The 72,089-nt window shown below is 42.4% G+C and overlaps 1 long non-coding RNA gene and 1 pseudogene across 1 annotated transcript; one reads left to right on the top strand and one right to left on the bottom strand.

Annotated features, from left to right (window-relative positions):
- Nucleotides 1-12,874: 12,874 nt before the first annotated feature.
- On the top strand, nucleotides 12,875-30,926 carry LOC119474024. The gene is made up of 3 exons (XR_005203315.1): nucleotides 12,875-12,941; nucleotides 30,113-30,219; nucleotides 30,500-30,926. It is a non-coding gene; the product is annotated as an uncharacterized LOC119474024 (long non-coding RNA).
- A 7,908-nt stretch (nucleotides 30,927-38,834) lies between these two features.
- On the bottom strand, nucleotides 38,835-40,198 carry LOC108317551 (annotated as a pseudogene).
- Between the last annotated feature and the right edge of the window lie 31,891 nt (nucleotides 40,199-72,089).

Genomic DNA, 72,089 nt, shown 5'->3' with positions numbered 1-72,089 from the left:
TATAATGCTACAGAACCTTCTATAAAACTAGAACCCTGGCACAACTGGCTAGGAATTCCTGTTTTGACAAAAGCTTCCAGAGTTCAGATAGCCAGAGGGATCAGGCCAAGATCTGATTGGAAGAAGGAATCTGAGTCCTTCCTTAGCTGGGAGCTTCCAAAGCAATTCATCTGGCTGAGTCCAGGCCAGCTGGCTGAATGTATCCCTGGAGTCGCCTCTCTTCCCTTCCTGAAAGATGAGAGACTTGGCACTAAATGTAGGTCAAGTTTCTGTCCGAGATTCTTTTCTCTTTTTCCAAGTCAAAGTCTGGGAAGTAGCGGGGCTGGGAATGGTTTGGGACAAGGAGGAGGAAATCTAACATTGTGTGTCTCTGATGTGTTAGACACTATGGCTGGTGTGTGAATGTCATTGCCTCTGATCCTCACAAATCTTGTGAACAAGAGAGGCTTGTCCCCACTTCACAGATGAGGACACTGAGACCTGGAGATAGTCACTAGCAAAGATCACATAGGAAGAGACAGAGCCAGGATTTTAAGCTGCACAATTTGGCACGAAAGGGTCGCCCTTTTCTACTGCACCTGCAACAGGAGAAACGTAAGGTGCAGCCTTCTCTGGCCGGGTCTGCTTTCCCTAACTTCTTGTGTTTTTTTTTTCAGATGGAGTTTCACTCTTGTTGCCCAAGCTGGAGTGCAGTGGTGCGATCTCAGCTCACTGTAACCTCTGCCTCCTGGGTTCAAGCGATTCTCCTGCCTCAGTCTCCGCAGTAGCTGGGATTGCAGGCGCGCACCACCACACCCGGCAAATTTTTGCATTTTTAGTAGAGATAGGGTTTCACCATGTTGGCCAGACTGGTCTCGAACTCCTGAGTTCAGGTGATCCACCCACCTCGGCCTCCCAAAGTGCTGGGATTACAGGTGTGAGTCACCAGCCCCACCTGCTCTCCCCAGCTTCTGAGGGCTCACAGCAGTGGAGGAAGGGCCAGGCAGGAACTAGGAGCTCTTTGGCTTCTGTCAGTAAGCTTTCACAGGGCCAGGTCGCTTTGCTAGCTATTCTCTCTCCTACCTCTTCCTTCTTACCCTTTTTCAAACACCCTCCAATCATTCCGAAGCTAAAACAAACAACAATGACGAAAACGAAACCTCCTTGACCTTCCTCTACCTGTAACCACCATTTTCTCTTTACGGGCTGATCAGCTCCTCTTCTCAGTTGAGCTACTTGGAAAAAGTTATCCTAATGGTTCATGCCTACTTCCTCACCATCCTCTCTTCCTCCCATTCCAAACCGGCTTCTTCTCTCACGGCTCTACTGCAACTGACCCACCAGGGCCACTAATTAGCCTCCCATTGTTGAATTCATTAGACATTTTCCATTCTCATATGATTTGACTTCTCAGCAGCATTGACTTGTTAACCTCTCGGTCCCTCGTGATAACTTACTTTCCTTTTCTTTCATGACAACATACTCTCTGGATTTTCCTCCATCGTCTTGCCTACTCTTTCTTCATCTTATTTTTGGGCTGTTTCTCCTCCATCCAACCTTCAAATGTCCAAGTTTTTCAGGGCCTGGCCTCAGCCTCTTCCCTTCTCTCTCCACGCTCGTCCTCCCATCTCACCCACTTCCATGGCTTGCATGCCTCCATATTTATGTCTCCAGCCTGTATGATCCCCCTGAGCTCCAGATCCATGTATCCAATTGTCGACAGAGGGGTTGGCAAAGTTTTTTTTCTGTAATGGACCAGAGAGTAAATATTTTATGCTAAATGGTGTCTGCTGCAATTAAACTCTGCCACTCGAGTGCAAACTCAGCCATAGACATTAAAAGAACAAATGAGCATGGCTGTGCTCCAGAGAAATTTGTTTATGGACATTGAAATTAGAATTTTACATGATTTTCCTGTGTCAGGAAATAGTGCTCATCTTTTGATTTTTTTTTTCAACCATTAAAATTTGAATCTTATATAATTTGAATTCTATATAATTTTATATAATTTTCACACATCAGGAAATATTATTCTCTTTTTTGATCATTTTCAATCATTAAAAAATGTAAAAACCAGATGAGAAGCCAGAAGTGACCCAAGGGCAGAGATTTTTGTCTGTTTTGTTCACTGCTGTGCCCCAAGCACCTAGAACAGTGGCTGACACACAGAAAGGGTTCAACTGACATGTGTTGAATCAATGCGTGCCGCTGAGGCTTAGCTTCCTTCATGGGGAGGGAGGGCAGGATCTGCAGAGACAAAGAAGCCATTGCTACTCTTAAATTAAACTCTTTAAAGCAGTGGTTCTCGGCCCTGGCTGCAAGGCAGAATCCTTGCAGAATTGATCAAATTGATTTAATCATAAATTAAATTAATTGAACTTTAAGATCAATGGGTCAATCAAATCAGAAGTTCTGGGAATGGGAGCTTTTCAGGTCCCTACAAAAGTTCAGCCAAGGTTAAGCACCACTGCTTTAAAGCGATAGAAATGACAATGGTCAGAAAAGCAAGACTTTCATTTGTAAAAGCCTGGCTTTGTGGGGCGGAAGAAAGCATGCATGGACTCTGAAGATCCTGAGCTTAGATGACCGACGTTAGGTGGGTGTCTGAGCAGGGAAGAAAGCAGAGCATGACACAGATGGAGATGCAAGTACCACTGGTGGCAAGAGACGAGAACCAGTGAGGACGTGGAGGAGGCTGGCACCTCAGTTCCCGCGACATGGTTCAGACTAGGGGTGGGCTGGGATGTAAAGGTGGAGAAGACTGTCTCATTTCTCCCAGAATCCGTGAATATCAATGGAGGAACACTGAAGCAGGGAGGACCTGAAGTGCCCTCTCACTCCATCTCATCCTGCGGCCCTTTCCCTTTCAGTAGTGTGTGAAGGGAGTAAGAAAATGTTCCTCAGCCCTAGAGAAGGGCCACACAGGTGGCTGATGTTGGGGTCCACTATGTTGTGAGGCAAGGGAACCCAAGAGACAGTGGGAGGGACAGCTCCAGGCCAGCGCAGGCTAGAGATAGGCTCAGTCTTAGAGGATTGACTAGGTCTGTGATTGCAAAACTGAGTGGTGGGTCAGAGAAAAGTAGACCATCATCCAATTAATCTGCTGAGAGAATGCAGCAATGGACACTGTTGCCAGAATGGAGGGAGAGCCAAGGCTGACACTCAGACAGACCTAGTCAGCTCTACAGGGCTCAGCACTCCCTGGATCCACAATGTCTTCCAAACCAGGTTAGATCTGTGTTTTTCTGTTCATATAACTCGCACAATCGTCATCCCATGGCGACGTGAATATTGCTCAATGATTATTTTCTATCTAAACTGTAAGGCCCATGAGTGCTAGGACCACGTCTGTGCCCCCAGAGACTAATGCAGTGCCTGGCACAGGGGCATAGAATATTGATAAACAAAGAGAGGATGAGTGGGAGTCAGGCCCTTAGTCCTTGGCTGAGTTGAGCTAGGATCCCAGGTCCTGGGTTAGCTTGCAAAATTCATCAAGGTGCTACTGCAAGGAGGAAAGCCTCCTCCTCGGGTTCCTTGAGGACAAGGCCCACACATGTTTGCTGATTTGAGCAGGTCTGGGCTTGTCTCTGTGTGACTGGGCCTTGCATGGGATTCCTCAGCCTCAGACCCAGGTGTATGGGGCTGGGCCACATGTCACACTGTGTCCTGCCTCAGCCCTCTCAAAACTTGGCTCCCCTGACACCTAGAGGGGTCTTGTTCTGGCCAGGGGCTTTCCCAGCTCCTTTCCTGCCCCACTCTGCCCTTCCCATTGGCTGAAGGGCTTCTCCCCACCTCCTTCCACCAGGGGCTCCTGACTTCAGTGTCCTCCCAGTCTCTTTCCTGTCTCTGGACCGAAGGCCCCATAAAAAGTCACTTTGGCCTCAATCAATAGACCATCTCTTCAACCAGGGAGATGCTGCTTTGCAGAATGGAGCCTCCAAGGCTGGGCTGGGGGCAGAGCCAGCCCTTGCAGACAGCTCTGCTTTCCCAGATGATGCATTAGGCTGCATCAGCAGACTTTTGCTCTTTATGAGGACATATATGACTCCCCAAAGAAACCTTAACAGAGAGGGAATTGGGAAGGGGGAAGAGTGGGGAGAAGAGTGAAGGAACATCATTCTGAAAGTTCAGAGAGGCTGCTCAGGTTTGGTTCTCTCTGCCACCTTCCTGTTCCTTTTCTAGAGTCCATAAGTGCACCAGTAGCGTTGTGCACCTGAGAAATTCACTCACACTGTGTAAACACACAAGTTCACCCAGATACAGAACAACACGAACATGCACATGTGCTCTGTGCTGTCACCCATCACTGTCACATACCTATGATGCTGTCCTTTGGGCTGGGGGTCCTGCCTCTGCTGTCCCCTCCCCTCCATACTGCCCAGTTAACTCTTGGTTCTCTCATGCCTTGGCCCACTTTTCAATCACCATCCTCAGGAAGGCCCTGGCCCGGTCCCCTGGTTAAAGGCTCTCCTGGCACATGTACCTCCCTCTTTTGAGGCATTTTCTGACCTTGGAATTTGACATTTATTTGTACAGTTAATTGATACATGCCTCACCTACCAGGCTGTAACCTGCAAGTGGCAAGAACCACCTGTCATTGTTCTGTCTTCCACCCCGAGCATGCTGTCTTGTACACAGCAGGTCCTCATGGAATAACTGCTGAATGAATTAATGGATGTGATAGGCAGCTTCTAAAACAGTCCCCCAGTGCTCTCTGTCTCCTGCATTCATCCCCTTGTGTAATCCCCTTCCCTTGAGTGACTCACTTCTAATGAATGGAAGACAGCAAAGGTACAGTGGACGGAATGTGTCCCCCAGACATTTATAGATTGAAATCCTAACTCCTGCTGGGATGCTATTAGGAGGGGGCCCTGGGGAGGTGATTAGGTTGTAAGGGTAGAGTCCTCATGAATGGAATTTGTGCCCTTATAAAAGGAACCCCAGAGAGCTGTCTTGTCCTCTCTGCCATGTAGGATATGAGAAGGTGGCAGTCTATAACCTGGAAGAGGAGGACCCTCACCAGAACCTCACCACGTCGGCACCCTGATCTCAGGTTTCCAGCCCCCAGAAGTGTGAGAAGTAAGTTTCTGTTGTTGTAAGTCACTCCTTAGTCTCTGGTACTTTGCAACAGCAGGCTGAATGGACTAAGACAAATGGGGATAGGTGTTGCCTCTGTGATTAGGTTCCCATCCTGTCCTCTCTCTCCTCACCTTGCCTGCCCCGATGCAGTCGGCTTCCATGTGTAAACTGCCCTATGGAGAGGCCCATGTGGCAAGGAGCTGGGACTAACCTCCAGGTGACAGCCAGTAAGGAACTGAGGCCCTCAGTCCGCCAACCCATGAGGAAGCCATGCAGTGACCCACAGGAGTCGAACTTTGAGATGACTGCAAACTGGGCCAGCCCCTTGGTTGGAGCTTTTGAGAGACTCAGAGCCAGAGGACCAGGTAAGTTGTACAGGATTCCTGACCCACAGACACTACAAGATGATAACTGTTGTTCATTTAAGCCACTAGATTGGGGTCATTTGTTATGCAGCAATAGATGACACAACAAATGAATGACTGAGAAACACAACCACCCACAGCCTGTCATGCACTGACGTCTGTCTTCATCACGCAATTTAATACATTCAAATCTTCCCTTCCACACAGCTCAGCCACTTTACCATAAAAGAGCAATGTTTTACATACATGCATGCACACGCACGCACACACACTCACACACCCCCACACACCCCCACACCCCCACACACTTTTTTTTTTTTGAGATGGAGTTTTACTCTGTGGCCCAGGCTGGAGTACAGTGGTACAATCTCAGCTCACTGCAACCTCTGCCGCCCGGGTTAAAGCGATTCTTCTGCCTCAGCCTCCCCAGTAGCTGGGATTACAGACATGCACTACCACACCTGACTAATTTTTGTACTTTTAGTAGAGACGGGGTTTCACCATGTTGGTCAGGCTGGTCTCGAACTCCTGACCTTGTGATCCGCCTGTCTCAGACTCCCAAAGTGCTGGGATTACAGGTGTGAGCCACCGTGCCTGGCCTCACACACACTTTCTGAAAGGCGCTCTCACTTTTTCTATTTTTGCTGCCTTACTACCCCATTCAGGTGGATATCACCCAAAAATCCCACTGTGTCGGGCCAGGGTGCCAGGCCCACTTGGAAACCACCCCTGGTCTGTCGCTGAGCCCATCATCCTCATGGACCCTCCTCTCCTTTTCTGTGTTACCGCTGAGGCCAGAGTTCCCGACTGCCCAGCGATCTCATCACGGGGACTCAATGTTAAGGCTAAGGAACCCCAGCAAGGAGTGGGCAATTGCAGGGGAAGTTGTCCCTCGAGCACCCCCCAGCTGCCCGGCTCTGCTCCGCATAAGGCTGCCTGTGCTCCTGTGGCTCAGCCCCTCTCCTGCTGTCAGCTGCAGGCCTGGCCTGGCCAGCGTGGAGGAAATAAAAGAGAACTGTTCTCGGCCTGGAGCTTCCACTAGGGCAGCAGTGGGCGGTGGCAGCACACCCTCCTCCCCTGTTGCTTCACTTGCCCTGTCCCAGCCTCCTGAGGCTCTGGAGGGGAGTTTGCTGGCCCGGGGTTCACGGGGCCCTCCTCTGGGGGTTGCTTCTATAAGTAGGACCACCACTTAAACTATAACAGAAGAGGCTCACATTTCTGGTGCGGAGACTCTAAGCCAGGCAGATTTGCCAGCAGCAGCACAGTATCGTTTATTGGGGGGTGGGGAGGGGAGTGAGGGGTGTTGACAAGTCAAAGTCCAGAAAGCCTGCATTTTCTTCTCCTCTCTCCCTATCATTGACCCAGAGGGCCTGCCTCGCCCAGGGCCTAATGAAGCTATGAAGAATTCAGAGCTGGCTTCCCTGGGAAGCACAGTCGAGGGACACCTGTAGGCATTTTGCTTCTTGCTTTCTCAGACCTTGCTCTGTCTTAAATCTGCTCTCTGTAGGCAAAATATGGGGAAAATGGAGCTCTTCCATCAGGCCCCACGACCCTCTTTTGGGGAAAGGAGTGGCATAGGCTGGTCATCTAGAAAGACTGTCCCTCGGCTATGCCTCTTATAGGCAGGTCCCGGGCAGTAGGCTGAGCTGTTGCTCATTGCCTGTCACCTCTGTGGAGCCTCTGCTTCCGTCCAAGAGCTCGGATAGCAGGCTTCTGGTCTGGAAGGTTCTTATTGGCACTAGCAGCGTCACAGGCACTCACTGGGGAGGGGGCCAGGTGGGGCTGGAGTCTTGTTTGAAAAGCAGAATTGGGATGGCTTTAGAATAATCAGTGGTGAATCCTCACATGGCCTCAGTCCCTGTGTCCCTGAGTCCTGCACTCAGCACGTTGTGTGACCACGTATCTGTGTGTGTTTGTGTGTACAGATGCTCCTTGACTTATGATGGGGTTATGTCCCTATCAGCCCCATCGTAATTAAAAAATATTGTAAGTTGAAAATGCACTTAATACCGTGATAAACTTATCTAAAGTAGAAACATTGTAAGTCCAACCATCAGAAGTTGGGGCACATCTATAAAGGCGATAAAAGTGGGGACTCCTACCTGGCAAGTCCCCCTAGGTAAAGATATTGAAAATTTTCCCTAATGCAGATGCAGATCATCTGTCATCTATCTACCGATCTAATCCCTAACGAAAATCCTCTATCTATCTATCAATCAATCAATCAATCATCTATCTATCTCGCTATACATCTATACATCTATCAATCATCATCCATCTTCAATGGCCAAGTAGCTGTGCATATTATCAAGGAACTCACAATCTTGACATGAGACCAAATTACAAAGACCAAAATCACAAATGAGACAATTAACAGATACCATGAGACTGTTACACAGTTATGCAGTTGCGCTGAGATCCCTTTTATAAATGCCCCAGGGATTCAGAAAAGGAAGTCAGAGGAGCTGATGATGAAAGCTTCATTAAGGAGAGGGGATTGATTGGGGCCTTGGAAGTAAGAGAGAGTTTGAATGGGCAAAAAGTGTGTGTGTGTGTGTGTGTGTGGCGGTGGCAGGGGAGAGGTTGTTCAGGGGGCAGGGATGGGGAGGCTGTGAAGAAGGGCCCAGAGGCAGGAAGGATGGGAATGTAGGAGGAGGAGGGAAGGAGACAGCTGACCACATGCAGAGCATGGGGGGATGAGAAGCTGTGAAGTCAGGGACAGATTGTGAAGACGTAGTGTGGGTGGCGGCGGGGCAGGCCGTGGGTCTCTGGTCCGTGTCAGACAGGGGACGCATGAGTGATCTGAGCCCAGGCACAGGCCCTCCTCACCTGTTCTTCAGCCTTCCAGGCAAAATGTGGGCACTTACCACATTTTGTGGGGGTAGGGCTCCCCACTTTTATCTGAGTCCTAGACCTACTTCAAGCCTCTCTGGGCTGCCTTCTGTCTTCCCTTCCATTTTCACTCAGCTTTCCAAGAGCCTCTACTCCTTGTCCTGCAGTCCTGCCACACTCCAGCCATTTGCTGTCTTTGTGCTCCTGTTGACACAGCTGAGCACTGCCCCAAAGCCTCCCACGGCCATATGCATTGGAGCCACTGTAACTTCACGTTCTCCAACGGCTCGCTCCATGACTCGTAATCTTTCTGTGCCTCTGTCCTGTTCTCCACACAGGCCATTCCAATTCTTCTCTCAGACTCCAACTGCACCATCCCCCTGCCTGCTACTCTGCAGCCCCTGTCACCATCAGCAATAACCTTGCAAATCCCCCAACTTCCTGCCATCAGACCTAAACCACTCTAAACTTGCAGCTGTATTTTCCTTCTCTCCTGACACATGGATAAATCTGAGCCCTTCTCATTCTCAGGGACCACTCTTCCCTCCCTTGCTTATATCTGTAAGCTTTACTTACCTCTGCACTGGTCTCTTCCCATCAACATTTCAATATGTTCAGGTCTATATTATATTAAAAAACCCTCAAGTTTGCTCTTTTACTTTCCATCTTTCCCCCTTTATTTCCCATTTGTCATCTTCTCTTTCTTTCTCTTTCTTTCCTTCTTTCTTTCTCTTTCTTTCCCTTCCTTCCTTCTTTTCTTTCTCTGCCTTCCTTCTTTTTCCCTCCCTCCCTTCCTTCTTTTTCTTTCTTTCCTTCCTAACTTCTTTTCCCCCCCCCTCCCTCCCTCCCTCCCTCCCTCCCTCCCTCCCTCCCTCCCTCCCTCCCTCCCTCCCTCCCTCCCTCCCTCCCTCCCTCCCTCCCTCCCCCCTTCCTCCCTCCCTCCCTTCCTTCCTTCCTCTCTCTTTCTTTCCTTCTTTCCTTTCCCTTCTTTCTTTCTTTCCCTCTCTCCCTCCCTCCCTTCCTTCCTTTTTCGCTCAATGACATTTCCTGAGTGTTTTCTGCCCTCATTATCTCACTACCTTCCATGCCTACTCCTTAAAACTTGGTCATTAAGTTTCTGCCCCCCTCCTGTCCACTAAGATGGATTTCCTCAAAATCGCTGGGACACGCTGCTGCTAAATCCAGTGGGCATTTCCATTTCCTGTTTGTGTTACCCACCAGTGCACTTGGCACTGTGGACCGTTCCCTTCTTCCGAGTCTCACCTCCTTTGTCTTCTGTCACTCTCCCTGTTTTCTTCCCATCTCTCTGGTCACTCATTTTTCATCTCCTTTAATGCTTTTGCTGAATGTTGTTTGAATGTTCCTGCCCTTTGTTATTCTTCCCTAGGCCCTCTGCTCCTGTCAGCCTTCATACTTTGACCGGGCTCTATCAGTATCTAACCATGGTGACATCTATATAATCAGGACTTTGGGTTGCAAACGACAGCAACCCAATTCACACTGGCTCAAGCAAAACTAAAGAGAAGTGTTTGGCTAGCATAGTAGGCTAGTTTAGAAGCAGAGCTGAGCTTCGCATGTCTGAATCTAAGGACTCAAATGCTGTTGTCAGGCCTCTTTCTCTCTGTATTAGTTTGTTCTCATGCTGCCAATAAAGACATACCCCAGAGTGGGTAATTTATAAAGGAAAAAGGTTTAAAGGACTCACACTTCCACGTGGCTGGGGAGGCCTCCAAATCATGGTGGAAGGTGAATGAAGAGCAAAGTCACGTCTTACATGGTGGCAGGCAAGAGAGCTTGTGCAGAGGAACTCATGTTTATAAAACCATCAGATCTTGTGAGACTTATTCACTACCACGAGAACAGTAAGGGGGAAACTGCCCCATGATCCAATGATCTCTACCTGGCCCTACCCTTGACATGTGGGGATTACTACAATTCAAGGTGACATTCGGGTGGGGACACAGCCAAAACATATCACTCTCCCACCATTCCATCTTCAGCTCTGTCTCTATCATTGTCTTGGCCTTATTCTCTTCTATTGAAGACAGCTGGGGATCCTCAGTGACCAGTGATTAAGACCCGTGGGGCAGATGGAGATGAACAAATGTTGGGGTGTGTATATAACAAGGCATAGTATAATGTCATCACTCTACCGCAAACACAAACCTACTATTTCTGTGCTTTTTGATTTAATGATTGGTAGCACCAAAAACTCAGTAACTTAAGCCAGAGATTCAGAGTTCTCCTTGACTTTTCTCCTTTCTCCCATGTTCGATCCTTTGCCAAATGCAGTCAGTTCTGCCTCCAAAACATCTCTTGACCCTGACCACTTTCTGTCCCCATGACCACACACACTTCTAGGCCTTCTTTTCTACCGTGGCTATTGGAATTGTCTCCAGATGTGCTCTTTACCTTTCGTCTCATTCACCTCCAAAGTGTGCCCCACCCTGTGGGCAGCATGATCTTCCCAAAACACAAGCTAATCAAGTTACACTCTATAGAAGTTCTTCCAAGCCCTTTGTGGTCCTGTGTATAAAGATCCAAACACAAGGCCCCTCATGCTCCAGCCGCCGTGTAATCCCTTCCTCTTGTCTTAAGTGCTACAGTACAGCCAGGATGAACTTCTCGTAGCCTTTGTGCCATGCTGTGCTCTCATTTCGTCTATCCGTTCACTCCTCCGGTGAGTGTCTGCTATGTCCCGTAGTTGCAGGCACCGCGATCCCAACAGAGATACTCTTGCTCTTGAACCTTTGCACATGCTGTACCTCCCACCTGGAATGTCCTCCCCTTGTGTAGACAATGCAAACTGACTGCTCACAGTCTTCTCCCTTGTCTTCCTATTACAGAGATTGGGAAACGAAGACTCAGCTTTCCTTGTAGAGGACAGACAGTTCTGGCCAATGAGATCAAGGCGGAAGTCCATAGAGAGGGCATCCTTTCCTGAATAGAAGTCCTTACTAAGGGCTCTCTGCCTTTCTCTCTCCTTTCCACCAGGAACACGACTGTAAAGCCAATGGGTGCAATGGCTATCCTGCAGCTATGTGGATGAAAGAAGGATAAATGATCAGTGATAAAGGACTCAATGCGAAGGAGAATGAGTGGAAATAAGGGCGTGGTTTTAAGGCTGCTGTGTATAGTCACGTGGGTTGTGTGTTGCACAATTCTAGGAGGATCACCATAATAGACTGTGACATGGTTAAGCTGTGGCCCTGGTCCCGCCTCTGGTCTGGTCTCTGAAAGGAAGAAAGTGAAGGGAATGGCAGCAAGCCCTGAATTCTGTGAATTGTGAATTCTCCCAAATCTCTCTAGAAACCAAATTGTTTCCATAATTCTTTAGGACGAGGCGTTTGAAACTCAAAGGCTGAGAATTGATTTCATCTTCTGCTGTGTCAACCTTTCCCTAAGGCAATGAGTGATGACTCACCTGATTTGGACCAGGAGAGAAATCCAGGCTGGAGGAAAGTATGGGGAGAGGGGTAGAATTCATTGGTTAATATTTCAAAATCTTAGCCTGCAACAAATGTACCCAGAAAGTCCGTGCCAAGCAATATAAATACTCTTAAAAGCAAAGCAATAATTCTGCTTAAATTGGAGTCGGAAATGAGGAAAAGCTGGAGAAAGCTCCCCAAGGAGGGTGATGGTTGGACTGGCTGGACTTTGAAGACCACATTTATTTTGGCAAAACAGGGAAGGCATTCTATACAAAGGTCTGGCATAAGCGAAGTCAGAGAGGCCACGTGTGCATGGTACATTGGCAGAAGTAATCAAGCGTGGCAAAGGAGTGGCCAGGAGGGAGGCTGGTGCAAGGGTGAGAAAGTTCTTGAATGTGCAACTTTCAGGAAGCTGAGGAAAGGATGGAGAAGTCCTGACTGTCCTCTCACGGACATCCCCACCTGGCCTCAGGTGTCCGTACAGCCCCTTCACCCTGCTTGATAAGCAACTGCCCAGTGCCGGCTACTCCGGAGAAGTCATGGGAGCCTACGCTGGCCCTGGGAGAGTGTACACTCCAGGTGACAGGGTTGCCCAGGCTCATGGGCTCACTGTCTCCAGAGGGCTTGGTCCCTGGTGTCTTCTGGGAGCAGCCCTTCTTGCTTAGGTCTTTAGCACACACCTAAGGAGGGAGAGAACTGCCGTCAGCAGACCTGGCTGCAGCAGACCTCTGGCTTCTCCCAGCCATGGCTAGGGAGAAGGAACTTCTTCGCAATGTGTTTTGCGGCTGCTCCTCTGGGCCCACCATACTCTTTCTGCACCATCTTGGCACTCAGCACTGTGTGTGCTCACCCAGATATAAACTGAGCTCTGAGCTGTATTTAGTCTTAGTCACAGTCCCAGTGTGGGACTCCCTCCCCTGCCTACCCCGCCCCTACCCTTGGAAACAAGTGAGTGGGAGCCTTTCTCATCTCTGGGGGGTGGATCAAGACCCCCCTGCCCGGAGCGAGGGGGAAGAATGCTGTGCTTGGGGAAGGATTCTGGGGTGCGCCCTTTCCAAGCCTTCCTGCTTCCTCAATGGATCATGAATCTCAGTCCCCCCTCCTGGGAAGGGCTGCTTCCAGACAGCTGAGAGAGGAGCTGGGTAGATGGGGTCATTATAGCCCTCAAGGGTGCACTCAAGCCAGTGAGGACCACCCACGGAATCAGGGAGCATTCCTGAACCCCATTTACCCTCTATTTGGATAGAAAGTAAAGGTGATGATCATCTTTTGATTCTATTCTCATCTTGCCCAAATCCCCACTTTCTAGAGTCAAGGAGGCCAACCCCTTTATGGGTATAGATTTTCATACAACCTACTTCCGTCAGCTATGAGCTCATACGGCTTAGGCTGGTCCCTGCTTGGTTCCCAGCACCCATTGACCTCCTGATCTCTGGTAGGGATAAGAGCGTGCTTCGTTTTTCTATTGCTGCTGTAATAAATGACCACACGTTCAGCAGCTGAAAATGACATCTGCTTCTTAGCTTACAGTTTTGGCAGGGCAGAAGTCCAATATGGGTCTCCCTGAATCAAAATTGAGGTGTCTGCAGGCTGCATTCCTTGCTGGAGGCTCGAGGAAGAATCCATTTTTTTGCTCATTCAAGTTGTTGGCAGAATCCAGCTCCCTGCAGCTGTAGGACTGAGGATTCTTTGTTAGCTGCCATCTAAGGGTCACATTCAGTTTCTAGAGGTTTCCAGCCTCTCTTCATTGGTGGTCCCCTTCCTTCATCTTCCAAGCCAGCAATAGCGGGTAGAGTCCTCTCACAGTTTACATTTCTTCTGCCTTTTCTTTGGTTGCATCTCTCTGAGTTAAGCAGGGAAAGGCTCATAGCCACCTGGGTGGCCCCAGTCTAATAACCTGAGCCCTTAAAATCTGGGAGCCTTTCTCTGCTGAAACTTTCATACCTGACTTTGTAGGTGTGACTAAGGTCACGCATCTTTGTGTCTCAAGATTGGTAACCTTAATCGCACCTGCAAAGTCCTTTTGCCATGAAACATAACATACCATAGGTTCTGGGGATTGGAGTATAGGCATCTTTGGAGGCCAGTATTTGGCCTGCCATAGAGTGTGATCCAAGAGCTTCATCTCTACACCCTCTTACCCCATCCCTCACAGATTCTGGTCCTAACTTACAGTACCTGTGAGTGTCACCTTATTTGAAAAGAAGGGCCTTTGCAGATGTAATTGACTTAAGGATTCTTTGAAATGAGATCATCCTGGATGAACTGGATGGGCCCCAAATCCAATGACAAGTGTCCTAGTAAGAAAAGGAGAAGGCAAAGACAGTGGAAGCCAGCCTGGGGAAGACCACATGAAGGAGGAGACAGAGGCTGGGGTGACGCAGACACAAGTCACAGATCACTGAGGATTGCCAACAGCAACCAGAGGCTAGAAGAGAAGCAGGAAATGCTTTCCCCCTCAGGCTCCAGACGGCACTGTGCAGAGCATTTTCAGCTCTGCTGACATCTTGATTTTTAGTTTTCTGGCCTCCAGAACTGTGAGAAAATAAATTTCTGTTGTTTTAAGCCACTCAGTTCATGACAAATTGTTATGGCAGCCACAGGTAACTAAAACATACCCTCAGTGCTCAGCCTGGATCCAGCATGGCTCTGTGACCAGCAACTTGCAAGATTAGAATCCCAAGAAGGGCTCTCCCGAGCATGGGATGGCAGGTCTTCCCTTCGGCTGTTCAGCGCAGAGGAAGCCATGGCTACAATAAACAGAAAGGGGTCTCCGTGAACAGGTAACTGGTTGGCTGCCCAAAGCGGACAACGTTTTCAGGATTGAGAAATGGCAGTCTCCTTGATGTTTTAGAAATTTTTTCCCTGGGGGATCTGGCTTCATTTCCTGCTTGGATTTGAAGTCTGCAAGTATGTTTATAAAGTCAAGCATTTCCCTGGTGGCTCCCAGGTTCGTTTCAGCAGGGAGAGGGTAGTGGGGTGTCATTGGCGAGCTTTTCTGCTAAGAACTAAAGCAAAATTTCTCCTGTTCATGAACCTTCTTGCCCAAAGCAAATTTAGGGAGGCTCTCATGATGCATCTTTAAAAAACAACTTCTTAGAAACATAAGATTTGTTTAATCCTTTTAATTAACCAGGCATATAGTTCTTTGGGCAGGTTTGTGGTGGGGAGAATAATGGCTCCCCAAAGACATCTCTATCCTCATCCCTGTCCTAGAGTGTTAGGTCACATGGTAGAGGAGAATTAATGCTGCAGATGGAATTAAATTTGCTAATCAGCTGACCTTAAAACAAGATTATCATGGATTATCCAGGTGGGCTGGATGAAATCTCATGGGTTTTTGTAAGACAGGAAGGGAGGTGATATGAGAAGGACACTTCAACCAGCCATGGTTGGTTTTGAAGATGGCAGGGCGCATGAGCCAAGGATGCAGGCAGTCTCTAGAGGCTGGAAAAGGCAAAAAAAATGGGTTTATACCCAAAGCCTGCAGAAAGAAAAGCAGCCCAGCCAGTGCTTTGACTTTAGCCCAGTGAAGCCCATTTCAGACCTCTGACCTCAGAACTGTAAGATGACACATTCCTGTTGTTTTAAGCCTCTGAGTTTGTGGTAATAAGATAGGAAACTAACGTAGGTGAGAAGCGGGAGATAGAAGCGGGGATTGGTGGTACGAATTCCTTTTGGTGTTTCCAATGAGGGAACAGTTCCTAATGGGGACTGTTGATGAAATGCCGGCCTGAGCTACCATCAGTTGCAGAAGGAGACTGGTGACAACAATCTCCGGAACACAGTTCTACTGCCAAGAAAACTGGTAGGACCCCCTCCCTTCCTTCCCTGAAGTGGGACTGCCTCAGACTTTCTGACTGTAGCAAAACCCCATGGGGTTCCAGGGAATGGCCACATCCTGACTTGTGGCTGTGGAGTACAAGGACGCATGGGAGTCTCCTCTCACTGCCAGGACAGCTGGCTCTGCAGGAGGGCGCGCCTGTGCCAGCCACGCTGACCTAATGAAACCTTCAGCCCCTACATGGTGTCTGGTTCCTCCTGCAAAGGATCTTTGAGGCTTCCCTGTGTCTGCTTCTGTCTCTTCTGGTTCTTGCATGCTCTCCCAGGCCTTGTGAGAGCACCTGTCACAACGGGGCCACGTGCTTGCTTTGGGATGATTTGGAGAAGTAGTTGAACCTGCAGATATTCCAGGCATGCCCTCGTGCGTCACTTTTCCCAATAGCTTTTGTATTCATCTTCTCAAATGTCTCTCGGAGCACCGGCTCCCAGCCTCCTGGCTTGGAATTCATGAGAACGGTGCTGCTGGAATCTGAGCTTGTCAGCGATGGCTCTGCCTGCCTAGCCCCGGCGGCAGAAACAGGAGAAGAGCTTGTGGAGGCTGGGCAGGGCCCGGCAGAGTCAGGATGGCTTTGGGGGTCACTGCAACCGGACTTGCGCCAGCACCTTTCCAGTGCCGTAGGTAACCCAAGGCTCCCTGCAGCCTGTTCCAGAATCTCCCCAGTGATCTGGTTAACTGCGTGGGATCCAAATTCCTGTTCCACCTCTCACCAGCTCTGTGACCTGTGTCAATTGCTTATCTTTTCTGGGCTTCATGTTCCTTCCCTTGTGTGAAATGATCAAATAGTAGGCAGACAATAATCATTAGCTATAATAACAATGATTATTTCTATTATTGCCAATTGGATCCTTCACCTTCCAGAGTCACGAATCTCAAAGTTCTCTCCAGCGATATTTTCCAAACATTCTAGATCCTCCTTTTCATAGTGCCCCATGTCTATCTCCAACAGTTTTATTGAGGTGTAAACACCTAGTGAATTGCATCTTAATATGCACGGTGTGCTATGTTTTGATGTATGTATACACTCTGGAAACCATCACTACAATCAAGATAATGAAAATACCCATCATGCCCCCAAATTCTGTTTTGTAATCTTTTCTTCCCACTTCTCCCTGCCTGGGCTTCTTGCCACCAGTCCTCAGACAACTACTGATTTATTTTCTATCAGTATAGTTTGTATTTTGCAGAATTTTATGTAAATGGAATCACAGAATATGCGCTTTGTTATTGGATATTTTTTTTCCTTTTTTCTTTTGAGAGAGAGTCTTGTTCTGTCTCATAGGCTAAAGGGCAGTGATGCAATCACAGCTCATTGCAGCCTCAGCCTCCTGGGCTCAAACAATCCTCCCACCTCAGCCTCATGAGTAACTGGGATTACAGGCACACACCAGCATGCTTGGCTAATTTCTAAATGTTTTGTAGAGATGAGTTCTCCCTATGTTGCCCAAGCTGGTCTTGAACTCCTGGGCTCAAGCAATCCTCCCACCTCAGCCTCTGAAAGTATTGAGATTACAGGTATGTATCAATGGTTCATTCCTTTTTATTTCTGAGAATTAGTCTACTGCATGGATATATCAGAATTTATGTATGCATTCACCTGTTGATGGACATTTGGGTTGTTTCCAGTTTTTGGCTAGTTTGAATAAAGCTGCTATGGACATTCATGTACAAGTCTTTTTATGAACACATGCTTTCATTTTCTTGGATAAACATATAGGAGTGGTACAGACAGGTTACATGGTAGGTGTAAGTTTAATGTTTTAAGAAACTGCCAGACTGTTTTCCAAAGTGGTTGCATGATTTACATTTCCACCAGCAGTGTATGAGACTTACAATGATGGCTTCACTTCATTGCTGATGCTTGGTACGATCAGTCTGTTTGATTTTAGACATTCCAATGGGATGTAGGGGTTTTAATTTGAATTTCTCTGACGATTAATGATGTTGAGCATGTTTTCTTGTGCTGTCCATATATATCTTCTTTGGTGAGGTGTCTCTTTAAAACCTATCTTAAAAATTGTGTTGTATGTCTTCTTATTACTGAATTTTTAGAGTTCTTTATATATTATGTTTATAAGTCCTTATCAGATAATTTTCTTTGAAAATATTGTCTCTAAATCTGTGGCTTGTCTTTTCACTCTCCAAACAATGTCTATCAATCAAGGAACAGAAGTTCTTAATTTTGATGATGTCCAATTTATCAGTTTTATCTTTTTATGGATTGTACTTTTTGTTGCCTTTAAGAAATCTTTGCCTAAATCAACTTTACAAAGATTTTTCTCCTGGATTTTATTCTAAAAGTTTTATAGTTTTGAGTTTAGATTTAGCTTTATGATCCATTTTGAGTTTGTTCTTTCAGATAGTGTGAGGTGAGGATTGGAGGGGATTTTTTTCCCTATGAATATTTAATAGGCCAAATTTGGGCATCATTTGTTTAAAAGGTTATCAATATTCAAATATGAGCATGATTTGCTTAAAAGGCTATCATTTTTACACTTAGTTGCCTTTGCATCTTTCTTTAAAATCTATTGGCATATTTCAGGACTCTACTTTGTTCCATTGATTTATTTGTATGTTTTAATACCAGTACCATACCTTCTTGAATACCATAACTTTAGAACTCTTCAAATCAGTAGTGAGGCAAGAGAATAGGGTCTGGAGGCAGGGAACCTTAGGCCAATTCTTGCTGACTTCCTAGAACTGAATTAAAAGAAAAACCCCACCTGTCCACATCCAAGTAACAAAAGGATCAGAGGCTATTCCCTTTGCAACCCCTTCACTTTTCTGCACTGCAGATGAAAAATGAAAGTACCTCTGATTGCTCCCTTCCTGCAACCATTCAGACTGGTCACAGGTCATGTCTTCATGTGTAATTTTGTAATTTCACTTCAGTCTCTGATTGGTCACCTTCCACAACCAATCAGACTGGTTGCAGGCCACTACTTTATTTACATAGGGTGTAAACCAAGTAACCAATGAGAAACCTCTACAGGGTATTTAAATCCCAGAAAATTCTGTAACCAGAACTCTTGATGTGCATGCTTGAGCATGCTCCCACTCTGTGGAGTGTATTTTTTTCAATAAATTTGTGCTCTTCTTTCCTTGCTTTGTTTGTGCATTTTGTTCAATTCTTTGTTCAAAATGCCAAGAACTTGGACACCCTCCACCAGTAACAGTAGCGTAAATCCTCCAACTCTGTTCTTCCTTTTCAAGGTTGTTTTAGCTATTCTATGTCCTTTTTTTTTTGACTTACATGAATTTTAAAATAAGCATGCCAATTTCTACAAACTGTCCTGGGCTTGTGATTGAGATTATGTTGAATCTATGAATCCATTTAAGGAGAATTGATGTCAATATTAAATTATATGTCTTTATTTAGGTTATCTTTAATTTCTTTCATGGGAGTTTTATAATTTTCAGTTTACAGTCTTTGCATACCTTTTTTTAAAAATCAGATTTGCTCCTAAGCATTTTATTAATATATTTGTTGATGCTGTTAGCAATGGTATAGGTTTTTATGTTTAAATTTTGGATTCTTCATTTCTGGCATAAACAGATTGACTTTTCTTTATTTTGTCCTGCACGTTGTTAAGTTTGTTTATTTGATAACTTTTGAGGATCACATAAGGCCTTTTTATAAGGTGATAATGTTGTGTATAAACAGAGTTTTATCTCTTTCTTTTTAATCTGCATGCCTTTTATTTCTTTTTATTGTCTTATTTCACTGGCTAGCATCTCCACTACAATGGTGGACATAAGTTATGAGAGTAGCTATCCTAGGTTTTTCTGATTTTAGGAGAAAAGCATCCAGTCTTTCACCACTAAGTATGATGTGCTTAGGTTTTTGTTGATATTTTGTAAACTTGTATTCCTTATTAGGTTAAGAAACTTCTAATCTGTTTTCTGGACGAGTTCTTTCCTTTAAAAAAAATCAGGAATGGATGTAAGATTCTGCCAAATGTTTTTTTCTACATCCATAGAGATGACCATATTTTAGTAAAAAAAAAAAATTTTTTTTTGAGACAGAGTCTCACTTTGTTGTCCAGGCTGAAATGCAGTGGTGCAATCATGGCTCACTGCAGCCTTGACCTCCTGGGCTCAAGCAATTCTCCCACCTCAGCCTCCTGAGTTGCTGAGACCACAGGCACATGCCATCATGCCCAGCTAATTTTTTTTTTTTTTTTTTTTTAAGATAGGGCCTCCCTATATTTCCCAGGCTGGTCTCAAACTCCAGGCCCAAGTGAGTCTCCCACTTCAGCCTCTCAAAGTGCTGGGATTACAGATGCAAGCCACTGTACCCCGCTTATTCAGTAATTTTTAATGTTCAACCAATATTACATTACCGGAATAAACCCCGCCTCGTTGTGATATATTATTGTTTTTGTCTGTTTGGGCTGCTATAAAAAAATACTACGGATTAGGTATCTTATAAACAACAGAAGTTTATCCTCACAGTTTCAGTATCTTGTGAGGGTCCACTTCCTGGTTCATATGGGGTCTTCTTGCTGTATCCTCACATGGAAGAAGGGTGGAGGGCTCTATCCTCATGACCTAATAACCTCCCAAAGACCCCACCTCTTAATGCTATCATTTCAGTAATTATGACTTCAACATATAAATTTTGGACAGATACAAACATTAAGAACATAACTATGTTCCTTTTAATATATTGCTGGATTCAATTCCCAGTACTTTTGTTTTTAATTGATGTTTGCTAGAGATATAGATGGATAGTTATCTGTTTTCACCTCTGTTCTTCTAATATCTGTCTGACAGGTATCAGTGTAATAATGCCTTCATCAATGAATAAATTGGGAAGTATTCCCTCATCTTTAGTACCCCAAAAGAGTTTGTGTAGAATTGGAATTACTTTTTTAAAGATTTGATACAATTAACCAGTAAAGCCATCTAGACTTGGAATTTGTTTTGTGCATGTGGGAATGTTTTTTAACTACAAATTAAGTTTCTTTAATACATACAGGATTATGTAGATTAATATTCTCTTATCCTTTTTTAGAATCTCTGCTGTATCTCTTTCCTCCCTAATATTGGTAATTTGCGTCTTGTTTTTTTTTTTTTTCTGGCTATAGAATTATCAATTTTATTGATCTTTTTGATAAATATCAACATTTTGCTTTCATTTTTCTCCATTGTTTTTCCGTTATCAATTTGATTTCTGTTTACCTTGGGCTTACCTTGCTTTTTTTTCCCCTTAGTTTCTTAAAGTGGAGGCTTAGGTCAATGACTTGAGATCTTTCTTTCTAATATAGACAACTAATGTTATAAATTTCCCTCTAAGTATTGCTTTAATTGTATCCCACAAATTGTCATACGTTGTGTTTTTATTTTTATTCAGTTTAAACTTTCTAATTCCCTTTGATTTTTTTCTTTGGCTTATGGGCTATTTAGAAGTTTATCATTTAGTTTCCAAATATTTGGAGATTTTCTAGGGATATTTGTTATTGATTTCCAATCTTATTTTACTGTGGTGTGAGAATATATTTTGTATGAATTGACATTTTTTTTTGAGACGAAGTCTCACTGTTGCCCAGGCTGGAGTGCAGTGGTGTGATCTGGGCTCACTGCAACCTCTGCCTCTCAGATTCAAACTTTTCTCCTGCCTTAGCCTCCCTAGTAACTGGGACCACAGGTGGCACCACCATGCCTGGCTAATTTTTGTATTTTGAGTAGAGACAGGGATTCACCATGTTGGCCAGGTTGGTCTAGAGCTCCTGACCTCAAGTGATCCACTTGCCTCGGCCTCCCAAAGTGCTGGGATTACAGGTATAAGCCACTAGGTCTGGCCAAATTGACTCCTTTCAAAGTTACTGAGAGTTGCGGCCAGGCGGGGTGGCTCACAACTGTAATCCCAGCACTTTGGGAGGCCGAGGTGGGTGGATCACAAGGTCAAGAGATCAAAGTTACTGAGAGTTGTTTTATAGCACAGAATATAGTCCATCTTCATAAATATTCTCTGTGCACTTAAGGAGAATGTACATGCTGCTGTTGTTATGTAGAATGTTCTATAAATGTCAATTAAGTTGTCAGTTGATTGTGCTTTTCATGTTTTCTGTGTTCTACAGATTATCTTTCTACTCATTCTATCAATTATTTAGACAGAAATGTTGAAATCTCCAACTATAATTGTGAATTTATCCAATTCTATCAATTTTTGCTTCATGTACTTTGAAGTTGTTATTAAGTGCATAAATGTTTAGAATTTTGCTATTTCTTGATTAATTGACCCCTTTATCAATATAAAATGACATTACTTATCCCTGCAAATATTTGTTGTTCTGAAATTGACTTCATCTGATATTATCATAGTCACCCCAGTTTCCTTTAGTGTTAGTATGTTTGGTGGGCTGAAAAATGTCCCTCCAAAATTCATGTTTATCTGGAATCTCAGAATGTAACCTTTTTTGGAAATACGGTCTTTGCAGGTATAATTAAGGTAAGGATGGAGATGTGATCATACTGAATTTAGTGGGCCCTAAATCTAATAAGAGTGTCCTTATAAGCGACAGAAAAGGCCATCAGAGAAGCAGGGAGAAGGCCATGGAACAATGAGGGAGATATTGAAGTTGTGCTGCCTCTAGCCGAGGAATGCCAGAGCCACCAGAAACGGGAAGAGGCAAGGAATAATTCTTCTTAGAGCCTTTACAGGAATTACGGCCTTGTCAATATCTTGATTTCAGGCTTGTGCCCTCCAGAACTGTGAGATAACCGATTTATGTTCTTTTCAGGCACTAAGTTTGTGGTAATTTGTTATATAAGCCCTAGGAATCTAATACGACATGGTGAATCTCTTACCATTGGTATTATGATTCTGTCTCTGGAGAGGCAGAATCCAAAGAGAGAGAGACAGGGGCAGGGGTAGGGGGAGGGATCAGGGAGAGGGAGAGAGAGAGAGAAGTGGGGAAGAGGAGAGGAGAGGAGAAGAGATAGAGAAGACTTGGCTCATGTGATTATAGATGTTGAGAAGTCCCACGACAGACTCTCTACAAGCTGGGAACCAGGGATGCTGTTAGCTCAGCATAAGTCCAGAGGCCTGAGGACCAGGGGAACCAATAGTGTAACTGAGTTCAAGGCTTAACGCTCAAGAACCCAGGGGGCTGCTAGTGAGTCCTGGGGCCCAATGGTTGGAGAGTTTGGAGTTCTGATATCCAAGAGCCAGTAAAGAAGGGTGTTAGCCCCAGAAGAGAGAGAGAGAAAGTGAACTCACATTTACCTTTCCTCTGCTTTTTGATTCTATCTTGGCCTCAGACAATGGGATGGTGTGGGCTCACAATGGGTGAGGATGGGTCTTCTTTACCCAGTCCATGGATTCCAATGGCAGTCTCTTCTGGAAACACCCTCACAGGCACACCCAGAAGTCATGCTTCACCAGCTATACCTTACTCCAGTCAAGTTGATACCTGAAATTCACCGTCACATCATCCCTTTCCTTTTAATCTATTTGTGTCTTTATATTTAAAATGAGTTTCTTGTTGGCAGCCTATATTTGTAGCTTGCTTTATTTATCCAATCTGATAGTTTTTGGCTTTTTCTGGGACTCTTGGACCATATACATTTAATGTGATTTTTAAACTATAGTTGAATTTGATAGAGTTTTAAGTTCTAATGACTCATTTTTTCTTTTGAATTGATTCTGTATTTTTAATTATTTCTTTTTATGTCCTTGGTAGAGTTATTAGCTCTTCTTTTCTTAAGGCTGCTTCTAGGTATATAGTATACATTTTTAACAATCACATTCTACCTGCAAGTGATACACTATTTCATGTAAGTATAAGAAACTTATAACAATATACTTCCATTTTCCCTTCCCAAATACCTTGCTATAATTTTTGCTATAAAGAGTCAGCCAGCTGGGCAAGGTGGCTCATGCCTATAATCGCAGTACTTTGGGAGGCTGAGGCAGGTGGATCTCCTGAGGTCAGGAGTTTGAGACCAGACTAATTAACATGGCAAAACTCCGTCTCTGCTAAAAATATAAAAATTAGCTGGCCATGGTGGCGGGCACCTGGAATCCCAGCTACTCTTGAGGCTGAGGTGGGAGAATTGCTTGAACCCAGGAGGTGGAGGTTGCAGTGAGCCAAGATCGCACCGTTACACTCCAGCCTGAGGGACAAGAGTGAAATTCCATCTAAAAAAAAAAAATTAACAGAGTCATCCATGCTTTAAAGAGATCGAACAAGAAAAATGATCTATTTAGACACATAGTTATATCCTTTCCAGTGCTCTGTATTCCTTTGGGTGGGGCCACATTTGTATCTGGTATCATTTTCCTTCTGTCTGAAGCACTTGCTTTAATGTTCCTGTCGTCTGCTTGTGATAAATTTGCTCAGCGTTTGTATAATTTTAAAAATCTTCATTTCATCTTCACTTTTGAAATATATTTTTGCTGGGTATAAAAGTCTAGGCTGACTTTTTTACTATTAGTATTTTTAAAATATGGTTTCACTCTTACAGCTCACATTGTTTCTGATTAGTCTCCTGCCACGCTTATCTTTGTTCTTCTATACATAGGGATATTTTACTTTAGATACTTTAAAGATTTCTTCTTTCTCATAGGTTTTAAGCAACTGCTTATAATATGTGGTGTAGTTTTCTTCATGTTTCTTGTGTTTGGAGTTTGTTAAGCTTCTTGAATATGTTATTATATAGTTTTCATCAAGTTTGGAAAATTTCCAGCCATTATTGTTTTCTACTTTTTTTTTTCTGTCTTCTCTTCCTTTGGGAGCTTCAATTGCCTGGGTATTGATTGGGCTTCTTGAAGATGTCCCACAGCTCACTAATGCTCTATTTGTTTCTCAGTTTTTTTTCCTCTCAGTATCTTATTTTAGATAGTTTATATTGTTATATCTTCATGTTCAGTATTCTTTTCTCTGTGGTAGGTATTTAATTTTATCCAGTTTATGTTTCATCTCATACATTGTAGATTTTCATCTCTAGACATTGTTTATTGTTTTAGTTTTTTTTTTTCTTATCTGCTACATTTCTACTAAACATGATCAATCTTTCTTTTCCTTTGGCTTCCAGAACACCTGGAATACAGTTATAATAACTTTTATTTCCCCCATCTATTAATTCTATCTCTATGTCATTTCTGCATCAGTTTCAATGGACTGATTTTCTTCTTCTTATGCATCTTATTGTCCAGATTTTCATACCTAATTTTTTGTTAGACATCAGACATTGTAAATCTTACTTGTTGGGTACTGAATATATATATATATATATTATTCTTATAAGATCCTTGAGATTTATTATGGGATGAAGTTAAGTTACTTGGAAACAGTTTGATTTTTTAGGTTTTGATTTTAAGCTTTGTTAGACTGAGCCAGAAAAACAATTTATTCTGGGACTAATTTTGCCCCACAAATTAGGTAAAATTCTTTTGGGTCTCTTACCCAATGCCTCATAAATCTTGAGGTTTTCCAATCTGACTGTTAAAAGCAAGAACCATTTGCAGCCTTGTGTGAGCTCCAAGAATTTCCCCCCAAACCTTATTCTTCCCCTGGTCGTGGGTTGTTTTCTCACTTATGTGTACTGATGAGAAGTAGCTGAAGACTCAAAGAGGACTCTCTATAGATTGCTGGAGCTTTCTGCCTGGGTATCCTTCTATTTTTTATTTTCTGGCTTGTGAATTCTGTTTGTCTTGGCACTGCACCTCCATCTCCTCAGCTTAAGGGGACTTCTGGGTTCTGCAGACAGGTGGGGAAATTGTGGGACTCATATAATTTATTTCCCATCTCCTAAGGATCACTGTTCTTCCCTTCCTCGTATCCAGTATCTGTTTCAGATATTTTGTCTGGAATTTCCTTAGTTATTTCAAGTCAGAAGGTAGCTGGCAACAGTAGCTGTGCCCTTGCCTCCCTCTGTATCCATTCTCCCACATCCTCCTATACCCTCAAACCCTGGTATTGCCAAGAAATGTCATTTATTTAGAACCTTTCTTTACTTCAGCAGGAGGTAATGTTGGCGGCGATTGGGTACCTGTCCCTGGAGTCATACATATTGGAATTCAGATCTCAGCTCTGCCAGTTCCCATGTAGCCTTGGCCAAATTACTTCATCAACTTGAGCCTCAGTTTCCTCATTTGAAAAAGAGGAAATGATACCTAGCCATAGGGCTGGAGTGAGGGTTAAATGAGGTAATGCATAAGAAGTAAGTAGCACTATATAATGGCCTCCGTAATATAATTCAATGAGTACAAGCAGGATGTATTGTTAAAATTGCCTCAAATTTCTCCATTGTCTGCTCCTGCCTCTGTTCCTGGGGACAATCCCACCATTCCTCTTGAACCCCTGGAAAGGGGTATATGGCCAGCCCTAAATTTCTTGCACCAACAGAGGGGAGCAGTCATGTGGAGAACTTCCAATAACACATGCAGCACATTATGGACATTTGGCCGCATGAAGCATTATAATGATCTTTTCTTTGCGGCAGATTGACTTTACTAATTAGGTTGGGTTTGAGCCAATGTTAAATACAGTTTGCATGTACAGAACGCAAACCAACTGGCAGCAACAGGGAACTCAGAAACATTTCAGGTAACAGGACAAGCCAGCTATGATTAAAACTCTGCTTCAGATAATCCTTTCTCTCTCCCTTGGCCTCCATTTTTATGAGCTCGGTAAATATTGAAGATATTAACCCTTCGTCATATTTGCTGCAAATGCATTTTCCCCAAGGGTTGTTCAATTCTGTTTTGAAATTCAAATCTGTCTCAAACAGAATTTTAAAATTTGTGTGTAGTTAGACTATGGATCTTCCCTTTTCTAATTTCTTCTACTGCTTTCAGGCCTAGGAAAATCCCATCCAGTGACTGAATAAACATCCTCCTTTATTTTCTGTTTTCGACGTTTTATTTCTTATTCAAACTAGAATTTATTTTGATTTTAATATGTGGTGTAAGGTGCAAAGGTGTGGGTATTTGAGATAATTTATGCCAGCTGCTGCAATGGGCAAACCCTGAAGTCTAATGCCTTAACACAACAAAGCCTTAGGTTTCACTCACATCAAGCCCAGTGATGTTTGGATGGCATTCCTTGTTTGGTCCCCTTCCAGGCAGTGACTCAGGGACCCAGGCTACTTCCACCTGCAGCTCTACCATGTTGTCTTTTGTTTCTGGTTGGGGGGATCCCATAGAATATTTGGTAAGCACTATCTCTGTCTCAAGACTTAATTGGATTTTTCAAATAACTAATCAATAATTACATGACCCAGAGCCATTTACTGATCACATATTAAGTTGTTATATATGTACGGTTGTCTGCTTATCTTGTTCCATCAGGCACTGTACCACTTATTTTCTTTCAAAGTAGCTTTATATATGTCTTCACAACCTGTGGGGTGAGCTCTTCTCTTACTATTTTTCTTTATCAAAATTTTTTGGCTATTACATAATAGATCGTATTACATATTACCTGTGATCTCTTAGCATATGAGCTCAGTTATCACCTCAGAGACTGCACTTACTTCCTCCCTGACCAGAAGCTCAGCTAACATCTCAGGTAGAGGATGTCCAAACCCATGTCTCCATCTTCTACCCCTTTTCCAAACACTATACCCATATTTCCAGGCACCTGATATGTAGTTGGAAGTATCTGGAAATTTGGCCAGCTCTGGTGGGAGCTAGAGTATGCAGCAGCCAGTGGCTATTTTTTTTTTTTTTTAATCAGTTGTAGAGGTGAATCAGGAGAAGGAAAAGAGCTGATGCTTCAAAATATTTCCCCATCTCCATTGAAGAGCTCGAGAAATAACAAGGAGTGATAATTCCGGGATCCCCTTGCTCAGGAGGGCCTACCACATTTGAGAAACCTTAAGCAAGTCATTTCTACCCTTCATGAGTCTGCACTTTCCTCACTGTGGCTGGGTTGAGGGGGCAGGTAGAGAAAAAGCACAATAAGTGGCTGGCAGTACTAGCTCAGAGCAATGGTTCAGAGGTCGGTCCCAGATGCCGGCAGAGGTCTTTAAGATCTAGGTACCCTTGCACAATCTGCAATGAAGGACAGATGTCACCAAAACAAAAATAATAGTAACTCCTCCCAGTTTTTGAGCACCTACTATGGGCTGGTCATCTTTGAACATTAACTCGTTAGACTCTCATGTCTACCCTGCAAGCTAAGCAATGTTACCTCTACTCTACAGATGAGGAAGCTTAGATTCGGAAATGTCAAGTCTTTTACCAAAAGCCACAAAGCTAATGAGGAGGAAAACTGGAATTTAAACCTGGGTCAGTTGACTCCAAAGCCTGTGTCCCATCTACTCAGCTATGATGTAGCTGCCATCTTTCCAAATATTAGGGAGATCTGGAATGTTTAAAAGCTCGTGAACATAATTAAAACTGGTCTTGAGCATTTGTTGCAGTTGTGTGGAAAGGGTGATGGTCCGTGTTAACTGTGGAGTGGATGGAGAATTTACAATACTCTCCCTGGATCATGCTGAAGAGGAGTAATGTGGAAGGTTAACTAGGAATCGATTGTCCAGAACAGCCAAAATGAGTTTCCGGGCACTAGACAATTACTTATTTTGCTCTTTGCCTCAACAGATAGACTGGCTTTTAAGGAAGAAAACCATCTTCTGTAACATACAGCAGAATGAAACTGTTTAAGAAATTGGGATAGGCGGATTGGCTCATGCCTATAATCTCACTCTGGGAGGCCAAGGTGGGTAGACTGCTTCAGCCCAGAAGTTCGAGACCAGGCTGGGCAACATGGTGAAACTCCATCTCTACAAAAATTAGCCAGGTGTGGTAGTGGCATGGCTTGAGGCTGGGAGGCTGGGAGGCTGAGGCTGTAGTGAGCATGGTTGAGGCTGGGAGGTTGAGGCTGCAGTGAGCCATAATTGCACAATTGCACTCTAGCTAGCCTGAGTGACAAAGTAAAACCATATCTCCAAAAAAAAAAAAAAAAGAAAAATTCTTAAACGGAACCTGGGCTAGAAGAAACCCAAAATGTGAAGCAGGGGTAAGACCAGTTGGTCTCCTAAAGGCCAAATAAGAAGCAAAAAGGTTTTGTATGTATCAAAAGAAATATCTGTGTTCTGAGGAGACCCTTCTTTTATGGCATTCAAGCCTTGGAGTATTAGGCCTTTAAATGCAGAAAAGCAGTTGTCCTAATTAGGCATCCCATGATTCTGATCAGTTTGAATTAGGAAGCAGAAAGAAGCTTGATTGATAGAGGATATTATTGCAAGAGAAATGTTTGGGAGACACTGTGGAGTGAATCCAGGCCTGGCCACGTTCCCTCTGGTGCCCTCTGGCATCAACCTATGTTACTCACATAGTTAAGGAGCATCTCAGACAAAGGAAACATTCTACCATGATTGGGATTTGCTGAGCACAAGACTATTTCCACAGTGTTTCAGGCACAAAGAACAATTATGTATTTTGCTAGAGTGCCTGTTGCCTTAATGATTACATCCATGTGTATTTTAGGAGAACTTCTGTCTTCTGCTTCTTATTCATTTACACTTTACACTTCAAAAGATTGTTTTGTAAGAGCTACTCAATGCACAAGAAGTCTCATGAGTTTTTCTTCTAAATGAGCCAGCAACTTTCCAAGAATCAGGAAGCTGAAAGTTGCCAAGAATAAATAAATGAACTCCAGAAGGTTCAAGTTTGGTTTAAAAACTCTGTAAGGTTTAAAGTAGGGTCTATATCTGGCTTAACTCCATGTCCTCATCTAAGACATAAACCACAGGAGGGAATACTATTCCTGGCAGTAACTTTTTCCCAAGCATTCCACCTAATAGTCATTTCCAATCATGATTAATTAGAAAATCTCAGCAAAATAGTCCTAATGCAATGCTATATGCATAAATAGAGGTATGGTGGAATAGCTCTTAAGTTAGGCAGCCTCTGCCTTGGTTCTGCCACACAATTTGCTAGACAAGGTAAAGCGTGTCCCTCTGTGCCTCAGTTTCTTCATCTGTGAAATGGAGAAACAACACTACATGGTGTCTAAAATTCTGTGATAACAATTCCAAATGAAGCCTTGTCTAGTCCATGGAAGCAAGGAGTCTGGGGTTTCAGTATTATTGATCAAGATTGGAATTAGTCGGTTGCGTTCACGTCCAACTATGAAGATTAAAAAAAAAAAGAGTAAGCTGGTGACAGACATGTCAAAAGGAAATATGTGTGATGGAGAGAAAGTAAGGAGGTATAATAGATATTGTTGATGTCCCCCCTAGCCACTCTTTACCGAGCTGCTGCAGGTGCTGGCTGGTAATTGCACACACCTGTACCCTTCCCTGGAGGCTGGAGGTGTGGGAGGTTACAAGTCCTTCCTTACTCTACTCTGGAGGCATGGTTGCCAATAGCTGATACATGGGGGGTCTATCAGCCCAGCCGTCTTGCCTCTGTGGCCAGGATGACCTTGATGGTGCACTTTGTGCTCCAGGGCTCCCCAGGGGATCAAGCTGAGGCCAGATTTCCCCTGACATCCTCACTGAGCTCCTTCCCCTACTCCTCTCACTCTCCTATGGGTTTCTCCTGAGAGCACTCCCTCAAAACATCACTTGCCTAAGAATCTCCATCTCTGACTCTGACTCACCTCCATCTCTGACTCTGCTTCAAGGGACCTGACCCATAACGAGGGGAGGAAGAAAATGAGCCAAGCCAGTAGCCCATTTGTGTTATGAGCACCCTCCTGGGCTCACGTGTCCTGAGCCCAGCACAGACCAGGTAATGATGGAGACTACAGGTTTGCAGGACATGACAGAGCCATGCACACAGAGCTCTGTGGTCAGGGTGGGAATTTCATGCCTCCATTCATTCAGCAGCCATTCACTGAGAATAAGCACTGTGATGTATCTGGGCCTGCAAGCAGCTTGGCTCAGTCAATTCGGTTGATGCTGTAACTTGACCGAGCTGGGCCTTGCAGCTGCTGAGGCCTCAGGAGCAGGCTGAAAAAAGGAGGGGACAGGCATTGTAGCAGGACTTGGACAGCATACATTTTCCCCAGGGGATGTCTGAATACAAGACTAGGGAATTTGAGAAGAAGGAATGATGACATTCATCTGGAAGGGCAGAGAAGACTTCCTGAAGGAGATGGCATTTCTTCTGGGCCTCATGGATGTGCCTGACTTAAAAATGTGGAACCAGGTTGGGGAGAGCATTCTAGGTGGAAAAAGAGTCTCATCTAAATGAACGTGCTCTTCTCTCCAACATTTTCCTGTTGTCTTTTCAACTGCCTCAAGGCAGGACTGTGATCTTCCCCTACCTTTGTAATGGTGGGCCTTAGAGCCTGAGGACCTTGCCCAGGGAGGGCCCCACCCTGTACACGGGTACGGGGAAGGGACACTGACATCATGAAGCTTCCATAAGAAGTCAGAGGGTTGGGAGGCCAAGGCGGGCAGATCATCTGAGGTCGGGAGTTCGTGACCAGCCTGACCAACATGGAAAACCCCCATCTCTACCAAAAATACAAAATTAGCAGGGTGTGGTGGTATATGCCTGTAATCCCAGCCTGGGTGACAAGAGTGAAACTCTGTCTCAAAAAACACAAAAACAACTCAGGGGGACTAGGGTCAGAGAGCTCCCAGATAGCTTGACAATTGGAGGTTCCTGGAGGGTGTCCCAGGGAGGGCATGGAAGCTCTGTGCCCCCTCCCCTATACCTAACCCTACACATCTCTTCCTTTGTAATATCCTTTATAACAAATCAGCAAATGTGAGTGCTGCCCTGAGCTCCGTGAGCTGCTCCAGCAAATTAATTGAACCTCAAGAGGGGAGCATGGAAACCCCAACTTGAAGCCGGGCGATCAGAAGTTCCAGAGACCTAGACTTGTGACTGGTATCTGGGGGTATGGGGGGGCAGTCTTGGGCACTGAGCCCCCAGCCTGTGGGATCTGACACAGTCTCCAGGTGGATAGCATCAGAATTAAATTGGAGGACACCCAGCCAGGGTCCACTGCTTGGTGTGTGAGGGGGAAATTTTTGGTCACAGAAGACTTCTGTGTGAGTGATTGTTGCTGTGGTGGTATGACAGCAGAGAAAGACACGGTGTGAGGAGAGTGTTCCCTACACAGATACCAAAGTAAAATTTCAACTTTGGATATGATTCACGGGTTTGAGACTCCATATGGGAATTGAAACTAAGATCCCCTGGGACCTGGAGCCCCAGGATCTGTTTTCCTCTTGGCGGAAGCTGTACGTCCCGTGAGCTCTCTCAAGCACTTCCCTAGATGCACACTGTCTCTTATCACCCCATGTGATGGGATAGATGACAGTAGGGGACTCACTGGGGAGGGCTCCAGATCTCAGGCCTCATGGGGAAACCAGGGTGAAGTTAAGTGACAGGGAGAGATTGTGAAAGCTCCCAGAAGATAAGCCCCGCTCCTCAAGGGCAGGAGAGAAAACCACAGGCCTGAAAGTCAGGGAGTTCTCAGGGGAGACAGAGAGCTAAGATGAGACGGCAGCTGGTGGGAGGCATGAGCAGATGGTGTGCCTCGCTGCCAGAGACAGCACCGCGATCGAGACAAAGACACGTCCTGGAGAGAGGAGGATGCCTCGCTGGCCCTTCTGCAGGAGTCCTTGGCCGAGCTGGGAAGACAGCCTTCTGGCAGGAAGTGGGATTAAAAAAAAAAAGGGATACTGGCTCTCTCTAGTTTTCATTCTTGGTGGAGTCAGGAAGCAAAGAGAGGGATGGAGAGTGTCAAGAATTGTGATTGCTCTGTGTCAAGGTCAAGAAGGGTGCCTGTTGCACCAGAGCCCCTCAGGTTGTCTTGCAGGAGAGGTGGGAGTGAAGGGAATCAACGACCAGGGCCATCCCGAGCTGGGAAGGCGAGAGGACGAGGGAGATTAAGGCCAGTGGGCTGAATGGTTAGGAGGCTTATGTCAGCATGTCTTTCAACATGTGGAGTTACGCCCTCGGGACTTATGCTATTCTGATGACGATATTACAGAATTTTTATATAGCAGATCTTTTTCTTTATGATTTCTCTTCCCAAGTTTAGAAAACCACTCCCTTCAAGAGGTTTGATTCGTATTTGATTTTATGTTCTCCTAATTTGCTAAAATTTGTAAAATTAATTATCTAAAATCACTGGAATTGATTTTGGTGCATTGAGTGAGGTGAGAATCTCATTTTAAAAATAATCTGTAACTCTCTTATTGATAAAAAAAACATGATTTATCATAACAGTAGTAATTAGCAAAATATGGAAACACTGAAAGAAGAAAAAAATCATGTTCTCACCACCCAGAAATAATCATTTTTATACGTTACCTTTCCTTTTTTGTCTATAATTTTACATGATTGTGATCATATAATACATACAGGGTTATAAAGGCTGATTTTTAAAACTGCATCTATATTGATAAATGTAATATATGTTTATTAGAGAAAGTTTGGAAAATACGTAAATGTATGAAGCAGAAAATGAAATTCAGTTGTATATATTTTCTTAAAGTAATAATACAATTTTTGTAGTTATACTTTAATGTTTTACAAATCACTGAGACCACACAGTATATTCTGAACTTTAAGCATTGTGAGTACATAACAGATTCTAGATGGAAAAAAAACATGAATCAGGACATGGAAATCAATCAATCAATCAATCAATCAATTTACCTACCTACCTACCTGTAATCTATAACTGATCTATAACTGATCTATATCTGTATCTATGACATCTGTGGTTTATTAGCCTTTCCCAAATCACATAATCAATACTCAGGTTGCTCAATGTGATTTTTTCAAATGCTTTAGTAAGATTTTATTTCTCAAGGGGCATACACGGTGTTTCTTATATTATTACCCTTTTTTAGTATTGCTGGTTTTATAATTAAAATTTTGGAGTTATTAAAATGTGCTTAGTTTCTTTTAAACTTTTAATCTGACAATAATTTCAAACCTATAAAGAATAAAAATAGAATAAGGGACACTCCTATATCTTAATTTATTCATTGATAACATTTTAAACCCATTTGCTTTATCATATTTTCTCTCCCTCCTTCTCTAATATGTTTCTGGGAAACATTTGAAGGTAAGTTATAGATCATGGTTATTTACCCCTAAATACTTTGATATTTCCAAAGAATAGAGATATTTTCTTACATAACCATGGTACGGTTATCAATTTCATACACTTACAACTTGCATTGATGTAATAATTTTATCTAATGTACTGTCCATATTCCAATTTTTTCAGTTGCTCTAATAATGTCTTAACAGCATCTTTCTCCTTCAGCACAGAATCTAGTCTAGGGTCAAGTATTGTGGTCACCACCCAGAACATTTTCACAGCCTTTTTTTGACTTTTATGACAATGACTTTTCTTTTGAGAATACAGTCCCTCCCACCTACCTTTTTAAACTAGGATGTTACTCATTTATATAAATGTTTCATTTTGATTAAATTATGCCTTCATGGCCAGAATACTGTATTGGAGATACAGTGTCCTTTTCAGGGTACCACATTTGAAGCACACAGTGTTCACTGATCGCTCATAACTGTGCTTAATTTTGATCATCCTGTCAAGGCGTTATCCTGTTTCTCCCACTATAGAATTAGTTTCCTTTTTTCTTCATTGCAGCTAATAAGTGGCCTGTGGGTAGACACTTTAAGACCATATAAATATACTGCTTCTCATCAAAATTCCCTCTAGAATTAGTATTTACTGATGATCCTTGCCTGATCCAATCTTTATGACGATGATTACAAAATGTTGGTTTTCTAACCCCAGCACTCCTTCCACTTTCACCAGTGGGCTTCTGGCCTTCTTCCAGAGATCTCCCTTCTCCCTCATTTATGTGTTTATTGTTTGTTATTTATAATTTTCAGTATAGGCTAATTCTTTTTTCCCCCCAAAACCATCTGTTTATAACACATTATTGTATTTAAGTATTTTGGTGTTCAGGGTGTCCCAGAGATGGCCAGAGGGAGCCCTTTCAAGCTGGCTCATGTCCTTGGGACCTGCCTCCAGCATCCTTTGAGCACTTTGTTACTTTCTGGCAGGATGATCTGTTCTAGGCTCATCTTGTACGCATCCCTTCCTAGCCCTGGAGTCAGTCATTTCTCCAAGGAGCTACGTGTCATGTGCTGGGTTTTAAGAGGTCTGCAAGACTTGTTAGAAAATTATAGAGTCATTACCCTTTCCCTTAATTTCTTGCTTCCCAGGAGCAACCACATTCAACTCTTCAGCTGATTCCATTTTCCTCTGAATGATTAAACGACATGCTCTACTGCTACTTCTAGATTTTTCACAAGCATGCATATTTTCCATCTCCTTATGCTCTCAATTCCATTACATCATAAATTTGGTTGCATAATATTCAATATTTATAATATGATGATGATGTAAGCATTATTCATAGGTGAATTTTTGAGTGTCCTATAATTAAGGCTACTTTTCCTTTCCTGAATAAGGTTTTATTTGCTCTGGAATGACCTGTCTTAATTTTTTTATTTGCTTAGGTTTTTTTGTACATTATTATCACCAACTCAAGCCCAAATTCTCAGTTGCTTCCAGAAATCTGCTCATGATATCTCAAGATGCATCAGCAATTTATGCAAGTTCATTTTCTTGAAGTCCCTGCCTCTGCAGCCCTCTTACCTGCTCTGGTTTGGGCTGCCTGTGATATAGACATTATCTGGGGTTCCACCTCACCAGCATCTGGGGAGTTCCCTTAGTTCCTTCTTAGATACCCCAGTCCTTGATTCCACCCCCTACCCCACCTTTTTTTTTTTTTGAGGCAGGGTCTCCCCCTGTCGCCCAGACTGGAGTGCAGTGGCCCAATCTTGGCTCACTGCAACCTCCACCTCCTGGGCTCAAGTGATCCTCCTGCCTCAGCCTCCTAAGTAGATGGGACTACAGGCATACACCAACAGGCTCAGCTAATTTTTGTATTTTTTGTATAGATGGGGTTTCCTCATTTTGCCTAGGCTGATCTTGAACTCCTGAGCTCAAGGAATGCACCTACTTTGTCCTCCCAAAGTGCCAGGATTATAGGCATGAGCCACTGCACTTGGCTCCCATCTCCTTCTACATTTAATCTTTTGTTTTGATGAATCACAATCTCTAGTAGTTTCCTAACTACTAATATTCTAAAATGAATATATGAGATGTACATTTTTTGAGAAACTACATGTCTGAAAATTTATTATGCCCTCATCAATAATTGACAATTTGTCTAGATTTAAAATTCTAGGCCAGTTAGAATTCTCCCTTAGAAGTTTTTAAAGAGTTAGTCCCTGTCTTCTAGCTTCTAATGCTGCAACCAAGAAGCCTAAAGCAATTCTGGTTCTTGACTATTTGTATGAAAGCCTCTCCTCTTTGTCTTTAGTTTCTGAAATTTTGTCATGATGTGATTTAGTCTGTTTTCATCCACTGGATATTCAGTGGGCCCTTTTAATCTGGAAACATTTAGCCTTCGTTTCTGGAAAACTTTCTTGAATTATTTCTTTGATGATTTTTTTCCACTCTGTTTTCTTTCTCTTCTCTTTGTGAAACTCCTATAATTCACATAAAGGATGTGACCTGTTAGTAAGAACTGAACCAGAAGAGAATTGTGATTGTTCAAGAGCCATCAAATAGGGCAAGAAAAATGGCAAACAGAGTTCAGACATGGCAGAGCTTGGAGAAAACAGCAGAAAACTACCAAGAAAAGGACTTTGGGGTCGGGCTTTGCCCTCAGGCTCCCAAAGACCGCTGAATACATGCAGTTCAACTGAATTTGGGATCTAATCTAAGAAGACTTGCCAATCTTTTGATATCATTACTTCCACTTAAATCAACAGATTTTTTTCAGAGTAGTTTTAGGTTTACAAAAAAAAAAATTGAAAGGAGAGTAGAGAGAGATCTTCTCACTCATATATATCCCATCATCCCCACCGCAATTTCTTGTATTATGAACATCTTGCATTAGTGTGATACATTTGTTACAGCTGATGAGCCAATAGTGATACATTATTATTAACTAAAGTCCATAGTTTACCTTAGGGTTCCTTCTTTATGTTGTACATTCTGTGGACTTTGACAAATGTGTAACAACCAAGCATCCATCATTGCCTATCATACAGAGCAGTTTCACTGCCTTAAAATTCCCTGTGTAGCACCTATTCATCCTTCTCTCCCTCCCTCTCCCCACTCTCCTGGCAACCACCGTCTCCATAGTTTCACCTTTCTCAGAATGTCATATAGATGGCATCATTCAGTATGTAGCCATTTTAGACTGGTTTCTTTCACTTACTAATATGCATTTAACATTCCTGCGGGTCTTTTCATGGCTTGATAGCTCATTTCATTTTAGTACTGAATAATACTCCGTTGTCTGGATGTCCCACCACTTATTTATCCATGCACCTACTCAAGGACATCTTGGTTGCTTCCGAGTTTTGAGAAAAGTCACGATAAACATTTGCGTGCAGGTTTTTGTGGGGACATAAGCTTTCAACTCACTTAGGTAAAGAACAAACGGCGTGATTGCTGGTTTATGTATAGTGTTGTAAGAAGCTGCCAAACTGACTTCTTCCTCCATTTGAGTTCTTGATTTGGTTTATCTTGAAGTCTGCAGAAGCACATCTACAGGTAATTTTTAAAATAAGGATATGTGAAGAAGGTGATGTTTTCACCTTCTTTCCATGGCCTTTATCCGTAGAAGCCACGGTGGCTATGCATAACTATGTTGTGTCACAAAGCTTTCTTCTCAAATATTTGGAGATATTGCTGCTATGTTCTCTGGCATTTTGTGTTGTTGAGTCTGAGGTCAACCTAATTTTGTTCCTGTACATAACCGATTTTGTGTGCCTGTATCCTTAAAGGAATCTTGCCTGTTAGCAGAATTCAAGACTGTTGTCACGATGTGCCCAGATGATGATTCTCTGTGTTGACTTTTGAATGTACTAAAGACTCAGGACATTTTGTCACTTAGGGAAATCTTTTTAGTGCGTCTTCAATTATTGCTTATTTCAAATGTTCTGATTGTTGCCCTGAAAACATCTCATTTACTTAAGGCAGATTCCATATATATGTATGTAAAATAATATGTTTATAAATATATGTTATATATTTATATATTAGGAATATATAAAATTATATATAAATATATGTATAATCTATATATATTATATATATAGATTTTATTATTTTTTTGAGACAGAGTCTCTGTCATCCAGGCTAGAGTGCAGTGGCACGGTCTTGGCTCACGGCAGTCCCCACCTTCTGGGTTCAAGCAATTCTGCCTCAGCTTCCTATCTGGGATTACAGGTGCCCACCACCATACCAGGTTAATTTTTTTTTTCTTGGTATTTTTAGTAGAGATGGGTTTTCACCATGTTGGCCAGGCTGGTCTCAAACTCTTGACCTCAACTGACCCAACTGCCTTGGCATCCCAAAGTGCTGGGATTGCAGGTGTGAGCCATCACACCTGGCCAGATTCCTAATTTTTAAAATCCTCCCTGTGTATCTTTATCATTTTCATGACTTTCTTTTTCTCTTTTAAAAAGTTTCTCAGATTTTTTTTGTCCTTGACATCAGTATTTGGGTTTCTCAGGGTCAGTTCTTCATTTTTACTCTCTCCAATTCGAATTTGAACACAGGTCATTGCATTTCTTAAAAATTTTAGTGCTTCCTTTGCATCTGACTTTCTGCTCTAGCTTTATAGAGCAGAGATGGGATGTCTTCTCGTATCCCTTAATTAAGGATACTAAGTGATTTTCTAATTTTTTTCTGATTTCTTTTTTTATTAAAATACTGAGTTTTATTTCACATGTATATTTTTGTCTCCCCACCATTTCCATGTCTGACCACTGCTACTACTGCGTCGTATCATAACATTCCATACATACTTAAAACCAAGCAAAGGGTGGATTTCCATCTTTAAAAACTAAACAGGCATTTTGGACAACACATTCTTGGCAATGGAACCTGCACATTTATCAAACATGGTAGGGAAAGTACTCACTCTGCATTATTAAAAGGACAGTCAGGGCTGGCACAGTGGCTCATGCCTATAATCCCAGAACTTTGAGAGACCAAGGCAGGTGGATCATGAGTTCAGGTGTTCAAGACTAGCCTGGCCAACATAGTGAAAACCCGTCTCTACTAAAAATTCAAAAAATTAGACAGGCGTGGTGGTGGGCACCTGTTAATCCTAGCTACTTGGGATGCTGAGGCAGGAGAATCGCTTGAGCCTGGGAGGCGGAGGTTGTAGTGAGCCAAGATTGCACAACTGCACTCCGGCCCAGGCAACAGTGCGAGACTCTCTCAAAAAAAGAAAAAAAAGGACAGCCAGATATCAACTGTTACGGAAATGAAGATGGAAACTTTTAAACTAATTGTTTAAACTATTTTCTTAAAGAGACTTCCTCCACTACCAGAGATCTTGCATAGCTTCCTGGTCTGTCATGCGGAAACAATTCTTCACTTAATTGTAAACTTGGCTTCCACTTTGGGAAGAGAACCGCCTTTTTCAACACGTTTGCATTTTTGCTTTAACGTCTTCTACAGAACTAGGTCCTTTTGGTGTTTAGGGTTTTTTTTCTTTTACCATTTTTTGAAGGATTCTTGTCCTTTTGATCTTAGTGTTGATGGTTTTGAGTCTTTTCCATTCTGATTTGACTTTTGCGCATTTTTGGCTGGAGTACCTTGTATGTATTTTTTCACTGGTGCTTTTTCTTCAGTTTCTTCCTCTCCAAAATAATCTTCTCCTTCTCCTTCTCCTTCTTCTCCTCCTCATCTTCTATCTCCTTTTCCTCCCTCTTCTCCCCCTCCTTTTTCTTTCTTCCTTCTTTTTCCTCTTCCTTTCTTCCTTTTCCTTCTCCTCCTTCTTCTCCTTCTCCTTCTTCTCCTCCCTCTTCTCCCTCTCCTCCTCCTCTTTTCTTTCTTCTTCTTCTTCCTATTCCTTTCTTCCTTCTCCTTCCTTCTTCTCTTTTCCTTCTCCTTTCTTCTTTCTTCTCCCACTGCTGCTGCTGCAGTAGCAGCAAGTTTTACTTTTTTCTGTGGAACCTTGTTACCACCTCCAGGGGCAGACCGCTTTCCAGACATACTTAAGAGTTTCACAACCTCCTCCTCTTCATCTTCTGACTCTGCATCTTCCTCCACAGCTACTAAGTGCTGTCCACTAATATGCATTGGACCGGAGCCACACTTCAACTGTAAGACCACTGGTGGTGTTATTTCAAAGCCCCCAATGGAAACCGTCGGCCGTACAGACATTTTCAACATTGCCAGTGTTACTTTATTGGACTGCCTTCATAATTCATTGTCTCAGGTTCAACAATGTGCAATTCATCCTTTGTACCAGCCCCTACACTGACCGTTCTTAAAGATAACTGGTGCTCATTTTCATCATGATCCACCTTAAAGTGATCCTATTTGTTGGCCTTTAGTTCACCTGAAAAGATGGTTCTGGGGGCTCAGGGGTCTCGTGTCCATGTCCACTGGATCTTCTTTGGGATGGTGGCATGCATTTAGATGGGAGAGAAGGCAGATGGAGATAGACAACTCCTACTCCAGAGAACAGCCGCTCAGGACAGAATCACACCAGAGATTTCTTTTCTGATTTCTGTAGTGAAATTCTGCTAATCTTACGTTTTTGTAAGTTCTACACGGGCCCTACTCTACAACCTATTTGGTTTCAGCTGACAGCAGGTGAACTTGCACAGTTCAGCCCATGGCTACCTGAATCTCATAAGGTGCAGCCTCCGGGTCCTCCATCACGGAGCATACCAACAATTTCAATCCCCAACATGCATCGTTACCAGGACGCCTCCTATCTCAGACTCTGCCTGCAGTGTTCTGTGGGAGCAGTGTGTTGCAAGAGGAAAGCACCTTCACCAGCATCTTTCTTCCCCTTCCTCCTGTTCTGGTGTTTTCTAGAAACTGGAATGGCATGTGAAATGGAAATCCAATGTCTGGCTCTCATGCCCTCTCACCATACTTCTCCCATTGATAAATCGCCTAGACTAGAATACAAGATGATATTTTAAAGAATGTCTTTAATGATACATTTTATTTCTTTAGAATATATTTGTTGAGCACTTCCCTTATGTAGGGTCCTATTGTAGGCAAAGAAAATAGAGCAGTGAGCAAGACAGACATGGCCCTGCCCTCAGGGAGCTTGCATCCTGGGGTAGAATGGGGATGACAGGAAACAGCTGACAACATAATTAATTATTGTAGTTACAGTTGTGATTAGGAGTTCAGAGAAAACATCCGGACCAAGGAGCGGTGGTGGTGTTGGTGGTTCTAGCATAGCTTTCCCTGAATAATTGGTGTTTGAGTTGAGCTCTAAAAGATCAGAATGAATAAACAAAAAGAGAAGGAGAGTTGGGATGCTTCAGGCACAGGGAAGGTCATACACCAAGGCCTTGAGGCAGGAGCACATGGTGGGTTTGAGGGCATTGTAGAAAGTCGATGCGTATGGAGCTTAGAGGGAGGTAAAGTCGTGTTCACTGTTGCAACCCCGGTGCCTGGGTGGAGTACAGGGCTCTATAAATGTTTTTGCGTGATGAATGGAAGATGGCAGTTGTATCTAATCTGTAAGGAAGTTTCTGATGGTAGGTATTGGGCTGCCCTCAGCTCCTTCTTGTCCTCACATTTTTACCGGTAATTAGAGTCAGAATGTGGAAGCCATGACTAGTTAGCCAGGAGATGAGAACGTGGGTCAGAGTCAAAGAAGGGCTAAAAGAAGGACAAGCAGCATGTGGCTGAGGCCGAAAGGGAAACCACATGGATTTGAAGCAGCTTGGAAAGGTTTGAGATGGGATGGCTTTAGAGGTAGGTCTTGAGGAAGGGAGCAGGAGGAATCTTAGCAAGTAGCAAGGGAAGAGGCCAGGAGAAGAACAGAACAAGGTGAACAAAAGCCCCAAGAAAGAGATGGTGGGGTGTGGTGGTCCCTCTGGGCTGCAGGACCAGATTATGCATTGTGGGGATGTTGGATGCTGAGATGGACGAGGTAGTTTCTCAGCTGCAGTCAGTCAGGAAGAATATGGCCCCAGAATAGATGTGTCCCCTCTTTGGAGCCCATCAGGATAAAGCCTGAGTCAGCCATACTCTGTCCACCTGCTTTTCACATTCAAGCACTGAGTGAAAAGTACCTGCACATGTCTTTGGGAGGTGAAGAAAAATGGCCAAAGTTGGGAAGCCCCAAATGTTCAAATGCAGACTTCACCTCCCATTGCTTCTGAGTGAACTTGAGAATTTGCCCTATATCATCACTCAGATCTCATCAGCCTTGAGTCCTAGTAAAAACTCTTCCCCTCAAGTCCTAGAGAACCAGAATCAAGGAAAAGAGGACGGGCTCCAGCTCTGACTGCAAGGCATTAGCTTTGATAGACATCTGTGTAGGTGGCACCAGGGCCATTCATTCAACAAACATTTTCTGTGTACCTTCTCCATGCCATGCAGCCAGGCTGGCATCAGGTGGTGCAGCTATCATCTTTGTGCTGAGAAATGTCATAAACAACACCATTTAGGACAAGCGACATCCAAGGGAGCAGCCTCTGAGGAAGTGTCTTGGTTTCTCTGGGCACCCTGAAGTCTTGGTCATTCATTGACTCTTAGACGGAGGGAATGGCTGGGAATTGGGGAAGTGAGCCTTCCTCAGAGACTAAGCAGCCAAGTGGCTGAAGCTCCCCTGGAACAGGCAGACTTGCACAAACTCAAATGAATTAGAAGTGTAAATTGAGCAGTTCGACTTGGCTTGCACAGTACAATAAAGATCTGCAAATACTCAGCTCCGTATTGAACCTGAGGCAGGGTGATTAATTCATTATTCACTTCCCAGCCTGGAAGCAAAAGCGTGTATACCCAGGGGCCAGCATGGATGAGCAGAGTCATAAATCATGCCATTTACAAGTCTAGCAATGAGAAAATCCACTGGCTGGAGCAGGGATACTCTGCAGGCAGCAACAGCAGCCTGAGGACCAGCCAGTCAAGGCGGGCCTGTCTCCTCTCCGGAGACACACCAGTTGGCCAGGCATTTCACCTTCCAGCCAAGATGGCCAGCCTCTCGGCCACCCGGCTTGGCGTTTCCTGGCCAGACCACAAGGAAACAAACTCCACTCCACCCAGGAGGAATGCTCCTGTGACCTGAAACGGCCTCTCTCAAATGTAGACAAAGTACTAGGAATAGCATTAGGATCTCTCCAAAGGGCTGCTGTGGTCCAATTGGGATAAGCCACTATCCGCCCCTCTCCTAGGGCTGTTCTGGGTTTCAAGTCCTTCTGCCGCAGCCAGAGGGCCAGCCTGGTGTCTGCTCAGCATCCTTCAATCCAGCTCCCTGGATATCATTGGCTGCCAACCCTGAGCAAAACCTGTGCCCGCCAATCTCCACTGCCTTCAGGACAGGATGCTTTGGGGATCTGAATTTCACTGAGAGTTGAAAGGGGCTTTTTTAGCCCCTATTTGAATACAAGGTAGTTCTTCAAATATTTGATAATTCTTTCTTTTCCAAGTAAAACACCCTTAGTGTCTTCAATTATTCCTCACATTTCAAGATTTCTACACCCCCTTCAATGGCCAGGAAGTCCTTCCATTTTGATATTGACAATTTCCCACTTGACATTTCCTCTGAATTCTCCGGAATCTCAGAAAGGGACCCAGCACTTCCTGTGTGTTCTTGTCAGGAGAGAACAATAACATTAAGACTTATTATGTGCCAGGCACTTCATACTCATTATCTCACTAAGCTTTCATGATGAGCTGGTGAAGTAGTTTTTAACTCCGGTTTACAGAGGAGGACACTGAGGCTGAAAGAGGTAAAATGGCTTGCCAGGATTGAACCTTTGGTCAGTCTGACTCCAGAGATTGTGATCCTAAACCTTATGATATGCTGGCTCCTTCATCTAGAGTCTGACACCCTGACATCTGATTCAGGGGCTGCCACACCTGGGAACCTTTTTTGCTGGAGCCAGGCTGAGCTCTGAGAGACTGGCCAAAGCTCTTTTCCTTCTTTTTAAAAAACTTTTATGTGGTTGGGTGTGGTGGCTCATGCCTGTAATCCCAGCACTTTGGGAGGCCAAGGTGGGAGGATCACCTGAGATCAGGAATTCGAGACCAGCCTGGCCAACATGGTGAAACCCCATCTCTACTAAAATACAAAAATTAGCTGGGCATGGTAGTGTGTGCCTATAGTTCTGGCTACTCGGGTGGCTGAGGCAGGAGAATTCCTTGAGCCGGGAAGGCAAAAGGTTGCAGTGAGCCGAGACTGTGCCATTGCACTCCAGCCTGGGTGACAGAGCAAGACTCTGTCTCTAAAAAAAAAAAAGTTACTTCGAGACAGGAACTTGCTCTGTCACCCCAGCTGGAGTGCAGTGGCATGATCTTGGCTCACTGTATCCTCAACCTGCTGAGCTCAAGTGATCCTCCCATCTCAGCCTCCCAAAAAGCTGGGACTACAGGCACGTGCCACTGTCTGGCTAATTTATTGTTATATTTTGTAGATGGGGTCTCCCCCTATTGTCCAGGCTAAGCCATTTAATTGCTATCCAAGTCAGCATCAAAAAAATAATAAACTCAGGTAAAATAAATCAATAACAGCACTGCTGACCCTGCTTTTCACCCTCTGTCTGAGCGACCCTTCGAATAAAGAGAGAAATCCTATTTCTCTCATTCTTCTTGCCAGAACAGGCATATGGCCCATGATGCAGTCTCTCTACAACTTCTTTTTGCCTTATTTGGTACACAGAAGAGCAGCATTCTCCCTAAGCTATTTATGGAGCAAAAGAGCAAGAAAAAAAGATTCCTGCTGGGTACGGTGGCTCACACCTATCAACCCAGAACTTTGGGAGGCCAAGGCAGGAGGATCACCTGAGGTCAGGAGTTCGAGACCAGCCTGGCCAACATGGTGAAACCCTGTCTCTACTAAAAATACAAAATTAGCTGGGTGTGGTGGTGGGGGTCTGTAATTCCAGCCACTAGGGAGGCTGAGGCAGAAGAATCACTTGAACCCAGGAGATGGAGTTTGCAGTGAGCCGAGATCATGCCATTGCACTCCAGCCTGGGCAAAAAAGAGAGAAACTCTCTCAGAAAAAAAGAAAGAAAGAAAATAAGAAAAGAGGATTCCCTAACAAGAAGGTCTCTAACCAAGGGATTACTGAATTACGCTCATTCTGCTTGGTGTCATCAGACAGATTCTTTACAAAAAAGAGCACCATGACTCAGACTACCTTGCTGGAGAACAATAATCTTATCTAGACATACCTCCCTGTCTTTCAAGAAGGAAGAAAATATTACACGGCGCCGGGCACAGTGGCTCACGCCTGTAATCCTAACACTTTGGGAGGCCGAGGTGGGTGGATCTCCTGAAGTCAGGAGTTCAAGAAAATATTACATGGCTAGAACTGTGGGACTGGATTCCAGCTGGGGATTTTACCAGGCCCACTACAATACTATGCATGTATTCATAAAGCCTCAAGTGAATATTCACAGAGAAAGATTTGGATTTTACTTACATGGGGTTGCATCTGGCATGCTGGTTAAGGCAAGAGGACTTGAGGAATGGGCTGTTCCTTATACAAGGTTCCATCATCCTGGGAGGAGGTGGGTAAGCTGAATGGACAGCCAGGTGGGTCGTGCAGAGCCTGCTACCTGGCTACACCAATCCAACCTGAGAGAGGATGTGAGGCTTTCAACCTCTACAGTACTCTGACAACGTCAGGGAATTTACGGTTATTCAAAGCATGCCCAGTAGGTTGGGACTGATCCAAATGAACGGGACTATGGAAGCTGGATGGTAGCTGGTGCCTGCCAACCATCCATCAGGATCAACATTGGCGATGGGCATGCGTGAGAGCCCATAGAGGCCATGGAGGCTGAGGAAAGTCTAGAAAAAGTTGCATGTGACCGAAGCCCAGCTACGAATATCCACAAGTACCTGAACTCAGGACGCTGTGTTCTGAAGTTGTGTGAATGTCAGTTTCATCACCCAGCATGAATTTATCAATTAGATGTTATAAAACTGAAACGGTACTGGAGCTGAATGTGCTCTGAGAGATTTACCTCACTTCTACTATTCAAATGAAGTCAGCTCACTAAGCAGGTCTCAACCTGAATATGTGGCTAATTTTCTCTAAAAATCTGCATTTTACAAAAACATTTGTAAAAACTGAATTAAACAGCAAACTAGAGGTAAAAATATGAAAACTGTATTTTTTAAATGAAAACATATGAAATACAAAAATTTTAAAACAGTAATTTACATAAAATAAAATGTATAAATCTTTTTTTTTATTGCATTTTAGGTTTTGGGGTACATGTGAAGAACATGCAAGATTGTTGCATAGGTACACACATGGCAGTGTGATTTGCTGCCTTCCTCCCCATCACCTATATGTGGCATTTCTCCCCATGCTGTCTCTCCCCAACTCCCCACCCCTTGCTGTCCCTCCTCTATTTCCCCCTGACAGACCCCAGTGTTTGATGCCCCCCTTCCTGTGTCCATGTGTTCTCATTGTTCAACACCCGCCTAAAATTCTTAAAAGTAGAGCTCCATGACTTAGTGTTAGGTATGACTTTTTGCATATGGGCCACTTCCCAGATCAAGAGATAGAACTTTTCCATACTCCAGAAAACTCCTTCATATTCCTTTCTAGGGCCTCTCCACCACCAGATGAGAACTGGACCAGTTCTTTCACCAAACTTCAATTTGTGCCTGTCCTTGAGCTTCGTATAAATGGAATTGTACTTACCAATTTCCTGGCAGCTTTTGCTCAACGTTATGTTTTTGAGATAATCCATGTTGTTAAAGATATCAGTAGTTAATTTCTTTCTAGTGTTGAGTAGTAATCCATTGTATGAATATAACTGAATGGTTTATCTAGCTACCTGTTGATGGACATTTATTTTCTTTCCAGTGTTTGGTTATTAAGAATAAAACTTAGGCTGGGCACAGTGGCTCATGCCTGTAATCCCAACACTTTGGGAGGCTGAGGTAAGAGGATCGCTTTAGGCCAGGAGTTTGACACCAGCCTGGGCAACATAGCAAGACTTCATCTCTACACAATATTTTAAAAATTAGCCAGGTGCAGCGATATGCACCTGTAGTCCTACCTGTTTGGGAGGCTGAGGCGGGAGGATCACAGGGTCCAGGATTTCAAGGTACCAGTGGACCATGATCACATCACTGTACTCCGGCCTGTCTGACAGAGCAAGACCCTGTCTCTAAAAAAAATTTTTTTTAGGCCAGGCACGATGGTTCATGCCTGTAATCCCAGCACTTTGGGAGGCTGAGGCAGGAGGATCGCTTGAACTCACTAGTTCAAGACCAGCCTGGGCAATATGGCAAAACCCTGCCTTTACCAAAAATACAAGAAATTAGCTGGGCGTGGTGGCATGTGCCTGTAGTTCTAGCTACTTGGGAGGCTGAGGTGGGAGGATGGATTGAACCTGGGAGTTGGAGGTTGCCGTGAGCCAAGATCATGCCACTGCACTCCAGCCTGCATGATAGAGCCAAACTTTTTCTCAAAAAACACTTTAAAAAAATAAAAATAAAAACTGGATATGAACTTTTTTTGTTCATACTTGCTACAGAAGCCTTTTCGTTTAAAAATACACTGGTTTCTCTAGGGTATATACCTAGGAATAGAACTTTATTAGAAACTGCCAAGTGACATACAGTAAGTTTAGAAATAACTTGTAGACATATGAAATAAAAGAAGTTTTAAAAAATTTGCTTAATTCATAACATTTTAAAAATTGGTAAAATAGGAAGAATCATCTAACTTCAAAATGCTTTGTAAAGTAATTTTATCTTATATAAAATGCTACAAATGTTCTCTGAGGATATAAATTTTCAGCAGTTGGGACTTTAAGCAAGTTGACTTTAGGCAAATTGGCCCAAAAGCTCAATACAGACTCTTGTCGAAACAGGTCTCCCTCGTTCTGTACTGGTGTAATTGAATTTTTAAACAATGCAGACTTGACATTCATCCCTGTAGATTTCATACCAGTAGGAAGTACATGTATATTTATGCACAGGGATATATGGGATTAGGATACTGGAACAAGTAGACACTTGGTGGAAGGAGGGAAAGGAATTCCCGGCCCTGCTCACAGAGCTCTGGGGAGGCTGATAATGGGTCATGAGCTGGCAGGATGCCCAGGGAGTTAAAACCTTGCTGAGCCAGGGCAGGAGCCTAAGCAGGGGAAGGTCCTGAAGGGGCTCATTTGGCTCAGTGGGGCCTGCCTGGCAATGTTGGGACCAGTTTGTGGGGAGGAGCTGGGGGTGTCATTACAATTAATGAGGAGAATAAGGCAGAGCTTGCCTCTGGGGATAGTGGTGTAGGGAATTACGTAACTGAGAGGGCCCACAGTGTCAGGGGGGTTGTGCAAGTTAGCATTTGTCTAAGAGGAAAGAAAACTGCTTGAATCAACCCTAAACGGTTTTTGTCCCAGTTGCAGATATTTCAAACCTTCATTGTAAAAATATGTCAGCAAATGTGATTACAACTTTTTTTTAGACGGAGTCTCACTCTGTCACTCAGGCGGAAGTGCAGTAGTGTGATCTCAGCTCACTGCAACCTCTGCCTCCTGGGTTCAGGCAAATTCTCCTGTCTCAGCTTCCCGAGTCGCTGGGATTACAGGCACGCTCCGCCACACCTGGCTAAGTTTCATATTTTTGGTAGAGATGAGGTTTTGCCATGTTGGTTAGGCTGGTCTTGAACTCCTGACCTCAGGTGATCTGCTCGCCTTGACTTCCCAAAGTGCTGGGATTATAGGCATGAGCCACTGTGCCCAGTCGTGATTGCAAATTTGAAAAAAATGTATAGTCATTCAAATGTGTTCGCTATCCCTTCTTCATGTCTTCCACATTTTTGATACAATTGAATTCTATGTTATCTTCTGAGTTATTAATAAAAAATGCTAAATTGAAGAAAATCAGAATAAAGCCCACTGGAATGCCACCGGACACTCCTCTCCAGGGTGCCAGTGATTCACTAATCAGCATTCTCTAAGAATGACTATTCAGCCAACTATAAATCTACCTCGTAGTCCCCACTGACATGTTTCCACCTTTGCACAAGAGAATCAAGAGGAAAAGCCATCACAGAAATCAAGGCACAGAGTCTATGAAATATCCCAGTCCACTAATTTAATCATTTACAAAGAAAGAAAAAGAAACGAGGTTAGATTTGTTCTGAGTGAGTCCACACTAGTTCCTGGCAAACATTGCTTTCTTTTTCAAGGGCTCAGAAAACCATCTGTTTAATAATCCCTTCTAGATTTTTGTTGGCACCGGGGGTGCTCGTCAATCAAATTGTAAATTTCATTTATCACCCCATTTAAAAATCAGGATACCATTTTCCATTTTCACTGTTTTGGCTACTCTCTCTGATTTTCCAGGTTCTACCAAAGATGTTACAGGTGACCCTTGCCATCATCTGGGAGGTCATCTGTCTGCACCAGCTGGCTTAAATTCATTGAAGCAAGCTAGCTAGTGTCGTGGGATAAATGTAATCTTGAGGTAGAAGCAGAAAGCAACTTTATTTTGTTTCTCGTTGTCCCTTAAAATGTATTCAGTAAGGCATATCCTTCCCCTGTCTATGGATGAAAAATTGATCAGTCCTGTGACTTCTCTGATCATATCACTCATGATAAATAAAAATATGATCATCACCTTAAGTCACTAAATATAGTCTTAGTGTAGATATTAGAAGTCTACTTTGATATAACAAGCAAAACTGTATACTCTGTTTAAAAGTGAAATCGTCCTCTTCAGTTTCAGTCTGCTGCAGGCGGGAAGCTTACAGCTGGTAACGGTGTGCATTTCGTTTCTTCTTCTTTTTTTAACCTTTTCTCCTATAACAGCTTATCAACCTGGAATTCTGACTCCTCTAGGGTGGGGCGGTGGTGAGAGGCTGAGGAGGAGGAAAGCTCTTCTTTGGTGCTTTTGTAAAAGGGATGGCGCTTCACTTTCTGAGCCTAGTGTTTCAAGCCTTCTTAATCTTTTGATTTTTCAGGCAAGAATCAGACCCCAATCTACTGTGTCCCACCCTCTCCCCATCCCCCACACCTGCTCTCCTTTGAACTTCTCTCCCTCTTAACTGGAGATGAAAGGAAAATACCCGACACCACGCAAACCATTCTCTCCAGATAACTCTTCCTCTCAAATCCTCTCGCATCTCAACCCCCTGGCCCTTGAAGCCCTCGTTGTGGTTTTAAGGGGTTCAAGAGAAATTCAACCCATTCAAAGACACTTATGAAATATTTGAACAGTGGCCTCCTATGGAATATAACTTTTCTCTTCATATTACAGCCAAAAGGGAGAGACTCCAATTTGTATATTTGGTTAAAGTAGTTTTCCACTGTCTCCTCTCTTGTCTTGGCCTTCCGTTTCCTTCATTCTTGTTTGATGGCATTTCTTCTTGTTAGGGAGACAGGTGAAAATTGTTCAGAAAGTTCATGTTCTCTCTAAAACCTCCTTTCCCTACATACCATCTTCCTCAAGTGCAGGGGTTTTCCTCATTTTTGAAACATGCTTTTAAAAACCACAACTGTCAGGCCATTTTCTTAATTTATAATGAAGAATATGATGATCATAAACACTCAATTCATGTGTTATTCCCTAAGGGCAAACTTAAAATAGGAGCGGGCAAAGGAAATGCAGTAGGTAACACAGGGACTGTTACTCAGCCTTTTAAAAAAAGAAAATCCTATTATCTGTGACAATGTGGTAAAATAGCAAATACATTCAATTATCTTTATAAAAAATCAGAATGAACAACTTTATGCCAAACAAGCAAGCAAGCCTTCTCTCTGGTGGGAAATACAAAGAAGAAAATAAAAATTACCAGCCATAAACACCTAAAGAATTGATAAATTTCTTTTTAATATTTTACTTAGGATTCTCCATGTAATAATTTTGCCAAATCGAAATACTATTTACCCAATTCTGAATCCTAATTCTTAAACTTGCTATACTGTGAATATTTCCTATTACCAGTAAAATTCTTGGAAACCCATTTTTAATGGCTCCATACTAGGCCAATGTATTGGGACACCATGATTTATTAGCCCCTTTCCCTTGTTACTGAATATTAAAATTGTTTTCATTTTTTTTTTTTTTTTACTATTTTGAATAACACCACAATATAAACTCTTGTGCGTAAATGTGTGTTTGAATTTCAGACAATTATTAGAAAAGGAGTTACTGGATTAAAGGGATGGACTATTTAAAGCTCTTACTACAAGCTGCCACTTTGCTTTCTAGAAAGATTTGTAACAGATTGGCTTATCTTAATGGACACTGCCATCAAACTCAATCAGTCCAAGGCTCTATCTCCACACTAGAGCCAGCCAAGAGAACCAGAACATTCAGGCAGGCTGGCCAGGCCATGCCATCCTCTGGACAATGTCAAGACACAGGACAAAAGTGGTTTTTGGCCATAGTAACCATACTCTCCAATCTGCGTATCTGTTTCAAGGGAGGAAAAGAAGAAAGTACATTTGTCTATTTGCGCATGTGTAGTCAGGGTTCTTTGGGAAGGTGGTATCCTTCTTTGATCCAGCCTGCATCTGGTTCATTGCCCTATAACACAGCCTTGCCTTAATCACAAAGCCAAAGGGCAAGGCAGCTTTGTTTGCTCTCAGCCACACCCCAGTCACCTTCCTCCACTTAAATCCAGGGCTCCTCCAAGAATATGTAGCCACAGGTTGATAAACACATTTTCAGATGGGTTTGTTTAGCAGGGATTACAGGTGGAAGTGTCCTAGCTTTGCTCTCAAGTGATGACATTTATCCAGAGCATGTTCCAAATCTGCCCATTTCCCACCCCATCTGGGTTCTGCCTTACCATATTTTTAAGACAGAAAAACGACATACAGCAATACTAAAGCCATATTCTAATGATGACAGTTTAATAATTTTTTTTTTCTAATTTCAAAAGTGGTACGTGTTTAAAGCAGAACACGTAGACACCTCAGGAAAGCAGGAAGGGAAGGCTGCAGAGTGACGGGCATGTATGGCAGCCTCCCTGGCAGATGGTGGGGGGCAGGTCTCGGTGGACATCTGTGTGGGGTCAGTACGGATCATGTTCAGCTCAGCAGATGTCAGGAGACGTACAGCAAAGGCTGAGGGCTGGTAAGAACTCTCCCACTTGACACTACATAAGCCCCGAGAACTTAGTTCCAACTCCAGGGAAACGGGTGGGGTAACCCCTAAAACTGAGATAAAAATCATAACACAGTGGAATGGCACTTGATATAGAAACCAACTTCATTGGTAGAAAAACAAAGAACACTGGAGTCTAGTTTGTATTCTCTTTCCGGCTCCCTTGGCTTCTGATTTCCAACCTGAGGTGTACCCCACCACCAGCCTTTCTGCCAGTGGCTCAGTTGGGTTCAGTCCTGGTACCTGAGAGGTTCTGAGGGATGAACTACATTCTTTGGGCTCCCTGTGGGAGCTAGCCCTATAAAATATGATGGAAACTGAAGATACAGTGGTCCATGCTGGTCTTAGAGGCAGGTGGTTCCCAGGTAAAGCCTGGGAAAAGTCACTCTTACAATGATGTAATAACTCTACCAATGACCCTCATTTTCTGAAGATTTGCTTCCCTTAATTCTCCTCATTGGAACTGGGGGATTAAATCTCTGAAAGCAGCAGATGATATAAAAACAAACAAATAGCCCAAGAGGGCCATGAGTCTTGGTAGGGAAGTACCAGGAAGAAAGGGTCCCGGTTCCCCTAAACCATGATGCCAGGCCTAGCTCTTTGTTTCCAAAGGACCTTCAGAGCCACCTGGCACAGATGGCTTTCTCTTGGGGTCATTCCTTTTACACCTCTGCATCTTTGGCAACATTTCAGGGGAGCTCCCGGGCAGGGCAACATCTTAACTGTCAAGACAGTGCGTCATCAGAGAGTCACTGAGGCAGGCTCTGGAATCCCTGGAGACCAAGACCAAGAACAGGACACATGTACCAGGACTGGCACTGCAGTGATGGCTATAGTCACAAACAATCTGAAACACCCAAAATGTAGAGCCACAGGGGACCACTTAAACAGTTGCTGGTATGTTCACACCAAAGAACACTAAGCACTCATTAGAAAAAAATATATTTCTGTAAATTAAAAAGGAATACGAATATGTTCATATTACATTTTAAGTAAAAAAGGATTAAAACAGCATGTAGAACATGATCTTATTTTAAATAAATATATATTTATTTGTACATATTATACATAGAAAATCTCTGATGGGATAAGAGCAATCCTTTTTTTTTTTTTTTTTTTTTCTCTACATGTTTCAAATAATTTTGACTTACGTTTCTCTACATGTGTTTCTCTACATCACGTTTCAAATGATCTTTGACACAAAGACTTGTTGNGAAGAACATGCAAGATTGTTGCATAGGTACACACATGGCAGTGTGATTTGCTGCCTTCCTCCCCATCACCTATATGTGGCATTTCTCCCCATGCTGTCTCTCCCCAACTCCCCACCCCTTGCTGTCCCTCCTCTATTTCCCCCTGACAGACCCCAGTGTTTGATGCCCCCCTTCCTGTGTCCATGTGTTCTCATTGTTCAACACCCGCCTAAAATTCTTAAAAGTAGAGCTCCATGACTTAGTGTTAGGTATGACTTTTTGCATATGGGCCACTTCCCAGATCAAGAGATAGAACTTTTCCATACTCCAGAAAACTCCTTCATATTCCTTTCTAGGGCCTCTCCACCACCAGATGAGAACTGGACCAGTTCTTTCACCAAACTTCAATTTGTGCCTGTCCTTGAGCTTCGTATAAATGGAATTGTACTTACCAATTTCCTGGCAGCTTTTGCTCAACGTTATGTTTTTGAGATAATCCATGTTGTTAAAGATATCAGTAGTTAATTTCTTTCTAGTGTTGAGTAGTAATCCATTGTATGAATATAACTGAATGGTTTATCTAGCTACCTGTTGATGGACATTTATTTTCTTTCCAGTGTTTGGTTATTAAGAATAAAACTTAGGCTGGGCACAGTGGCTCATGCCTGTAATCCCAACACTTTGGGAGGCTGAGGTAAGAGGATCGCTTTAGGCCAGGAGTTTGACACCAGCCTGGGCAACATAGCAAGACTTCATCTCTACACAATATTTTAAAAATTAGCCAGGTGCAGCGATATGCACCTGTAGTCCTACCTGTTTGGGAGGCTGAGGCGGGAGGATCACAGGGTCCAGGATTTCAAGGTACCAGTGGACCATGATCACATCACTGTACTCCGGCCTGTCTGACAGAGCAAGACCCTGTCTCTAAAAAAAATTTTTTTTAGGCCAGGCACGATGGTTCATGCCTGTAATCCCAGCACTTTGGGAGGCTGAGGCAGGAGGATCGCTTGAACTCACTAGTTCAAGACCAGCCTGGGCAATATGGCAAAACCCTGCCTTTACCAAAAATACAAGAAATTAGCTGGGCGTGGTGGCATGTGCCTGTAGTTCTAGCTACTTGGGAGGCTGAGGTGGGAGGATGGATTGAACCTGGGAGTTGGAGGTTGCCGTGAGCCAAGATCATGCCACTGCACTCCAGCCTGCATGATAGAGCCAAACTTTTTCTCAAAAAACACTTTAAAAAAATAAAAATAAAAACTGGATATGAACTTTTTTTGTTCATACTTGCTACAGAAGCCTTTTCGTTTAAAAATACACTGGTTTCTCTAGGGTATATACCTAGGAATAGAACTTTATTAGAAACTGCCAAGTGACATACAGTAAGTTTAGAAATAACTTGTAGACATATGAAATAAAAGAAGTTTTAAAAAATTTGCTTAATTCATAACATTTTAAAAATTGGTAAAATAGGAAGAATCATCTAACTTCAAAATGCTTTGTAAAGTAATTTTATCTTATATAAAATGCTACAAATGTTCTCTGAGGATATAAATTTTCAGCAGTTGGGACTTTAAGCAAGTTGACTTTAGGCAAATTGGCCCAAAAGCTCAATACAGACTCTTGTCGAAACAGGTCTCCCTCGTTCTGTACTGGTGTAATTGAATTTTTAAACAATGCAGACTTGACATTCATCCCTGTAGATTTCATACCAGTAGGAAGTACATGTATATTTATGCACAGGGATATATGGGATTAGGATACTGGAACAAGTAGACACTTGGTGGAAGGAGGGAAAGGAATTCCCGGCCCTGCTCACAGAGCTCTGGGGAGGCTGATAATGGGTCATGAGCTGGCAGGATGCCCAGGGAGTTAAAACCTTGCTGAGCCAGGGCAGGAGCCTAAGCAGGGGAAGGTCCTGAAGGGGCTCATTTGGCTCAGTGGGGCCTGCCTGGCAATGTTGGGACCAGTTTGTGGGGAGGAGCTGGGGGTGTCATTACAATTAATGAGGAGAATAAGGCAGAGCTTGCCTCTGGGGATAGTGGTGTAGGGAATTACGTAACTGAGAGGGCCCACAGTGTCAGGGGGGTTGTGCAAGTTAGCATTTGTCTAAGAGGAAAGAAAACTGCTTGAATCAACCCTAAACGGTTTTTGTCCCAGTTGCAGATATTTCAAACCTTCATTGTAAAAATATGTCAGCAAATGTGATTACAACTTTTTTTTAGACGGAGTCTCACTCTGTCACTCAGGCGGAAGTGCAGTAGTGTGATCTCAGCTCACTGCAACCTCTGCCTCCTGGGTTCAGGCAAATTCTCCTGTCTCAGCTTCCCGAGTCGCTGGGATTACAGGCACGCTCCGCCACACCTGGCTAAGTTTCATATTTTTGGTAGAGATGAGGTTTTGCCATGTTGGTTAGGCTGGTCTTGAACTCCTGACCTCAGGTGATCTGCTCGCCTTGACTTCCCAAAGTGCTGGGATTATAGGCATGAGCCACTGTGCCCAGTCGTGATTGCAAATTTGAAAAAAATGTATAGTCATTCAAATGTGTTCGCTATCCCTTCTTCATGTCTTCCACATTTTTGATACAATTGAATTCTATGTTATCTTCTGAGTTATTAATAAAAAATGCTAAATTGAAGAAAATCAGAATAAAGCCCACTGGAATGCCACCGGACACTCCTCTCCAGGGTGCCAGTGATTCACTAATCAGCATTCTCTAAGAATGACTATTCAGCCAACTATAAATCTACCTCGTAGTCCCCACTGACATGTTTCCACCTTTGCACAAGAGAATCAAGAGGAAAAGCCATCACAGAAATCAAGGCACAGAGTCTATGAAATATCCCAGTCCACTAATTTAATCATTTACAAAGAAAGAAAAAGAAACGAGGTTAGATTTGTTCTGAGTGAGTCCACACTAGTTCCTGGCAAACATTGCTTTCTTTTTCAAGGGCTCAGAAAACCATCTGTTTAATAATCCCTTCTAGATTTTTGTTGGCACCGGGGGTGCTCGTCAATCAAATTGTAAATTTCATTTATCACCCCATTTAAAAATCAGGATACCATTTTCCATTTTCACTGTTTTGGCTACTCTCTCTGATTTTCCAGGTTCTACCAAAGATGTTACAGGTGACCCTTGCCATCATCTGGGAGGTCATCTGTCTGCACCAGCTGGCTTAAATTCATTGAAGCAAGCTAGCTAGTGTCGTGGGATAAATGTAATCTTGAGGTAGAAGCAGAAAGCAACTTTATTTTGTTTCTCGTTGTCCCTTAAAATGTATTCAGTAAGGCATATCCTTCCCCTGTCTATGGATGAAAAATTGATCAGTCCTGTGACTTCTCTGATCATATCACTCATGATAAATAAAAATATGATCATCACCTTAAGTCACTAAATATAGTCTTAGTGTAGATATTAGAAGTCTACTTTGATATAACAAGCAAAACTGTATACTCTGTTTAAAAGTGAAATCGTCCTCTTCAGTTTCAGTCTGCTGCAGGCGGGAAGCTTACAGCTGGTAACGGTGTGCATTTCGTTTCTTCTTCTTTTTTTAACCTTTTCTCCTATAACAGCTTATCAACCTGGAATTCTGACTCCTCTAGGGTGGGGCGGTGGTGAGAGGCTGAGGAGGAGGAAAGCTCTTCTTTGGTGCTTTTGTAAAAGGGATGGCGCTTCACTTTCTGAGCCTAGTGTTTCAAGCCTTCTTAATCTTTTGATTTTTCAGGCAAGAATCAGACCCCAATCTACTGTGTCCCACCCTCTCCCCATCCCCCACACCTGCTCTCCTTTGAACTTCTCTCCCTCTTAACTGGAGATGAAAGGAAAATACCCGACACCACGCAAACCATTCTCTCCAGATAACTCTTCCTCTCAAATCCTCTCGCATCTCAACCCCCTGGCCCTTGAAGCCCTCGTTGTGGTTTTAAGGGGTTCAAGAGAAATTCAACCCATTCAAAGACACTTATGAAATATTTGAACAGTGGCCTCCTATGGAATATAACTTTTCTCTTCATATTACAGCCAAAAGGGAGAGACTCCAATTTGTATATTTGGTTAAAGTAGTTTTCCACTGTCTCCTCTCTTGTCTTGGCCTTCCGTTTCCTTCATTCTTGTTTGATGGCATTTCTTCTTGTTAGGGAGACAGGTGAAAATTGTTCAGAAAGTTCATGTTCTCTCTAAAACCTCCTTTCCCTACATACCATCTTCCTCAAGTGCAGGGGTTTTCCTCATTTTTGAAACATGCTTTTAAAAACCACAACTGTCAGGCCATTTTCTTAATTTATAATGAAGAATATGATGATCATAAACACTCAATTCATGTGTTATTCCCTAAGGGCAAACTTAAAATAGGAGCGGGCAAAGGAAATGCAGTAGGTAACACAGGGACTGTTACTCAGCCTTTTAAAAAAAGAAAATCCTATTATCTGTGACAATGTGGTAAAATAGCAAATACATTCAATTATCTTTATAAAAAATCAGAATGAACAACTTTATGCCAAACAAGCAAGCAAGCCTTCTCTCTGGTGGGAAATACAAAGAAGAAAATAAAAATTACCAGCCATAAACACCTAAAGAATTGATAAATTTCTTTTTAATATTTTACTTAGGATTCTCCATGTAATAATTTTGCCAAATCGAAATACTATTTACCCAATTCTGAATCCTAATTCTTAAACTTGCTATACTGTGAATATTTCCTATTACCAGTAAAATTCTTGGAAACCCATTTTTAATGGCTCCATACTAGGCCAATGTATTGGGACACCATGATTTATTAGCCCCTTTCCCTTGTTACTGAATATTAAAATTGTTTTCATTTTTTTTTTTTTTTTACTATTTTGAATAACACCACAATATAAACTCTTGTGCGTAAATGTGTGTTTGAATTTCAGACAATTATTAGAAAAGGAGTTACTGGATTAAAGGGATGGACTATTTAAAGCTCTTACTACAAGCTGCCACTTTGCTTTCTAGAAAGATTTGTAACAGATTGGCTTATCTTAATGGACACTGCCATCAAACTCAATCAGTCCAAGGCTCTATCTCCACACTAGAGCCAGCCAAGAGAACCAGAACATTCAGGCAGGCTGGCCAGGCCATGCCATCCTCTGGACAATGTCAAGACACAGGACAAAAGTGGTTTTTGGCCATAGTAACCATACTCTCCAATCTGCGTATCTGTTTCAAGGGAGGAAAAGAAGAAAGTACATTTGTCTATTTGCGCATGTGTAGTCAGGGTTCTTTGGGAAGGTGGTATCCTTCTTTGATCCAGCCTGCATCTGGTTCATTGCCCTATAACACAGCCTTGCCTTAATCACAAAGCCAAAGGGCAAGGCAGCTTTGTTTGCTCTCAGCCACACCCCAGTCACCTTCCTCCACTTAAATCCAGGGCTCCTCCAAGAATATGTAGCCACAGGTTGATAAACACATTTTCAGATGGGTTTGTTTAGCAGGGATTACAGGTGGAAGTGTCCTAGCTTTGCTCTCAAGTGATGACATTTATCCAGAGCATGTTCCAAATCTGCCCATTTCCCACCCCATCTGGGTTCTGCCTTACCATATTTTTAAGACAGAAAAACGACATACAGCAATACTAAAGCCATATTCTAATGATGACAGTTTAATAATTTTTTTTTTCTAATTTCAAAAGTGGTACGTGTTTAAAGCAGAACACGTAGACACCTCAGGAAAGCAGGAAGGGAAGGCTGCAGAGTGACGGGCATGTATGGCAGCCTCCCTGGCAGATGGTGGGGGGCAGGTCTCGGTGGACATCTGTGTGGGGTCAGTACGGATCATGTTCAGCTCAGCAGATGTCAGGAGACGTACAGCAAAGGCTGAGGGCTGGTAAGAACTCTCCCACTTGACACTACATAAGCCCCGAGAACTTAGTTCCAACTCCAGGGAAACGGGTGGGGTAACCCCTAAAACTGAGATAAAAATCATAACACAGTGGAATGGCACTTGATATAGAAACCAACTTCATTGGTAGAAAAACAAAGAACACTGGAGTCTAGTTTGTATTCTCTTTCCGGCTCCCTTGGCTTCTGATTTCCAACCTGAGGTGTACCCCACCACCAGCCTTTCTGCCAGTGGCTCAGTTGGGTTCAGTCCTGGTACCTGAGAGGTTCTGAGGGATGAACTACATTCTTTGGGCTCCCTGTGGGAGCTAGCCCTATAAAATATGATGGAAACTGAAGATACAGTGGTCCATGCTGGTCTTAGAGGCAGGTGGTTCCCAGGTAAAGCCTGGGAAAAGTCACTCTTACAATGATGTAATAACTCTACCAATGACCCTCATTTTCTGAAGATTTGCTTCCCTTAATTCTCCTCATTGGAACTGGGGGATTAAATCTCTGAAAGCAGCAGATGATATAAAAACAAACAAATAGCCCAAGAGGGCCATGAGTCTTGGTAGGGAAGTACCAGGAAGAAAGGGTCCCGGTTCCCCTAAACCATGATGCCAGGCCTAGCTCTTTGTTTCCAAAGGACCTTCAGAGCCACCTGGCACAGATGGCTTTCTCTTGGGGTCATTCCTTTTACACCTCTGCATCTTTGGCAACATTTCAGGGGAGCTCCCGGGCAGGGCAACATCTTAACTGTCAAGACAGTGCGTCATCAGAGAGTCACTGAGGCAGGCTCTGGAATCCCTGGAGACCAAGACCAAGAACAGGACACATGTACCAGGACTGGCACTGCAGTGATGGCTATAGTCACAAACAATCTGAAACACCCAAAATGTAGAGCCACAGGGGACCACTTAAACAGTTGCTGGTATGTTCACACCAAAGAACACTAAGCACTCATTAGAAAAAAATATATTTCTGTAAATTAAAAAGGAATACGAATATGTTCATATTACATTTTAAGTAAAAAAGGATTAAAACAGCATGTAGAACATGATCTTATTTTAAATAAATATATATTTATTTGTACATATTATACATAGAAAATCTCTGATGGGATAAGAGCAATCCTTTTTTTTTTTTTTTGTATTTCTCTACATGTTTCAAATAATTTTGACTTACGTTTCTCTACATGTGTTTCTCTACATCACGTTTCAAATGATCTTTGACACAAAGACTTGTTGCTTTGTGTATTACTCAGGGTTCTCTAGAGGGACAGAACTAACAGGATATATAGGAGCCCTGGATTTAAGTGCAGGAAGGTGACTGGGGTGTGGCTAAGAGCAAGCAAAGCTGCCCTGCCCTTTGGCTTTATGATTAAGGCAAGGCTGTGTTATAGGGCAATGAACCAGATGCATATTTTATACATATATATATATATATATAATATAAAATATATATATTTCTATGTATTTATATATATATATAAAGGGGAGTTTATTATTAACTTATATGATCACAAGGTCCCACAATAGGCTGTCTGCAAGTTGAGGAGCAAGGAAGAGCCAGTCCGAGTCCCAAAACAGAAGAACTTGAAGTCAAATGTTCGAGGGCAGGAAGCATATAGCACAGAAGAAAAAAAAATGTAAGCCAGTCTCTCTTTTTCATGTTTTTCTGTCTGCTTTATATTCATGGCAGCTGATTAGATGGTGCCCACCAGATTAAGGGTGGATCTGTTTTCCCCAGCACATTGACTAAATGTTAATCTCTTTTGGCAACACCCTCACAGACACACCCAGGATCAATGCTTTTTATCCTTCAATCCAATTAAGTTAACGCTATGTATTAACCATCACACTTTGATTTTTAAAAATTATAATCTTTGTTGGCCAGATGTGGTGGCTCACACCTGTAATTTCAGTACTTTGGGAGGCTGAAGCAAGTAGATCCTCTGAGGTCAGGAGCTCAAGACCAGTCTGGCTAACATGGCAAAACTCTGTCTCTACTGAAAATACAAAAAATTAGCCAGGCATGGTGGTGCGTGCCTATAATTCCAGCTACCAGGGGGCTGAGGCAGGAGAATAATTTGAACCTGGGAGGCGGAGGCTGCAGTAAGCCGAAATCAGGCAGTTGCACTCCAGCCTGGGCAACAGAGCAAGACTCTCTTTCAAAAAAAAAATTATAATCTTTGTTGATGGGAATGTGGCTAAAACCTGTTGTGGCAGTCATGGAGGCATGCCACTTGGATATCCCTTCAAGAAAGAACTTGACATCAGCTATAGGAGTGCAGTTAGCTAATAGCCTCTAGCTGTAGTGCCCTGGAGACCCATCGCAAGCTCAGATTCTTCCTGGATAGTCCCCAGCCCATGGCTGAGCATGGAGAAGCACTACCTCTCACCTTCTGCTCCACGTGGAGGTCTCCTTGGGTACTCTTTGTCTTGGAGCTTCCCACTGGACTGCCAGAGACTTTCTCAAGGTTACCCTGTGATCTGAGGCTCTTCCCAGCCAACCCTTCCTTCTCTCTTCTCCTTCCACAGAGGTCAGACATCCATGGCAATCTGAAGTCTTCCCCACCTGTGATTGCTCCCTCTCACCCTTTGCTCTTTATAGGTAACACTCCATTAAATTTCTTGTACTGCCACGTGCTGTGTAACAATGTTTCAGTCAACCACCGACCACGTTTCCCATGTGGTCCTGTAAGATCGTGAGATCGCAATGAAGGTGAAAACTCCTATCTCCTAGTGACATCATAGCCATGGCAATATTGTATGCAGTTATTTAATGTTTAAATAAATTTAGTGTAGCCTAAGAGCACAGTGTTAGAAAGTCTATAGCAGTGTACAGTAAAGCCTTAGGCCTTCACATTCACGCACCACTCCCTCACTGACTCACCCAGAGCAACTTCTAGTCTTGTGAGCTGCATTTATGGTAAGTGCCCTAGATAGGTGTACCATATCTATATAGTTTGCTTGCTTGTTTGTTTTTTTTGAGACAGGGTCTTGCTCTGTCACCCAGGCTGGAGTACAGTGGTGTGATCTTGGTTCACTGCAACCTCTGCCTCCCAAGTTCAAGCAAGTCTCCTGCCTCAGCCTCCTGAGTAGTTGGGATTACAGGCATGCGCCACCACACCTGGCTAATTTTTGTATTTTTAGTACAGACGGGGTTTTACCATATTGGCCAGGCTAGTCTTGAACTGATCTCGTGATCCGCCTGCCTCGGCCTCCCAAAGTGCTGGGATTACAGGCGTGAGCCCCTGTGCTTGGCCTCAGTTTTACGTTTTATACTGTATTTTTACTGTACCTTTTCTATGTTTGGACACATAAACACTTACTATCGTGTTGTGGTTGCCTACCACATTCAGTGCGGTAACATGCTATACAGGTTTGTAGGCTAGGGGCAATTGGCTGCACGTACAGCCTGGTGTGTAGCAGGTTAGACGACCTAGGTTTGTGTAAGTGCACTCTGACGGTCCTGAGACGAAACTGTGCCTACAGAAGCATTTTTCACAACATATCTCTTTTGTTAAGGGGTGGTACAGGATGGTACTACAAACTCTGTCTTGATGTCTGCCTTCTGGAGGACCTAACGAGATTCCTCTGTGTTTCTGAACATACTATAAGAAGTCTGGACTTACTTGTTACACAGTCTTTCCATAAAAATACACCTCCCCAAGAATTATTATCCCAGATGACTCCCACGTGGTCTAACTCACAAAATGAAATGTCTTCTCCTGCCAAGATTTTCCTCTTCTAATTGTGGCTGCCTGAAATCTCCTTCATTAAGTCTACCTCTCAACACCTCCCCAACCCCTTCTCGTCTCTGCCCTGCTAGCCACACTCCTGTGCAGGTTCAGGAAAGGCCACCAATGGCCTTCCGGCTGCTTCTCCAACCCACGCAGAGAATCTGTGAATTACTCAGTATCTTTTTAAGGCACTGCTTTTCTGTTTAAACCAGCCAGAGCTGGTTTCTGCTGCTTCCTAAGAACCCTGGCTGATATGTGTATCTAATGCATAGTATTTTTGCATATGTCACATTGGCACAGAGAAAATCATATCAGATTAACAATTTGGTTTAACAACTAGGCTGTTCACGCAGGTTGCCTGGGGTGGGGGTGAGGTGAAGACAGGGAGGAGAGGAAAAGAAAGAAGCCAAGCAAAAATAGAAAAGGGAGGAAAATAAGACTGCATGAAGGAGAAAGTCAACATGCATTATGATATGATCTCATGTTTGCATTCAAGTACTCAGTATATTCATATACCAGCCCTATCTCAGATACACTGAAAAAGACATTTCCCAGGGTCACAACCAGGCATGAGTATTTTTCAGAGCTTCTCAGGTTAACAAGTGTTCATTTACCAAAGTGATCCTGGACCATCTGCATCACTATCGGCTGGACCTCTGTTTAAAAATTCATGTTCCTGGACGCCACTGCAGACCTCCTGAGTAAGAACCTGGAGTAGGAGATTCTCTGGCCTGAGAGAGGGAGCTCAGCACCCTGTGGTCACAGGACCAAATTCCTGGGGCCTAGAGCAACCACAGAACTCTTTGGCAGTAGGCCAGTTTTGGTGCAGTGGGCCTCATCTTTTCAAAGATCTGCTTTTAAAATTGTTAATGACTGTTTTGCCCAGCAGTTCCACTTCTTGGAACGAATCCTAAGGAAATAACCACATGATGTGAAAAGATGTATGAGGAAGAACGCTCATCACAACCCTTGTTTATATTAATGAACCTTTGGAAACAACCCAAACAGCAATCAATAGTGGCGTCATTAAAGTAATTATGACACATCCACACAATGGAAGGGCGTATAGCCATTATAATTATGAGGTAGATCTCTACGCACACAAATAAAAATACATTCACAAAATATTAAGTTGGGGAGAGAACAGGGTTCTCATATGCAACAGCTGGCGTTCAGATGCATGACATGGCTACATCACGTACCATCCTGAGGACACTTTCTTTTTTACCCAAGAAAACAGATCTGAATGCTATTATGGAGAACTTTGAATCCACTCTATTTTATTTTTTATATATACACATACATATTTACCTTTTACTCTGGAAAATTTCAAACATAAAATATTAGAGTGAATAGTGTAAGGATCCCAGTGTATGACTTCAACAATTTTCAATAGAAGGCCAATCAATACGCCAAGTACTATTTTCTACTTGGATTGTTTGCAAGCTGAGATTTTTCTAATTATCTTTTTTTTACAGTTTGTTTGAATATGAATTCAAATAAGATTCATACAAAAGGATGAATTGATATGTCTCCTAAGTTTCTTTAATCTGCGTGTTTTTGTCTCATATTGTTTTTCTTTTATAATTTTTTGGTTGAAGAAAGCAAGTTTATCCTATAAATCTACACTATCCAACACGATAGCCACTAACCACACTGGACTAGTGAGCATTTGAAAAGTGGCTAGTTTGACTGAAGTGCTACATTTTAAATTTTATTTAATTTTAAATAATAGACATTTAAATTAAAAAGTGATATTTAACTCAGTAATTGGAAAACTGAAGTTTGAAACAACTTAGGTATGTGAATCTACTTTTTCAACCATAAATTTTATGAAATCTAAATACAGCTTAAGTATTTCTGATGAAAATTTAGCATTCAAACTGAGATGTGCTCTCAGTGTGAAATACACACTGATTTTGAGGATTTCGTTTGGAAAAAGAATGCAAAATATCTCAATAATTTTTATATTGATTACATGTTGAAGTGAGAATATTTTGGAAGTGATGGATCAAATAAAAGTTATTATTAAAAATAATTTTGTCTGTTTCTTTTTATTTTTTTAAAGGTGATTACCAGAAAATTATAAATTGGTTACATACAAAATCAAGAAGGGCTGAAAAAGTAACTAACACCTACCCTTTGAAAGGCCTCAACCAGCGACTGTCAGGAATCTGTGTGTAACTACCCCACTTCCTCACCTATTGAGTGGGGTAACTCTGAAGAATGCACCTTATGCTATTTCCCAGAATTCCCCCACAGGATTAAGCTCCAGTCACCACTGTGGTACCTAGCTTAATAATGCACATTTTATTGCCTGCCTTCCCCTGTCTCACTCTTCCCTGTTCCCCTACCAGTGGCTCTTGCATTTCCCAGGTAAACTCTTTACATTCAAATACTTGTCTTGGGATCAGTTTCTGGAGGAACACAATCTAAGGCAATGCTAAAATGGCCCCATATTGGCCAGCGTGAGCCTTCAAGCCAGCTCAGGAGTCTTTCTGATAGGATCTTAATAGCCTGTGATTGCTTCCTTGCTTTCTGGTAGTTTGAAAAGATATTTCAGGCTCACTCTGTACAAATCGGTTCCAGACTTGGAGCCTTAAAGAAACTCTGACTCTTTTTAATGGGAAATGGTATTTAGAGACACAATCTGGGACTAGAGGTAGTTATTGCTATGGGGTTTATCTGTGTTTCAAGGTATTTTATGTTGACAGAATATGTATAAAATACATTATGAATTTACGATTGTAATTCAGAGTCAAACCTATAGCTTTCTTAAGTGCATCAAAATGTTACATCTGTATCTCTTTTCATCTTGTTGAAACTCTCAGTTCTCATTGACACAAACTTAACTAATCATTTGACTTATCCCTTAATACACAAGCTACAGTCTGTGTTTAACAGAATGACAACATCACTACCGACAACAATATCATTACTAGAAACAGTTTAGGTGTTTTTTTCTATTCTTTTTGTCCTTAGGATATATCCCATTAAGGATGTACAAGAGTACTGCACATAGATTGCTGTATTTTAACGTTTTGGGGTACATGTGAAGAACATGCAGGATTGTTGCATAGGTATATACATGGCAATGTGGTTTGCTGCTTTTCTCCCCATCACCTATATCTAGCATTTCTCCCCATGATATAACTCCCCAACTCTCCACCCCCCACTGTCCCTCCCCTAGTTCCCCCCACAGACCTCAGTGTGTGATGCTCCCCTCCCTGTGTCCATGTGTTCTCATTGTTCAACACCTGCCTATGAGTGAGAAGATGCAGTGTTTGATTTTCTGTTCTTGTGTCAGTCTGCTGAGAATGATGGTTTCCAGATTCATCTATGTCCCTGCAAAGAACACGAACTCATCGTTTTTTATGGCTACATAGTATTCCATGGTGTATATGTGCCACATTTTCCCTGTCCAGTCTATCGTTGATGGGCATTTGGGTTGGTTCCAAGCCTTTGCTATTGTAGACAGTGCTGCATTGAACATTCGTGTGCATGTGTCCTTATAATAGAACAATTTATAACCCTTTGGATATATGCCCAGTAATGGGATTGCTAGGTCAAATGGAATTTCTATTTCTAGGTCCTTGAGGAATTGCCACACTGTCTTCCACAATGGTTGAACTAATTTACACTCCCACCAACAGTGTAAAAGTGTTCCTATTTCTTCACATCCTCTCCAACATCTGTTGTCTCCAGATTTTTTAATGATCACCATTCTAACTGGCGTGACATGGTATCTCAATGTAGTTTTGATTTGCATTTCTCTAATGACCAGTGATGATGAGCATTTTTTCATATGTTTGTTGAACTTTTAAGTCAGTAGTTTGAGTAAAGATTGCCCTCCCCAAAGTGGATGGGCCTCATCTAATTCACTAGAGGCCTGAATAGAACAAAAAGGCTCAATAAGAGAATTCTCTCCCTCTGCATTTCTTCAAGATGGAATATTGGTCTTTTCCTACCTTCAGTCTTAGACTCAAACTCAGACTGGACCTTACTCCATTGATTTTTCAGATTCTCAGGGCCTTGGACTTGGACTAGATGTATACCATCGGCTCTCCTGCATCTCCAGCTTGCTGCCTGCAGGTGGTGGGGCCTTTTTAGCCTCCATGATCACGTGAACCAATTCCTTATAAATCTATTTTCTCTTTTTCTCTATATATGTTCAGTTGGTTCTGTTTCTCTGGAGTACCCTGACGTAATCCAATATAAATTTTTGCCAATCCTACATGTGAAATGTTATCTCAGAGTGTTTTAATTTGCATTTCTCTTATGAGAGAGGTTGAACATCTTTTCACATGGTTAAGAGCAACGTACATTTATTTTTCTGACGGATTGTCCTTATCGCTAGCCCACTTTTCTATAAATTTTTTTCTCTTGTCTATTTTTAGAAATTCTTTACATATTTGTAATATTAGTCTTTTTGTAATATAAGACATATTATTTTTCTGTTTTTTCACTTTGCTTGTGGTACCTTATTTTGGTCATAAAAAATATTGGATATAATTATGATTTCTAGATTTTGAATATAATTAGGACATATTTTCCAACTCTCAGGTTACAAAGATTAATTTGTATTAGTTTATTTAAAAATATTTAAAACTCTGATCCATTTGGAAAATATTCAGGTGTATAATATAATAAATAAAAGTAATGCTATCTTTTCATATAGCTATCTAGATATCCCAGTATAACATTAGCAATGCCATCTTTTTGCCACTAATTTGAGATGCTGCCTTTTTCATATCCTAAATTTCTATTTGCAGTTGAACCAATTTCCGTATTTCTGTTCTGTTCCCTTGTTTATTTTATTATACACGTGTGTAGAAAAACACAAACTCAAAGTGCTTTTTCTTGTCTCTCACTCAACAACAATCAATACAGAGACCTCTATGACCAGCTGTGTGTAGGGTATTTCCTTGCTTGCCAAGGAAGCATTTGATTCTGCAGCAAACATCACCTAGATGTCCTCTAATTCAGCTCAGCTGTCACATTACATATCTGGAGATAGCATCAGATCCCACAGGTTGAAGGTTCAGTCTCCAAAACGCTTCCACCTTCAGATGTCAATCACAAGCTCCACGTTGTTTTTACCTGTGCTTCTTATTGACTGGCTTCAAATTGGGTCCCATCACTCCCTACTTGAGTTCATCTAATGTGCTAGAGCAGCTCACAGAACTCAGGGAAACATTTAACATCTACCAGTGTGTCATAAAGGATGTCATGAAGATACAGATGAAGAGATGCACAGGGCAAGGCATGTGAGAAGGGGTGTGGAGCTTCCATGCTCTCCCTGGGTGCACCATTGTCCAGGAACCTCCACATGTTCACTTATGAAAGCTCTCTAAACCCATCCTTTTGGGTTTTTATGGAGGCTTCATTACAGAGGCATGATTGATTAAGTCACTGACCATTGGTGATCAACCTAACCTTCAGCCCCTCTCCCCTCCCAGGAGGTCATGGGGTGGGGCTGCACGTCCCAAATCTCTAATCCTGTCTTGGTCTGTTTGGTGATCAGCCCTCATTCTGAAGCCACGTAGGGGCTGCCAGCCACCAGTCAATCATTATTAGCATACAAGAAGACATCACTTGGGAGATTCCAATGATTTTAGACGTTGTGTGCCTAGAAATGGGTCGAAAACCAAATATATATTTCACATTATCACATAAGTTAACATCATGCTGTTTTAATTAAATATGTTTTTCACATTTGCTAGGACCAGTAACCCTCATTGTGTCTTTTGTTTAAGAGTTTTCTTAGCTCAAGAAACATTTTTCTTCAAAATGAAACATTATCGATTTATGTAGCTCCAGAAGAAAGCCTGGTGGTATTTTAGGACTTTTACAATAAATTTATAAATTACCTTGGGAAAAACTGCCATCTTTATGATATTATTCTTATCCGAGGACATGATCTGTTTTACATTTTGTTTGTTTTTTAGGTTCACCTGGACTCTTTCAGGAATATTGTTTTTCTCATGTAGATTTTGGATATTTACTGTTAAGTTTATGCCTAGGTATTTTATTTTCTTTGTGGTATCATAGATGGACTATTCTTTCCCCTTAGCTTTTTAAACTGATTTGGTTTGTATATATGAATGCTATAGAGTTTTATATGTTGATTTTATAACTTGCTGCTTTATAAAATTTGCTTCTCATCTGTAGCACCTTTCCCATTGATTCGTTTGGGTTTTGAAGATGTGTGATACTTTCTGCAAATAGAAATAATTTATAGTTTTTGCAATGAAATCCATAAATGACATTAGTATATGACTTTTTTTGGTTTAAGCTTGGTGAGATTTTTGAGATTAATGTTATACCTGCTTCACAAATTGAACTTGGAGTTGTCATTTTATATTATACTGGATTGTCTAACTTTAAACAATGGATTATCTAATTTAAAAATATTTGATAGAATTCCCAAGTGAAATCATTTGGACCTGATGGGTTTTTGTTTGTTTGTTTGTTTTTCATACGAGCTCATGAGTCGTAGATCCAAGTTTTTTCTTTTTCTTATTTCCTTTTTTTTTCTTTTTTGGACCTGATGGTTTTTATGGTGTTTGCATGCAATCATTTTACTTTATTTCTTCCAAGCACTGGTTTATTAGAACTTTCTGTATAGGGATCAATCTTGATAACTTTTTCTAGAAATCTGTCATTTCACCTAGGTTTTCAAAGGTATTTTCATAGAATTAGGGCAAGGTAACTTCTCATGATTTTTAAATTTTCCTTTTGTAACTGACTGCCCGACTTTTAAAGTTTTTCTTCTTTGTGTTCATTTTATCACTAGTCACCCCCTCACTTTGCTAGTGCATCTAATTATATGTTTTTTACGCAAAAGTGCTTTTCCTTGTCTCTCACTCAACAGCTCACTTTTACACAAAAGTTCCAGAGACTAAGTCTTGAAACAATACGGGCGCCTGTGGAAATGTCCCTGACCAGGAGATTGCTTCAAGGATGCAGTTAATTCACAATCCAATCAAGCCCGAGATGATGCCACCCCAGTCACCAGAGGGGTCAATAACTCAAGACGAGACATCGGAACAGGTCACGCAGACCTGCACAGCCTCGCCCCTAGCGTGTCTTCCACTCCAAAGCCTCCCTTTCTTTAGCCCTTATATTTTGCTTGGAAATTTGAAGTGGTTCCATTAGGCAAGAGCCTGGACCGTTTTCCCCACTGCTGGCTTTGGTTTATAATAAAGTCATTCTGCTTCTACCATACCTCAATCTTGCAAATTGGTTTTGCAAGCGGCTGAAACTGCATTCAGTAACACATTATTTTATGGTTATTTTTGTGTATTAGTGCTTTCTTTTTTTTACTTAAGTTAGCAAATGGCTATATGTTGTTGATTTTTTTTGAAGAAATTGACTTGGATTAAACAATGTATTTGTAGTGCTTTTGTGTTTTCTAACTCATTAACATTTAAAAATGTTTATTAATTTTTTTTGTCTCTTACGTTTCTTCCCTGTGCTTTCTTATTATTATATTTTAGCTTTTTGAGTTGGGTATTTTCATTTTTTTTTAATTATAATTTTTATTGCCATTCTTTTCTTCTAGCTGTTTTATTTAATGCTATACATTTCTACCAAAAACTGCATTAGCCATATCTCATAAATTCTGATATGTTTTCATTATAATAGTTGTAAAGAAATTTTGAAATTTCATTTTATACTTCCTCTTTGATTGAAGAGTTCTTTCATAAAATATAAAAATTTCCATAAAGAAGGGCTTTTTTTGCTTTTCCTGGTATTACTTTCTAGTTTTATTGCACCATGGATAAAGAATTTGCTTTACATTTGATTTGCCCTTTGAAATGCATTGGTCAATTTTCATGAATGCTCTATATTGGCATTTAAAAAGGTATAGGCTAGATGTGAGATGGCTCATGCCTATAACGCCAGCACTTTGGAAGGCCAAGGCAGGAGAATTGCTTGAGACCTGAAGTTGAGACCAGCATGGGCAACATAGTAAGAACACGTCTGTATGAAAGATAAAAAATTAGCCAGGTGTCTTGGTGTGTACTTATAGTCCCAGCTACTTGGGAGGCTGAGGTGGGAGGATCACTTGAGCCCAGGAGGTTGAGGCTGTAGTGACCCACGATTGTACCACTGCACTCCAGCCTGAGTGACAGAGTGAAACACTGTTCTTAAAAAAATGAGTAAAGAAAAAGAAAAAGAAGGTGTATTGGCTGTTGAGTTGGATGTATATCTAAGCTTTGCCTGCTTAATCTTGGATTGAGCAAACTGTGTTAACTTCTTCTGTTCTTAGTATGTATATGTCTAATTCTCCTTGCATGTCCTCTAGTTTAAATTTTACATAAGTTGATGCTGTGTCTTGGGTGCATAAATATTAATAACTGATATTTCTTCATTGTGAATTGTATCCTTTAGCACTTGTGTCCTTCTTTGTGTCTTCTAATGATATTGGTCTGAATTTTATCTTGCCTTTATTTAGATTAGGACCACTATTTTTTTTTTTAATTTATATTTGCTGGATAGATATTTGTCTAAATGTTTATTTTAACCTTTATAAATCTGTTATTTCCTCTGTACCGCATGGTAATGAACTTTGCTTGGGTAGCTGCCAATCATTTTGTTTTAGGTTAGGCCCATTTGAGTATATTGACGTTACTGATAAGGTTGACCTCAAAAGTTTTGTCATTTTGTTTTATATTGGAAGTATATCTTACAGAAATAACATTTGCCTTTATGGGCTATTTTGTCTCTTTTATGTCAGGGAGGGTATACCTTTTGAATGTAGGCAAATTTATATTTTGGCTCTGATTGTTACCTTTATACCATTTCTAAAACTTTTACTCCTCACCTTGTTTTTCATGCTCTTGTCTACTGATCCCCCTTTCCCCATGAGTGATACTGAAGTTACCTAGTAACTTCCTCTTCTTCCATGTCTTCTCCAAATCTAATTTGCAGTAATATCATTTTACTCCCCATTAAAACCTACAGGAAAGATTTTTTTAAATTGGTATAGGTAATTATATATATTTTGGGGATGTATGTGATACTTTGATACCTGTATATAATGTGCAATGATCAAATCAGGGAAATTAGGGTATTCATCACCTCAAACATTTTTCTTTTCTTTTGCGTTAAGGACATTACAATTCTTTTCTTCTGGTTATTTTCAAATGTATGATAAATTATTATTAACTATAATTTCCCTGCTGTACTCTCCAAGGCAGTTCTCAAGCTTTTTGAACTCCTATGTACTTTTTTCCTTCTTCTCCCATTTTTGATCATTGTGCTCTATTTATATTCTCAGGACATAAAGCTATTCATACTATCCTTTCTTGATAAGAACCGTTATTTAGTCTTAATTCTACAGGAAACCGTGTCTTCCATGCTTGTCAGCAGTCTTTGTGCTGATACTTCTCCAGTCATTTTGGTCTTTTAAAGTACATTCTCTAGTGGATTCCTCAGGAAGGATTCATAAGAACAACATTCCCTGGGTTTTTTCCATTTTCATAACAGTGTGTCTGTCTTTATATTTGAACATCAGTTTGTTTGCTATAAATCCTTGCTTCATAGTTTCTTTCACTGAATATTTTAAATATGTTGCTTCATGGTCCTCTAGCAAAAAGGGTTGTGTCCAAAGTCTAATGGCAACCTAATTTTCTCTCTCTTATAAGTGACTTGGTCTTTTTGCCAATGTCTTTAAGATTTTTTTCTTTTACTTTGAAGTCAGTAGTTTTACTA

This window comes from Cebus imitator, unplaced genomic scaffold (assembly GCF_001604975.1).
Source record: "Cebus imitator isolate Cc_AM_T3 unplaced genomic scaffold, Cebus_imitator-1.0 Scaffold203, whole genome shotgun sequence".
Taxonomy (NCBI): domain Eukaryota; kingdom Metazoa; phylum Chordata; class Mammalia; order Primates; family Cebidae; genus Cebus; species Cebus imitator.
The sequence above is the reverse complement of the archived record's forward strand: the minus strand, read 5'-3'. Positions and strand labels throughout refer to the sequence as shown.